The 70,454-nt window shown below is 35.7% G+C and overlaps 6 protein-coding genes, 1 long non-coding RNA gene and 1 pseudogene across 18 annotated transcripts; 5 read left to right on the top strand and 3 right to left on the bottom strand.

Annotated features, from left to right (window-relative positions):
- The first annotated feature begins 10,954 nt into the window (after positions 1-10,954).
- Positions 10,955-15,705, top strand: LOC132632395 (uncharacterized). The gene is made up of 6 exons (XM_060348318.1): positions 10,955-11,090; positions 11,175-11,201; positions 11,295-11,357; positions 14,900-14,978; positions 15,083-15,128; positions 15,343-15,705. Exons 1-6 carry the CDS (start codon positions 11,049-11,051, stop codon positions 15,350-15,352), a joined length of 267 nt encoding a protein of 88 aa, XP_060204301.1. The 5' UTR covers positions 10,955-11,048; the 3' UTR covers positions 15,353-15,705.
- Positions 15,706-17,102: 1,397 nt separating this feature from the next.
- On the top strand, positions 17,103-26,913 carry LOC132632393 (dehydrogenase/reductase SDR family member FEY-like). Its single transcript, XM_060348317.1, has 8 exons — positions 17,103-17,398; positions 18,654-18,774; positions 18,944-19,061; positions 20,636-20,772; positions 21,864-21,965; positions 23,056-23,148; positions 24,961-25,033; positions 26,153-26,913. Exons 1-8 carry the CDS (start codon positions 17,151-17,153, stop codon positions 26,413-26,415), a joined length of 1,155 nt encoding a protein of 384 aa, XP_060204300.1. The 5' UTR covers positions 17,103-17,150; the 3' UTR covers positions 26,416-26,913.
- A 771-nt stretch (positions 26,914-27,684) lies between these two features.
- Positions 27,685-29,930, bottom strand: LOC132632394 (uncharacterized). The gene is made up of 3 exons (XR_009579369.1): positions 29,471-29,930; positions 28,964-29,009; positions 27,685-28,040 (listed from the first exon to the last, which is right to left on the bottom strand). It is a non-coding gene; the product is annotated as an uncharacterized LOC132632394 (long non-coding RNA).
- A 1,893-nt stretch (positions 29,931-31,823) lies between these two features.
- Positions 31,824-36,102, top strand: LOC132632391 (kinase-interacting family protein-like). Of its 2 annotated transcripts, none has more exons than XM_060348315.1 (3): positions 31,824-32,055; positions 32,694-32,840; positions 34,946-36,102. In XM_060348315.1, the coding sequence occupies exons 2-3, from the start codon at positions 32,720-32,722 to the stop codon at positions 35,938-35,940; spliced, it is 1,116 nt and encodes a 371-aa protein (XP_060204298.1). In that variant the 5' UTR covers positions 31,824-32,055; positions 32,694-32,719; the 3' UTR covers positions 35,941-36,102. The 2 variants fall into 2 exon arrangements, with proteins under 2 accessions (XP_060204298.1, XP_060204297.1); XM_060348314.1 differs by having other exon boundaries at positions 31,829-32,055; positions 32,699-32,840.
- A 97-nt stretch (positions 36,103-36,199) lies between these two features.
- On the bottom strand, positions 36,200-41,786 carry LOC132632392 (uncharacterized). Its single transcript, XM_060348316.1, has 5 exons — positions 41,151-41,786; positions 39,598-39,647; positions 39,188-39,275; positions 38,572-38,688; positions 36,200-36,486 (listed from the first exon to the last, which is right to left on the bottom strand). Exons 1-5 carry the CDS (start codon positions 41,628-41,630, stop codon positions 36,439-36,441), a joined length of 783 nt encoding a protein of 260 aa, XP_060204299.1. The 5' UTR covers positions 41,631-41,786; the 3' UTR covers positions 36,200-36,438.
- A 1,500-nt stretch (positions 41,787-43,286) lies between these two features.
- LOC132634147 (xyloglucan endotransglucosylase protein 6-like) lies at positions 43,287-44,601 on the bottom strand. Its single transcript, XM_060350444.1, has 4 exons — positions 44,448-44,601; positions 44,248-44,348; positions 43,962-44,155; positions 43,287-43,753 (listed from the first exon to the last, which is right to left on the bottom strand). Exons 1-4 carry the CDS (start codon positions 44,599-44,601, stop codon positions 43,351-43,353), a joined length of 852 nt encoding a protein of 283 aa, XP_060206427.1. The 3' UTR covers positions 43,287-43,350.
- Positions 44,602-50,723: 6,122 nt separating this feature from the next.
- Positions 50,724-62,082, top strand: LOC132632389 (uncharacterized). Of its 11 annotated transcripts, none has more exons than XR_009579367.1 (7): positions 50,725-51,338; positions 53,385-53,456; positions 54,825-54,858; positions 55,137-56,913; positions 57,656-57,746; positions 58,734-58,931; positions 59,710-59,848. XR_009579367.1 is itself a non-coding variant. In XM_060348311.1 (6 exons), the coding sequence occupies exons 1-5, from the start codon at positions 51,151-51,153 to the stop codon at positions 57,704-57,706; spliced, it is 2,109 nt and encodes a 702-aa protein (XP_060204294.1). In that variant the 5' UTR covers positions 50,724-51,150; the 3' UTR covers positions 57,707-57,746; positions 61,641-62,082. The 11 variants fall into 11 exon arrangements, 8 of the variants coding, with proteins under 8 accessions (XP_060204294.1, XP_060204290.1, XP_060204288.1 ...); XR_009579368.1 differs by having other exon boundaries at positions 59,607-59,740; XR_009579366.1 differs by having other exon boundaries at positions 59,597-59,735.
- Positions 62,083-64,798: 2,716 nt separating this feature from the next.
- LOC132631319 (putative receptor-like protein kinase At3g47110) lies at positions 64,799-68,605 on the top strand (annotated as a pseudogene).
- The last annotated feature ends 1,849 nt before the right edge of the window (positions 68,606-70,454 follow it).

Raw genomic sequence — 70,454 nt, 5'->3', positions numbered from 1 at the left:
CTCTACATATACATCGTGTTTCCAAACTCAAAGTATAAACCTAATTGGCGCTCGTTCAATGAAAAGAAAAATGAATGAAAATAAATACTTAACAAAAACAAATCCAACAAAATAAAAACACAATCTCAGCAGAACTTCAATTCTCAATAGCATGTTCTACGAGGATACTTCTGAGAATTCGAGTAACTCTTGACTTTGTTGTCATATCTAGAAGATTCGTGGCCTTGAATTTGTCACAATATGTATGGTATTTAGTGCAAAGTAATCACTAAATAAGAAGACATTTTCAAGCTTTGAAATGCTCCCATTGTCCCGATTTATGTATCATAGTGGATTTCGAAAACCAAATTTCTTATAAAAAGTTAGTTATTTATTTTTCTTATTTTGATCGTGAATTCGGACATAACATTTTTAAGTATTTAAAATGCAATTTACATATTTGGAAATTCAGTAAAAGACACTAAAGTAACAATAATTAAACTTAAAATATCTAAAAAACATGTATGAAAAATTCGCCGTCAAAGAAAATTTTATTTGACTCTCAAAATCCGCACATCGATATATAAATTAGGACGGAGAAGTAACTTTTTTGAAGCTAATGATAATGTCTTTTTGGAACTCATAAATTTTAATCGTGATTCCGTCTGCTTTCAACGTACTAATAAAATCAACCAATCAATTATTAGCCGTGGACTAGCCTTCTAGTTCCTCCAACTTTCCTACGTTAACGTGTCAAAATACACGACACTATAGAGTATAATTTTTTTTAATGTTTTTTTTTTTTTTGGTTTTTTGAAAAAGACGATATTTTCTGGTTGTTAGAGAGCAACGGCGGAAGGAAACAACAATATCACAGCTTCCAAAATAGATTGAAGTTTAGTGTGGGGTTAGCGTCCCGCATAATATATAAATGCACTAAACAATTACTGTAATAATTTGATGAAGTTTCTATTCATTTAAGAGTTAAAGACGTTCATGCACCAAATCGTTCATTGCCCTAAAAAAATCCAAACAATGATTACGTGATCTTAAGAAAATGTTCACTACTAATAATTTTTTTCATCATTAATATATATGGCCAGGGTGTGAATTAAGGAAAAGAAAAGGTAAACAGGGGAAGGTCGTAATGAAAATAATTTGAATTAGGAAGCACCATTTGAATTTGTTGATTTCTTGAACATGCATGCCAGTGGCGGAGCTAGAAATTTCACAAAGGAGGTTCAAAATATGAAAAAGTAAATACACGACGAAGCCAGGAGGTTCAATGTCTACAATATATACTACTTTATATACATATAAAATAATTTTAACTATGTATAAATAGTGTAATTTTTCACCGAATGGGGACCCTTCCTCCCTCCGCCCCTTATGCATGGACTAAGGACATACTTCTGACAATAAATTTGAGCCTCAATAGTCATTTCCAGGGCAACTGTATAATCAAGTTCATAAAACGTGTATAGATCATAACTTCATTTATATTCATATATTATAGGAGTATATAATTGACACTTACTATTAATGTTCTTAATTTGTATTTTTGGTTTTCCATAAAATATTTTTCGGGAAGAAGTGATCCTTTTGAAAATGTTTTTCGGTGTTTTATTTTTCTGTGATAATAACTTTAGGAAAAAACAATTTATTAAAGATGACAATAATATTATTGAGCTCCCACATTGGCGTGGGAATATAAAATTGATCTCTTTATATGATCTTGTACAATCCTTACCTAATGAACTAACTTTTGAGATTGAGATAGACCTAAATTTTATTTCTTCATCATGGTAACAAAGTAAGACTCAACCCGATATATGGTTTACTCGATATGTTGGGCCCAGAGACGGAGCTAGGTAGCCTCCAGTAGGAACATCTGAACTCCCTCGGCAAAAAATTATACTGTATGTACAAGGTTAAAATTATTCTTTTATATAGATATATAGTAGATGTTGAACCCTCTTGGCCTCTTCGTGTATTTACTTCTTCATATATTTGAACCCCCTAAATGAAATTTCTGGCTCCGCCACTAATTGGGCCCATATCTTAATTATATTATTCATGCTCTAGATGTCTAGTTATGGGCGTGCAAAGTGGTATATAGCGACGGGGTGTTGAGTTTCTACATCAGTGTGAGAATAGAAACTCTGTCTTTTATATGGTCTTGGATATCCTATAAGCTAGTTTTGGGCTTGAGTTACACTCAAATAGCTAAAAGTATCAAAATATATTAATACCCCTGATAACAATCATCCACATAAAGTTTTTTGGTATGCCCAAAAATATTTTCCTATACTTTGAATTGTGGAAAAATAAATCTTATGAAGGAAATTATCTTCACACCGAAAAGGAGAGAAACAATAATTTCCATCACTAGTGCACAAAAGTCATTTTCTTATAAATAAAATTAGATCAACGTTTTGTCGTTGTTGTGTCAACCTTCAATAATTAAGAATATCAACAAAACACAGTCCAATTCAATTGTGTACGATTACAAAGTATTCCATTTTTCATTTTCTGGGGTGTTGGTTATCAACTTAAAATAACCAATGGAGTAGTTATGATAAATCCAAATTAAAAATAGACTCATCAGAGAGAGGTGGAATATGTGTTCCCCAATACCAAACAGCCTAGGCCTCAGGTAATGGGGATTTTGGCCACCTTTACCTTTAAGTATTCTTTTCAACTGGAAGAGGGACGAGTTATGTGGCCCCGTGATTTGAATTTCAAAGACAAGGACATGAGAGACACAATTAAACAAATGATATATATCTCATAAGTATATGATGTACTTCGTTTGAATTTCCTTTTGAATCTTTTTGATTGTATCGGATCTCTCCTTATAATTTGAGAATGTCAACTTACAAAATACGGAGTATTGGTTTTATGGTGTATAATTTGGTATATACTAATTATTGAACTGAAACAGAAAATTTGGTCTTAGTTTCATTTTTTTTTCGGATGATATTTGATTTAAGTTTTAAAAAAATTGTTTGTCAGTACGTTTATTTAGAAAAACAAAAAAAACAAAAAAGCATCAAAATGCTGACTGCCATATCAAAATATATATTTGCAAACATATCACACATATACTATTAATACCAAACTATGCCCGTGCCATGCACGGGACCTACCATGATTAATTTGATTAATCAATTTAGTTAGTCTTTATGGTTTGTATATTTTGCAAAGGATACCGTAATTCTCCTTAGTGAGTCTTCATATTTTATTTTTATTTTCGTCTTATTTTTCTCCTTAATTTCTTAATTGTTGTTAAAATTTGTCTTATTTTGGTTATGTTTCTTTTTATATTTAGTAAGTTAACAATTCAAATATCCTACATGTCAAGTTTATAATCACAAGATTCAAAGGATATTTTACTATATTATACATATTTTTAATTTAGAACTACAAGATAGTCTATCTTTATTTCTTAATTTCCGTGTCTAACCAAACGTAGACACTTAAATTGAGACAGAGGGAGTATATGTCAAATGAAGGAAATGAAAGGACAATTGAGACACTGTGGACACGTGGGGACTTAAAAAGTAAACACACAAGAGGTAGTATTAATGTTAAACTTCTTAAATGTACCCATGTTAGTCTTGGCTTAGAGTACAATTTCAGTTGTTTTTTTGTACAACTTATGGTTGCTGTGTTCGTCCACTTGGGCGTTTGTTGTTAAAAAAAAATTGTCTTATTTTGGTTATGCCTGTCTCTTTTTATATTTAGTAAGTTGACAATTCAAATATCCTACATGTCAAGTTTATAATCACAAGATTCAAAAGATATTTTATTATATTATACACATATTTAATTTAGAATCACAAGATTTGAAAGTCTATCTTTATTTCTTAAACTTCATATCTAGTCAAACGTAGACACTTAAATTGAGATAGAGGGAGTATATGCCAAATGAATGAAATGAAAGGACAATTAAGACACTGCGGACTTGTGGGGACCTAAAAAGTAAACACACAAGAGGTGAAATTAATGTTCAACTTCTGAAATGTACACATTCATGTTAATCCCTGCTTAGAGTACAATTTCAGTTGTTTTTTGTACAACTTATTGTTGTTGTGTTCGTCCACCTTGGTCGTTTATATATAAGAAGAAGAAAAATATATAATAGAAAAATAGACATATATTTTTAGTAATGTGACCAAGTAATGTGAGACGAAGGTAATACTTCATTTATTAATTCTTAAAGAACGTGAAAAGTCAAGTATAGTAATGTGACCAAATAATATGGGACGAAGAGAGTACTTCATTTATTAATTTTTAAAGAACGTGAAAAGTCAAGTAATGTGGCCAAGGAATATGGAATGGAGGGAGTGCTTCATTTATTATTAATTCTTAAATAACATGAAAAGTCAAAAGTGAACAAGTAAAAGGGAGAAAATAAATATGTGTCGGAGAATTAAAATTGAAGTGCATACATGTAGACATGAGAAGAGAATAAATATTCAGTAAGAACGTGAAAAGTCAAAAGTGAACAAGTAAAAGTGCACAGAGGAAATAAATATGTGTCGGAGAATTAAAATTGAAGTGCATACGTGTATACATGAGAAGAGAATAAATATTTAGTACTATGATATATATCTACGTGGGATTTATTAATTTTTAAAGAACGTGAAAAGTCAAAAGTAAACAAGTAAAAATGCACAGAGGAAATAAAATTGTGTCGGAGAATTAAAATTGAACTAGATATGTCTATATATGAGAAGAGAATAAATATTCAGCAAGAACGTGAAAAGTCAAAAGTGAACAAGTAAAAGTGCATGGAGGAAATAAATGTGTTGGAGAATTAAAATTGAAGTGCATAGGTCTATACATGAAAAGGGAATAAATATTAAGTACTATGACATATGTCCACGTGAGATAAAAAAAATAGTTGTTTAAAATGTACAAATTATATAGCTTATGTACAAGCATTCATTGCGTGTACAATTTGTAAAGCTTTTGGTATAAGTATTTGATGCGGTGTTGGTCCTCCTTAGAGGCTTATATATAATAGAAAAATTATTTCACAAATATTGAAAGGCCTAAAATTTTACTGCCCGAAGCTTAGGTTCTTTAATTTTTCACTTTCGACCTTCGGAAATCGTTCCATTCACTCTATCAAGAGTTCAAATGTTTGGTTTTTTGTATTTCTATCCAATTTGATTAAGTTCATACTCCATAGTTCATACTGTCACATTAAGGTGTCCATTTTGTAACAAATTTGAGAAATGGAGGATTGTGGTGATTAATTAGTGTGCTTGAAATTACGTACATAAATCAAAATATTATACATTGGATATAGATACTTTGTCGACAAATATTTTATGTTACATTTTTTTCTGTATTCTTAAATTGGTGAAAAATTATTATGGTTTCTTTCAATGGTGATGCCCATCCGAACCTTAAAGACAAAAAAGAAAGTTATCAATTTCTGTTCAAGTCGAACAAATCGAATTACCGAATCGAAAAAAGAAAAAAAAATCAAACCATACCAAATTTAATTAGGCTTGATATCTGCATACTAATTTAAACAGAATATCAAAAATATTAAGGAAATTAAAAATATGTCAAAATCTTAATATTAATTAAATTAAAAATATGTCAAAATCTTACTGAACCAGCCGATGAACACTCCTAATTGAGGTTAAGGATTAGATCACTATTGAATTCCCTGTCTTCCACAATTGAGATGGAAGATTCAAACCTCATCAATAGCTAATATCCTCTTCCCTTTCCTCCTCCCCTAATGTAATAATTAAGAAAAACACTCCTAATTGCTTCTCTTTTTCGAAATATAATCTTGAATCAACTTGTTTCGTTTTGATTTACTTATGGAAATTACCTCATTTCACCCCTCATCACCCGAATTCCCATGACCCATCCAGCCTCCCATGCATGTCCCACGCGGACACAACTAGAAGAAGAAATAGAGATGAGTAGAAAGCATACGAAGAGAAACAATTAATTAAGTTATAAGGGTAGATGAGTAGGGCAAGAAGTGCAATCATTATCAGCTTATTAAAAAGGCTTCCATCAGCCTTATATTACTTGATGATATTCTGTGGGTCTATGGCAGGTGTTCGTAGTATGTACTCAATATGTTTGTGTCTATTCGCTAGCCTGTAAAGAAAATAAAAATCCCAAGTCTTATCATCCCGCTTATTAATTACCCCACTTCCTAATTCTCTTTGCAATTTGCATTTCTTCTAAACAGCTCCCCCCAACAGTGTTTTCTTGCTCTTTTTCCATTTCTAGCCAATCTGTCCATGGCAGCCTTGAAAATTTTTGGATTATCAGAGAAGAAAGGCATGGTCCAAAATGTATTATTAACTATGGAGCTTGTTCTCTTATCAACAGGACTTATTTCTACTTTCTTCATGCTGAAAAAAGCTACAAGTCCTTACTACTTATTTGACATGGTCCTTGTTAATTTAAGTGAAATCTTGAATTCCTTGAAGAGCTTCTTGTCATCTCCACTATATATCCTTCTCTTCATCAACTCTGTTGTCATCCTTATCTTCACGTTCTCCAAATTTCATCAACCAATAAAGAAATTTCTCAATAATTTTTTTCTAGATGAAAAGGATGTTGGTGATGATATTCAGATTCAGCCACAAGCACATCATGAAATTAAAGAGGACTTTACGCCGAATAGAACTAATTCAGCAATTGCAATGGACACCGTTATGTCATTTTTCAACCGTTACAATTCGCATCCTCCTGTATTAGAAGATATTCAAGATGATATGCCCTGCAGCAGTGTGAAAGACACTAAAATTGATAGTGCACAAACAAGAACAGCAACAACTTCTAAAATTGATAGTGCACAAACAAGAACAACTACTTTGCCTCAGTCTCAAACAAGTCGGAGTCGACTAAAGTCCAAGAGCGCGCGCTATAGTGCCCAAACATCGCATAATTTTCCAGACATATCTCATTTGACTAAGGCCCGTGAAATCGTTAGTCCACGTTCATCAAATCCACCTCATGAGACAACCACAAGAACCAATTATCAAGAAAATATTGAAGAAGTGGAATTAGAGGATGACTCATTGGAGGCGACATGGAAGGCGATCACCAGGCAAAAGGAGCTGAGAAAATCATTTACTTTTCACGATGATTTATCGGTGTCTCGGATTGGGGGCCTGAGAGGAGACATTTCTGTTAGTACAGAGGAGTCCAACAAGAGCTTTGATGATTTCATAAAGAAGATTACCCGTGAGAGATTGATGCAGAGGCAAGAGTCCGATCAGCGTGCCATCAACAATCATATGCTAAATCGGGCACGTTAATTCAGTTGATGGCTTACTAGCTAGAAGAGCTCAAGGCGGAGGTACAGTTCTGCTTACAAGTTTGGGAGAACACAGTAGAATATATGTATAAATAATTTGTCCATAATCCAATAAGCTTTCTGTGATACTAGTATGCAATATATACCCGTAGTTTCACTAATATTATACAAAGCGAGATTTGCGAGTGTTTGCAGCAGTTTCAGGTGACATTATCTTCTTATTTTGTTGGGTGTGTGTGATTGATGAAAAAAGTTCCCATCAGATTATCATTTTTTTAGGAAAATAAGTTATAATAGTACTCTCTCCGTTCTAATTTATGTGGCACTTTTCGCTACCTGAGATTCAAACTAGATGAACTTTAACCAATATTTTAATATGTATTTTTTCACCAAATTGATATGAGAAACATGACAACTTATAGTATTTTTCATATAGTTTTCAAATATATAAACTTTAATGTTAAAATATTAAGATAATCTAAAGCAATTTAGCTTCAAAATTTAGTGAAATTGACTCTCGAAAAGCGAAAAACGCCACATAAATTGGGACACCGGGAATAACAAATTACAGTTGCTCGATAATTCCATTAACATTAGTATGATTATTATAATTATCATAATTGAATTTCGGTGGTTGTCGTGGTTCTTATAATATTAAGTTGTCAATAGAACAGTACTTTGAGCTTGAAGCGTCTGGGAATAGCTTATTTCTGCTATATGTTCTCCTGGCTTTTTTCAAATTAATTAAACTCCATTGCTCAAGCGAGCGACATTTTTCCAAAAAAATTGCACTGAACTAGAATAGAAGGATGTGCCTGGTGGTCAATGAAGTGATCAGTGAGGTCACATGTTCAAATCTTAACGGATGCAAATATATTAGGTGATTTCTTTCCATCTGCTTAAGTCTTCGTGAACAGAGTTTGGACATCATAGTTATAAGAAAAAAAAATTGCACCGAACTAATTTGAATGAAAGACAGAGAATTTTAAACCTAACACAGAAACAAACTGACCCTGTGTATAGCTGTATATTATGAGAAATTTTGTAATTAAGTGGTTAGCAGCCTATCATGAAGTTCAGCGGTCAGTTAAATAAAACAATGAACGTAAATACGGCAAAAGAAATAAAAGGAAGAAGTTGACTTCTACTACCCTTAAGTCTCTAGCTCTTGTCGTTTTTCTTTCTTTTATCATTAGAGGTTTCTGGCTCGATCAAATTACCTAAATGTATACTTCGGCCGGCTGGATGTGTGAACATAGTTCTATATTGATAGTTGAAAAGAAAAAAGAGTTATTTATAAAATGTTGAATACTCTTAATGATATGAGGTCTTTTGGGTGAAAAAATCGTCGTACTAAAAAAATTCGATGTTGTTTTCTTATATTGTTTAAAAAAGAAATCGAAGAACCTAATGGATCGAACTTAAACTCCGTGTGACTGGATCGCCTGGCGGGGTTGCTCTGATGCAGAGGGCATCGAGAAGCGTAGCCATCCAGTAACAGATCCTTTAGTGGTTGATAGGGTTCCCTTGGCATCACACCATGTTAAGAGTATCTACGGGCTGGTTTAGCTCAACAATTGATATCAGAGCTAATGGTTTGGCAGGACAAGTATGAAGATAGTGGAGTGTGGCCTCGGGTCTGACTTAGTGCCTTTGCCCTTCTCTAGGCCGGGGTATGACATTTACCCATTGCTTTGAAGATATATACACAACCTTTGGGCTTTGGTGACCGTACATACTCTGACAATGTGGGTGGCACACAGACATGTTGAATTTCTTACCCGTGAATCATGGTAATGAGCCATGTGGAACTTAGTTTGAGGGGGAGATTGTTGGGTGTGCGAACAAAGTCCCACATTGATAGCTTAAAAGAAAAAAGAGTTATTTATAAGATGTTGGATACACTTAATGGTGTGAGGCCTTTTGGGGAAAATCGTGCGGGTTTGGTTCAAAGCGGATAATATCTCGCCACGTTAAGAGTATATACGGGCTGGTTTAGCCCAACATGGCCGAAATATACGGGCTGGTTTAGCCCAACATGGTCGAAATATACACTGCCTATACACTTCGACTGCATAAATAGTGTATATATATGTATATTATATGTATAGATAATGTATAATATATATGTATACTTTATATCTATACACCGTGTACATGTTTTGTAAGTTAAATAGCCTAAAAGTATTTAACTGCAATTCTCCCTTATTACAATATATAAAAAAAGACTCAGCTTTACAAAGTCTAAGAGATCTAATGTATACAGCAACGAATTGGTGGAAAAGCTATTACAAAAGTGCATTTTCCGTTACCATAGAAGTATAGTGAAATTTCTTGTCTGTTCACCTTTTTCCTACTTGTTACAGTAATTGGTTGTAATACACTTACTACGATGTTTGACATTTAAATCTTATTGAGATGTTACAGAGTAAAACTTTCTTAAACATAGATATTTATATTCAATTAATTCAAAATAATACAATATTAACAAATCTATAATTAGTTGTATGTAGTATGTACAAAGATTTAAACTCCAAGGCACATTTCAAAACTACTTGAAAATAATTTCTTTCGAGTTTGACAGAAGAAATCCACAATTGTAGTTTGTTTCGTAGATTTTAATTTCTCAGCGACAATATAACATTTGAAGATTTTAGTTCAAATTTTCAACAGAAGAGTATTCGGCAACTTTACCTTGAAGACTATCTAGGAGCTTAACAATTTAGTTTTCTTAGACCTCATATGACATGAATGATAATGAAAAAATGGCAGAATTGGTTGAAAGGTACGTAAAGTGGAACGTACGAGAAATGACCAGAAAAAAGTCCTCAACTTTATCTTTTAGTTTCTTTTGTTCCAAGCTCATAAGAGTTTTTGACATTGTGGATTTCTTGTTGGAACTTACAAAATTTATTAAAATTATGTTTCCAATAAAATATAATTAATAGACTGCTTTTTTTTTATTATAAATTAATAAAATAAGTAGATGTTTGAGTAAGACTATTTTCAAAAGGTACTCTACAAAAAGTGTGCTGTTATAATGATGTAAAAAACTTATTATATGCAGCTTAATCTCATAAAAAGAAAAAGAAATTGGATATAGGAAGAAGTAATGGAGAAGTAATTGCACGGTTTGTCCTTCTAATGGACTGGATTTTTTTTTTTTCCTTCAAAATCAAATTTATGCCTATAGGGCCATAAGTTCTTTAAGGGCGCTTGCATATTATGATGCGTAATTTATGCCCTATAGACATAACATCGATTTTGAAGGGCAAAATTAAAGGCCAGCCCATTTGAATGGCAAAAATTAAAGAGCAGCACAAAATAGGGACCAAAATGCAAATGATCCCACGGTTTGCCCTCTAAATGGGCTCGTCTTTAATTTTTGTCCTTCAAATGGTTGGTCTTTAATTTTTACTCTTCGAAATTGAACTTATAGCCAGCGGGACATAAATTCTTTAAGGACGCCGGACATAACCTTTGGAATATTATGATGCGAAGATATAAGCTGTTGTTAGAGGGACGAACATTAAAGACCACACAAAATAGGGACAAAGCATAAATGGGAAGGATGGGAGCAGGCCCATGCAGTCCACAGTAAATAAAATAAAAGCCCAGATACAAAGCGAGCCCAAACCCGAATTTATATCTGTATATGCTACAACATTAGGCACCATTAATTAATCCAAGTCTTTGCTAGGGTTTAGCAGCTTTCCTTGAGACAAATCTTAGTTGGTCGGAGAAACAGGAAATATTAGGCATGGCTAGCACTAAAGTTCAACGGATTATGACCCAGCCCATTGTAACTTCCTTCATCTTCACTGTTAATTACATTTGGATTATCGATTTACAACTTTCTATAACATTTTTTTTGTTGTTGTTGCAGAACCTGATTTTCAGGTTTCTTCAGAGTGTAAGTTTTTCCCTATTTGTTTATTATTTATTTATTTTCTACTACTTGATGGGTGCTCAATTTTCTTAAAATCTATGTGCGAATTTGTTACAGAAAGCTCGGATTCAGATATGGCTTTTCGAGCAGAAGGATCAGAGAATTGAAGGACGTATCATTGTAAGCTTATTTACAGCAAACTAGTTGCTTTGTTAATGTTGCATTATGAACCCTCAGGGGTTGGCCTGGTGGCAATTGACTTGAGCCTTGGGGTGCTCCCCTTCAGGGTCTCAAGTTCGAAACCCGCTAGGTGCAAACAATTTCTGGGGGCCATCGGACTGGGGAAACCCTGAATTAACCGTGGTGCACTTGCGGGAAACTCCTTGCCGAGGGCCTGTGCACCCCCGGGATTAGTCGGGGCTCAAAGAGACTCGGACACCCGGTGCTAGTCAAAAAAAAATAAAAAATGTTGCATTATGTGTTTCTCCCAAAAAAATAAACCATAAGGAAAATGTTGTTAGGTCTTAAATTTATGCCCTGCACTCTCACTGTTTCCTTAACTTTTGGATAATAACACAGACAAAACAAATTATGTGTGTATTTTAGTTCTAATCATCTGATCATCTTTTCCGCCATACCAGCCTTGAACTCCTTGACCTGGTGGAGTGGAGAGTAATCCCTCAGCCACTAAGAATGAGAATGGCCTGTAGTTTGTAGGTCTAAACAATTATGCTACTTATCAGAACGATTAAATTATACAGAGTTTATGAAGGTCCTGATTATATATGCTACTAAAAGAGATCCTTTTTATAATAAAGTAAATAATGTGATCAGTGGTTCTAGCTTATTGGAATGCATGATTGCTTTGGGGTAGTGGGAATGAATCTAGATTCTAGCTTAATTTGGAATATGTGCCTGAAATTTGTGAAATTTATAACGCAAAGTTTCTGTCTGACATGACTTGTATTTATAAGGAGGTGTAGGATCATTCCTTCCAACCTTGAGGTTTGGGGTCCGAGTAATTAAGAGTGCAAAAGCAGTGTTGACTCTTTGACTTGTGGGGTTTACCGTATAAATAATAACATGTATTTCCTTAATAAGCTAGTGGCGCTGCTGTTTAGTTTAGTCATTATTTTCTTCTTTCTTGAGCTTCTAATTTCTTATTGATTTCATGTTTGAATTTTCTGCTAAACTTTAAACTAGTAATATCTGATGACTAGTGTAAACCACAGGTTAGCTTCTGTAATCCAATATTTTCTTATGATTTAGTAAAGGTTTGATCTTGAGTAAAGCTTTCAAGAGTCTATACATGGTCTTTAATGAGCTAGGTTCGATGTAGTAAATTGTGGAAGGATTGAGTTTTTGTAATGGAGTTCTCAATACAAAAAGCGAAGCATTTGGCTATAAATGTGGACTAAATTTTACAACAAACTGGAAGGCAGTAGTAAGTGAAAAATTAGGAGAAACAAAGAAAAAAAAAACAAATTCCATGGTTAGGGCATTGTAAACCATCCAGCTTTATGGAAGCTTAGAAGTTTACCCAGTCAAAAGTACATTCTTTCACTAAATTTGTATTCACAAATCATATTGCCTTCATTTGTACTGATGGATTCAATTCAAATAGTACCCAAAACATTATGCAGTAATTATCACTTGCCAATAAAAAAGCTGGTGCATGCTTTAGTAAATTCACGAAAGAATATTTGATAACAACCCATGTCTATCTAGAAACTAGAAAGTCATACTGATCATATTGGACGAAAAAAGGCCATCACGGAAAGCTCTTGTGTGCTGTAGGAAGCTCATGATTATCTGATATGTATTGCTACTTGCTAGTGCATGTTGGGCTCAGAATCTGTCATTGGATCCTGTTACACAGGTTCATGCCAGGATAGTTGTGCTGTTTTTAATGTTACCATTTTTTTTTTAAATAGTTCTGCTGTTCCTGCTGAAGCAAAGCAAGGCCGTATTTTTTATTTTTTTAAGTCGACATAACTCTAGTTTCTTAAGGCGCTGGTAGCTGTAGCTTGACTTTAGGAGGCACTTAAGTCCAACTGTCCAAGTAGTTTGAATTAGTAACTCAAATTTTGAGGGCAAAAAATGAAAATATTCGTACTTCGAAGTGCAGATGTATTCCCTTTTGGTTTTTTGGTGTAAACTAGAAGATGTTGATACAGTTGATAGGATGCTAAATTTTCTTAGTTTCCTACAGTAATTGTTAAGGAATTGAATTGTATGTAACTTTTGGCACAATTTTTATGCTTCATTTATATACAACCTTATCATTTCAAACAATTAGTAAGTCAAATTATTACTGTAATACTCGCGGGCCTATATCATTATTATTTGTCGCCTGGTGTTACGGAGCTTGTTTAGTGAGCAGATGTGTATCATAAGACCTCTAGGATTTGACCAGTGAATATGAAGCCAATCACTTTGACGTTTTGTTAGGCGGGACAGATGTGTGACGGTGGGGTCATTTTTAAAATTTCTACTCCCTCATTTTAATTTATGTAGCAATGACTCAACACAAAGTTTAAGAAAGAAAAACCTTTTGGAACTTCTGGTCTTAAACATGCCTCGACATTTGTATGGCTATAAAAGCATGCTATTAAGGGTAAAATGGAAAAGATAAATTGTTTCCAAATTTAGATAGGTGCCATTCTTCTTGGAGAGGACTAATAGGGAATGAGTGTCACAAAATTGAACGGGGGAGTATTTTCTGCAAGCTTTGTAAATGTTATTCTGCTGTTATTTTGCTCCTTTGCTGGCTTTTCTAAGCTTTGAAATCTGTTTTCTGATCTTCATAAGAAAAGAAATCTGATTTTCTGATTATCGGAAACATGTATATATGCTTCATCCTTGTAATTGTAAAATGTAGTGCTGTGTTTCGTTCTGTGTCCCCGGGCCCCTGTGAGTTGCCTGTGATCATTAGGGATCATTTAGTCACCAAATGTTTATCTATTTTGGCTGTGTAGATCTTCCTAGGCACATATCCCAACTTATAAAAGTTTGTACTATTAATAATCTTTGTTTGGAAGATTTTACAGTCTCTTATAAAAAAAAGAAGTAAAAGCTTACCTTGGATGTGAATGTGAAAATGTAGCAACATGAAAGGTTATTCTTATGAACTCTTATAGAGTCCATAGTTCGGATTTGTTTTCACTTTATCAAGAAAAAATCTATAGTTGGGATTTCTTAAGCTGGTTCTGGATGTGAGGATAATCTCGATTGCAGATTGTGTCCTGCCTTTCAACCAGGGACTTGAAATGTTTGGAGTCCGGGAAGGCGGGAAGTAGCTGGATCTTCCAATATATGCATGAAAAAGTTTTTTGAGATAACTTGCTGGCATATTTTGGTTTTACATACCTGTATCGATCAATTCTTAAGAAGCGGCTCTTTTTCTATTTCTGATCATTGTATGAACTAGTTTTTGATGAAGGTTGTTTGCAAACGATCGACACTCGTGAATGAGCAAATGAGACGCACTTGAATTACTGTGTTTGCATCTTTCTTTTTTGGGGATAAATCAAAAGATTGAATGTTGGTTTTGCCTCTTGCATCACTTGCATTGTATCCTTTTGGCTTGAAAAGTCATCAAGCCAGGCACCTAACTCATTTGCTTGCTGTATCTAGATCCTTCCGTGCTACTGCGTACACATTTTAACTGTGATTTGTCTGGTACTTGTTGACTAATAGGTAAATCTGTTTCTGTTGTTTAGGGTTTTGATGAGTACATGAATTTAGTTCTGGATGATGCTGAGGAAGTTAATGTGAAGAAGAAAACGAGAAAGCAGTTGGGTGAGTGACAATTGCCTTCACCTCTAGCTTTACCTCTCCCAGAATTACCAGGGGAACTAATTTTCATTGTGTGTTGTGTCTCTCACCTTTGTGGTTTTATGCAGGTCGGATACTTCTGAAAGGCGATAATATTACTCTGATGATGAACACGTATGTCATCGTTATCCTCTATTTTCCTGATGCACTTAAAAATCACACTTTATAAACAAATAGAGTAGCTATTATATGTATCTGTTGTTATGATCTTTTTCCTTTCTGCTCACCCCCCCCCCCCCCCCCCCCCCCAAACACACACCCACACCTCCTTGCCCCCCCTTTTTCCTTTCTGGCTGTTTTACTCATTTCATGTTCTTTCTTTGTGTAGGGGGAAATAATTTCTTGTCAGTTGGAGTACTGAAGTTGGTGGCATCTTCTATGTATCTGCGAGTTGCAAATTGAAACCATGAGACTCATGAATGACTTCCATTTAGATTGGGTATTTTGCTGTAGGTAATATTTGTCATGGTTTTATTGAATCAAATGCTTTAATTGTTGTATGAATGTCTGTTCGTGACATGATCTGCGCTCCATTCCATTTCTTTGCTGCTAGATGGCTTGACTATTAGCACTGAAGGGAGAAGTGTATATTTTTCCAAGTTTCTGTTGGTTGAGTATCAATCAACCACATCTTTTGTCGTTTGAACTCTGCTTACAGGATATGTTTTTATTGGAGCCATTGTCCGTAGAATGTTTCTGTGGGTCTGTGTCGCCACCATGACTGTTGACTTCCCAAGTTACGGCACTAGTGCTTGTTCTCTCTCCCTTTGTCTCTCTTGACTAGTTTTGCAATCGATATTTGTTGTTACTGACAGATTTGTTTAAGTAAAGAGTTCGTAATTGCTAGATAGTAGTAGAAGTTATCTAAGTAATCAAATCTTTCTTAGCATGTTTCTGTTATAGGTCTATCCCAATTTCCATTTGTTGAACGTGGGACGATTAGGCGCACAAGACGTGGTTAACTTTGTAGGGAACTCAATATGTGGAAAAAAGTACCCAGGGATGGAGTTATTGGGAATAGTCCTGCACCAGTAGGGACAATCCACCAAGTAGAAATGACTGGTGAGATGGGAAGTACCCAAAACGTGGAAATGGAAATAACTCGACGGGACGCCAAAGATGTGGACTGGAAATAATTGGGTTAAGTGGGCATACGAGGTATTAATTACGAGACTTCTCCAAGTCCTTGGCCAACGACGATTTTGTCCTTTCTGTACATTTTCACCATGCGTCGATCCATAAATTTCATTGTGAGATGATACAGAGCATAACCTGATCTCCCGGATATATATATATATATATATATATATATGTCTGTCAGTGGCAGAATATGGATTATATTACAACGAACAACATTGCACATGAAGAAATGGTATCTTATCGCAGCCTTCCCTAGTCGCATAGTGTTTCAACCAATTTAGCACATCATATATAGAACAGTGGGAGTTACCCACAAAAATTTGGACCATTAGATTTGGTAAATCAGTTTCCATCTTTCAATTTGTTTGTAAATAATTCTGCTAAACAGATTTAAGATTTATTTTAAATCGTTTATGAATAAAGAATAAATCCCATTGTTCTATATATGATGTGCTAAATATATTCATAACTAATTTAAAAATGTCGTGTGCTCCTTTAAAGATTCAATCACCAAGCAACAAAGAAGAAATTGATCTACTAATAAAATAAATACTCTTTCCGTTTCAATTTAAGTGTCTTACTTTTCGTTTTGCTATGCGCTAAAAAAAGTCTTTATTTTTATATTTAGTAAGTTTTTAATTTCAACATTTTACATGACTAGTTTAAGACTACAAAATTTAAGTACATACATTTTTAATTTAAGATCACAAGATTTAAAAATTTATCTTTGTTTTTTAAACTCTATGTCCAGTTAATTGAAATATGAGATACGATCGTTTATTTCAAAATGAGGATTTCATTTTTTTAAAATAAAGAAAGGGGGGGATGCGCTAAACAATTTGGAATCTCATGAATCATAGGTCAAACAAAATGGATGTATGAGTCTTGAAATAAGTCACGTGAGAGTCACATGGCGAAAGAAAATGACAAAAAACGAATAAAGAGGAGTGGAAAAAAGGAAAAGGAGAAAGCACCTGAGAATCAAGGGGGAAGGAGATGGCGAAGTTGGAGGCGATTCAGAGTGAGGAGAAAGAAGAAGCAAAGCAGCCATTGAAGAAGACGGCGAAGAAAGAATCATTGGGATGGATAGAATGGCTACGTGGCTGGTTCTATTTGGTATACGAGATGCTTTTCCAAAGGATATTGGCTAGTCACTTGCACAACCCTATGCCTCTCCCTCCTATTAATGACCTCACTTGCATCGTCACTGGTTCTACCAGTGGTATTGGCCGTGAAATCGCTCGGTATGCTTTTCTATTAGATTTTGCTGCCAATTCATTGTGTAGAAATTAGTGATAGCTGCTCATACTTGTACATTGTTAGTTAGTTGAGGTTAGCTGTGATTAATTAATGAGCTAAGATAGTTTTGTATAACTATCTGATAGTGGTAATGAAGGAAGCAGGTGGGTTAGTTCACTTCTCCACACATCATTGCTCTTCCATAGCTAGGTTAATCCTTTCAGCAGATTTACTTGCTTAGTGATTATAGTAACGTAGTGGAGAAATAGCTTTTTATAAGTGGTTAAACTAATATAAAGAGTCATAATGCCGAGTCTCCTCTTGATTTTTTCTATACTTGTTTGTGGTTTGTCAACAGCAAAAGATGGTAGAAATGGATTTTGTGGTGTTTATTCCTTTTTTCAGAGTATTTCCTTATTGGAAAAAATGTCAATGCCCTTTCGGGATATCATATTTAAAACTTGAATGAAATAACTTGCTCTATTTATGTGCCTGATGAAACAATTATTCTTGCCTTAATTCCCGACAGAAAACAATCTGGAGCGTCTAAACACTCCATCCATTTTATTATATAGCTTCGAGAAAGCTGTGAAGTTCATTAAGCAGATTATCTATAAATAACAAATAGATAGAATAACTCTGAACTGGCCAACTGCTAATGAAAGAATGAAATCCAGGCACAAACTAATACTTATTAAAGGTAAAAGGAGGAGATGTAAATAACTTTTGTGCTCCTGAATCAAAGAAAATTGAATCAGAATTTATCTTCTTCCCTTATCAGTGTTACCTTTTTCGCTTTCTCTAATCCTTATTTGGCGGTTGATTGCCTTTGAGCTGAAAAGTACTGACAGTTGATCCATCTAATTAGTGGTCTGGCTTTACTAAGACTCGTTCAATTTTCTATTTCTTCTCCCAATACTCTTTTTGTTTTATATGTAATAAGTCATAGCAAAAGGGGGTAGATCTTTGTTTCATATCTGGCAGCGAGTTGATTTCTCATCCATTCCACATCCCACAGTATTTGTTACCTAACATGATTATCCTAAGGATATCCACATATCAGGGTCTGTTGATGCACTCTTTTGTGATAAATAATGTTACAGCATATGATTTTCCTTCTGCCCTTTCTTTATATTGTTTTCTTCATTATTCTGTTGAATCTGTTAATCTCATCTCACTCATCTTTGAGATACAACGATTTGGAACAAGTTCTAATCCATTTTCTCTAATGTATAAATATTTTGCTTTTGCATTAGACAGGCAGTTGGCGGAAGCAGGAGCTCATGTGGTTATGGCTGTTAGAAGCACAAATCGTGCGCAGGAATTAATACGAAAATGGCAGGAAGATTGGTCTGGCAAGGGCCTTCCACTCAACATTGAGGTATGTTGTCTTTCATTTCATAGTAGTATCAAGTATGGCTAGGAAGTAGTACAGCTGTACGCTAGTTTATTACAAATTTATAAGTTTCAAGAAATATTTTAAGTTAATGTTAATGAATCTATGTCATGAGGATATTGTCCTAATGAATATGGTTCACATTTGTTGCAAGGTCATGGAGCTTGATCTTCTCTCGTTGGATTCTGTTGCACGATTTGCAGAAGCATGGAATGCCCGCATGGCACCATTACATGTTCTCATCAACAATGCTGGCATATTTTCGATTGGAGGTTAGTGCGGTACTAGTTTGTTATTAATTGGTATTAACCAAAGTGTCCAGTCTTTTTGTGCGATATTTGAGCTGTGATACCTTGAGGCAACTATTAGGTTACAACTACATCATAAAGCCTTTCTTACTTAATGATCAAAAAAAAATAAAAAATCCTGCCCTTCTTACGTGATATCCATTTTTAATCTTTCAGATGTCATAGCATGTTTGCATCTTTCAGCTATTTCATCATATGGTCAAGTTTTCTGTTTGTTTCCTTAGTTTAGAAGTTTATGGTATACGTGGGGCTTTATAGAAATATCTGTTTCCATGTAACTAAGCCTCTGAAAATCAAGGCATTAAATCTTTATATGTGATAAGTTAGTGTATGTCTTTATTCACAAAAAAAAAAACACTTTATCAAGAAATAAGTTAGTGTATATGCCAAACCATTTAAAAAAGGAGTTAGCGTATATGTCAGATTCATGCAACACCAAATACATCAGTGATTGATTTTTATTCTACATGGATATTCTAAGAATTTTTCCATTATTGAGATGATAATGACTCTTAAATGGTCCACTACCCGCTTCAGACAGGTCATAATAGATTGGAATTTATTTACCTAGTATTAGTAAATATGAAAAGATGATTTATGATTTATCATTTATGTCAAATATGAACTTCAGCGAAGTTTGTAAGATTTTCTATTTTTTGGTATACTTCTTGTATGCAGGTGTTTTATGGCCCTTTGTTTATAAAATTTTATTACTAGTTAAAAAAAGAACTTCAGCAAGGTTTCTTTTTTGGCTCATGCTTTGGATGAAATATTAGAGAGAGATTCAGAATGAGAAAGTCTATTTAATTAGTTACTTTCCTGATGTGATAATATGAAGGATGTCTCATTTCTGATTCTGAAGTGGAAGAGCCTGTAGCAGCAGCATCTGGTCTTTAACTGGATAATCCCCTTGTCATGCTTATGTCTTATGAGCTCACTCAAGCACGAATATATAGTGTAAAATTAATGTAAAATGTTCTACTATCCTAGGACAAGCTGCAATGGTTAGTCTACATGTCCTGGTCAAAACACAACTTATTGTTGTATCGGTGGAATTGGTTATAGTAGCAACTATAGGTTTATGATTGAATATTTTAATTGCACCGACAGATTGGAAGTTATATGTTCGTAGAATTTTTTTTCTTTCAAGAACTACAACTTTAGATGTTCATCATGTTCACATTCATGTGTTTACCAGAGCTCCCGATCAGGATAATAGGTAACCAGAAAATCCTATGCTGGTCAACTGTATCAATGTAGTTGCCTTAGACTGACTTCCCACTTTGGCTTGCATTACCATGTTTTCCTCTGCTAATGCACTAATGCTTAGCTAGTGTGGGTGCATTTAGCAGTTTAAAAGGGACAGTACATGGTATATGCAATAGAAATATTGTTACAGCTTCTTATCTGTTTTCACCTTTAGATGGAATCTGAATAATTAATAAAGGAGTGAGTGCACATACTTTTATCTGGAAACTTGTGAGACTTTGCTTCTGAGCCATCTAACTTAAGCTAATGAATCATGTTGTTTTCTACAGAACCACAGAAGTTTTCAAAAGATGGGTATGAAGAGCACATGCAAGTGAATCATCTAGCTCCGGCTATGCTTTCCATATTGCTTTTACCATCACTTATTAGAAGTTCTCCAAGCCGAATTATTAACGTGAACTCTACCGTAAGTCTTAGCAATATGCCCCCGCTATAGATGGATATGTTATATACTCAATTGTTTTTCTCCTCATTTTTGGCACTAAGTTACTGCTTTGAATGACCCCAATTTTTCTCATTATGGATACTTTAAAATAAGTTGCAAACTGAAGTTTCAGCATTGGTGAAAACGTTTTATCTAGTATGCATTAATTTGAAATAGTATAAACTATAAGCTTGGTTGAAGCAATGATAAACAGCAATATGGAGGTGGTTCAACATAGACTTCATTATTTCATCCTTTTCTTTTTGGACGCCTTTGCCTTTCTCATGAACAGTCTGAGCAGAAAAGGTATTTACTGGTTGGGGAATTGAAGTGGCCTGTCCAAGATCTTAAGATTTCTGGTGTATGTGTCAACAATATATAAGGGGAAAAAAAGATACATATTATTAGGAATAACTGGACTTTGCCGCATAATGGAACAATTAGGTGGATTAAGAGTAATTTTGATTTCAAGTTTCAAAACTGTGGGGTGCCCTTAAATTTGTGGGCTTGAACTTTTCCTTTTGGACAATTTCTTTGGGGCGTCATTATTGTTTGATTTACTCATCCAATTTGACCATGTGGATGTATAACGCTGTGCCTGTAAGATGATGTATCCATATTTGCATTCTTGATTCTCTTTGCTTAATATGCTTGTTGGTACTTTCCTTTCTTTATTCTCTTAATGCGAATTTAAACTGTTGATTGTTGGTAACTCTTTGGTCAGGCGTTGTTTTGGTCTTGCTTTAACTTGAACATGTTGGTTCATTTTATGATCTGTGTTACTTACTATTGGTTTTATGACCTCATTATATTGGATATGAAAAAGAAAAAAGCAGACGTGGTAGCTAATAAATCCTTTAATTAGGCCAAATTTGGGGTCGGAAGTGAAATAAAAGGACAAAGCAGACGATATTGAGACTATTCTCCAACGAAACCAAGTCTCGGAAGGTTGAGAGGGGTGGATGTAGTTGCTGCGAAATAAATTTATCTTGTAATTTAAGTGCTTGCATTACTTCAGTTTATGGCTAATGTTACGGCTGCTAACAGGAGTATAGCTTATTTCATCTGTGTAGATGCACTATGTTGGGTTTGTCGATCCAGAAGATATGAATGTTGTATCCGGAAAGAGAAAGTACACCAGTGTAGTGGGATATGGGGGCAGCAAGCTTGCTCAGGTATTTTCTAAAAGGTTATTAGCTATTACTTGCTAATGGTCTTTTGCTTGTCGTGTTATCACTAGTTGAGATGCTACAACCTGTTCGACCACTGCATACCTTAACACAGGTGGCTGCCTAGTTATATTTCATTTTTGCTTTTCGCGATTTAGGAAGGTTACGTTCTGCTTATTAAATAAAGTTCAGGAACCTGAAGCTCTCCTATTTCCTCTCAATTTATGCTGATGGAAATACTATTAGATATTACTGGCCCATCATCACTCCAATATTTATTTACATATATTAGGCATAAGGTGATTAAAAAGTGGGTTCGCTCTGGTCAAGATCATCTTGAGTAGTGATAAAAACCCAATTTGAATATTTCGGATAGGACCCATCAAAGAGTTATCAGAAACAAAAATATACCATTGTTTGGTAATTTGGGACTATGTTGCTCGGACTCTTCAAAAATGCAGGCAGGTGAGTGTCGAATCCTCCAAAAATAGCGCATTTTTGGAGGATCGGACACGGACGCTATTTTTGGAGGATCGGACACGGATGCAGCAATATTTTTGGAGAGTCCGAGCAACATAGATTTGGGATGCAAAACATCCAAAGGCACATCTCCGGTACTTTGTTGCGTATCCATTAAGAGCTATTACTATACTCTCTTAATTCCACAGGTTGATCCAAAAAATGATTTCTGTAGGGAGATGTTCATCTGCTTGTCGAAAGTCACGCTAATACAAATGTGCAAATTCTAGAAAGTCGACTCTCACTGGTTTTAATGTTATTTCTTGTGCACCTCTAATCATCAATGCAATGTGTAAACTAGGAATCCTTTGCGCATGTTACATCAGCAGTGAACAACCGGGCAAGGGACATTAAAGCAAAAACTCAAGTATTGAACACATTGTATGTAGCTTTTTATTAGTAATCATTTCAGGCATAAAATCATCAAGAATTTCTAATAGTTAGAAGTGAACTTAAGATGCTAAGCTCTTATTCCCTTCTTCTTAGTCTGTGCTTTCTGTTTGAGTTTTCTTTTTTAAAATCTGTCTTTGATGATTTTGCTCTCCAGTGACTAATCCACTGTGGTTAAGAAGTGCAGGTTATGTTCAGTAGCGTCCTTCATAAGAGGCTCCCTGCTGAAGCTGGCATAAGTGTAGTATGTAATACTCCTGGAATTGTTCTAACCAATGTTGTAAGTTCTTAGTAACATAAGCTATTTGTTTCTGTAGTTACCATCTTTTATGTTATTGTCTTGCCTTGTCTTGTCTTGATGTACCCCTTAAACGTGTGTGATATGGGTGCACTACTTTGTGCAGATCCTTTTTCCAAATTAGTTTTGTGCAAATCCTTCAATATTCACTAAAGATTATTAAAAAGGTGGACGTACTCAACCCGGATACTTACATATGCTGGGGTTGGATACATGTAAACGATTCCTTGTAAACGATTCCTTGTGAAACACTTCCATTTTCCATTATTTGATGCAGATATAATTGTTTGACTTGAAGAGGCTCACATGGTTTCGCTTTTAAAAGATTCTCTAGAAGAGGTTCTGGTCCCAATTAGACTTGGCCTTTCACAAAATCAGCCTTAACATGCTCAACTTAAATGCCAAAAAGGGCCAATTAAGATGACGTGAGATGTTGCTTCATGTGGTGCCTGTGCCTCTAGAAGATTGGTGCTTGATGTAATCTTTATGTCAGTGGATCCTCAGTTAGTAGAAATTTTTTCATAGATTTAGCTGTTCAAGGACAGAACTTAGGAATGCCGTCACACCTTTCTCGTTCAATTTAAGCTCACAGACTTAAATGCTTCTTATCAGATAATACAAAAGGATTGATGCTCCATCTTGATACCACTACGGATGAACTTCCAATCCCTAAGAATGACCAGTTTAATCTGGAAAAGAAAGTCTCAAACCCCATAATATTTATCTAAATATAGCATGACATGTAATGCGCCTAAGGATGAAATTACACTTACTCTTACTACCCAACTGAAACATGTAGATGTCTGAAAGTTTGTAAATGATCTCAAAATTGTCCTTAGTACCTTAAGGACCCAGGGTGTATACACTTCTCAATTTATTTTAAAAGTCAGTTTCTTGAATCTCTGAAGATACAATTCAGGGATTTTTAATTGGTAGTAGTTTTTTACTGACCACCCTTGAGGCTTCTTGATCCTCAAGTTTGAACACTAAGCCTGTGGAAATTTGTTATGTTGAATGAATTCATAACACAATACCAGTATGCATCGGAGGAATCCATGGTGTGTAAGGAACTACAGATTCTTGCTTATTTTTGCAGTTGAAGAGTAACTCTTGCTTCATGTGTTCTTTATAAAAAAGCTCTCTTGCTTCATGCGTTGGGATATATTAAGCTTGTACGTACACCACAAATCTTTTTTATGGCCACCTATATACTGAAATAAAACTAATACTGTCTTAGTCCACTGCTTTAGGGGCGCGTGTATGCTTTGAAACATGATGGGGTATTGGTAGGTGGTATGTGAAGGCTCTTTTGTCAAATTTGTGTCATGCATATCGGAATCATATTTCAATTCTGAGATATCCTTTCACCTATTCTGAGCTTGTAAGCTCTGGAAAGAGCGTATTCTGACCGGATAATCTGACAGTGAGGATTATTTGAACGGTTAAATTTACCACAACTCTGTTATATTAAATGCAATAATCCATCTTCTTTGGATTTGTTTTGCTAAACTGTTCAAGTTCATCTACAGTTGACTAGGTCATGTGTTATGTTCCCCTACACTAGACTGCTAAATCCTCTCATCTCATGCTTCTTGGATCTACTTGAGAGTAACTATGCTACAGAAAAAACCTGTTTGAATCAGATCCAAGCCTTAATTTGCAAATGTAAAATTGCAAAATATGTTTTGAGCTAGAGTTCTAAATTCCTTGGATATGATTTTCTTCTTTTCAGGTTCCATTCTTTTCGTTCCTTTTTATGATACTTTTACAAGTTTGCACATATAAAAATTGCAGGCGAGGGATCTTCCTCAGTTTTTGCAAGTTGGTTATCGTCTAATACCCTACTTTATATTCAATGCTGAAGAAGGTATGTTATAGTTAAGTCCTGCCTTTTTCTGGTTTAAAGATTCGCTGTGTAAATTGCATGTTCTTGCAGTAAAGAAAAGCTAATAAAATGTATCCTAACTCTCTTTAGAGTATTGAGGCTTGGACTAAATAGTTCCCCATCTTCTTTTCATTGAACCAGTTTCCTCTCTTCAGTAACACCTAGTGGAGCAGTGAGGGTTCCTTGAGTTAAGGCAGTTAAGCTTGTAGAACTACACACCTCGAATTCCATAGCAGCTCCCATTTGCTGTCCGATGGACTTTGTCCCTAGTTAGAAGTTAGTATGACATTATCAAAAAGAAAAAAACAGCAATGATGTTACACAAGCTTCGTTGAAGAGTCTCAAATGCACAGTTCCAATACCATGCAGTTCTTCATTCGATCATTCTGAGCATCTCATCTTGCTCGTCACCAGAGGCAGAGCTAGGATTTTGAATTTACGGGTTCTGAATATTAAAGCAGATAGTTTACTGGGTTCTAGATAAATTATTTGTACATATTAAGTGGATCTTTAAGCACAAATACAAGGTTTATACCAAAACTACTAGGTTGTGCCGAACAGTAGACGGGCTTGTAGCTCCACCCCTGGTCGTCACCAGACACCAATACAGTAGGGATGTGGGAGAATCTGAATCACCACTAGACAAGAGGATGAAACTTATCCTTGTAGGCCTAGTATGACAGCATAATACTCCATAAACTAAGATTATATCAAACATCGTTTGATAGTTTTCTGCAGTGGTGAACTGATACTTTTAGAGAAGGTAAGAAGACTACACAACTCAACTAAGAATAATTTGACCGAAAGAAAGCATGAGTAAAAGAGCATATAAAAGAAGCTTGAAGGACCATGCAAGTTAATTTAATTAACTAAACAAGTAGTATAAGAAGAGAAAAGGCAGGAGGCATCTCATCAGAAAGATCAAATGGGAGCTATGCGTGCCTTCTTGTGTAGTGCATCCCTAAGATGCTGGTCTCAGGAAAGTTCTAGTGGTCCCTTGTTTTATTTAATTGCTTGGTTATTTGGCTTGTGCAGTCTAATTAATTATCTAACGATCTCCTCATCTCCTTGCATATTACTCAAATTAGTTGGTTGCTGCAGGCTCTCGAAGTACCTTGTTTGCAGCTACAGATCCTCAAATTTCCGAGTACTGTGAAATGCTGAAAGCAGATGACTGGCCAGTGTGTGCATACATTTCCCACGATTGTCGGCCAACAAATGCTTCTGAAGAAGCCCATAATGTTGAAACTTCTAACAAAGTCTGGGAGAAGACGCTGGAATTGGTTGGTCTTCCTTCAGATGCAGTAGAGAGGCTTATAGAAGGGGAAGAAATTACATGCCGATATGGAAATTCCCCGGAGTAACTCCTTCACCGCTGATGAGATGTATGCTTAATCTATTGCTTAGTGCCTGGACTGTGGTTCAGACAGCATCTACTATCCACAGGATTTGGCACTCGACAAAGTTGTCATACCTCCAATTCTCTTCTCTTGACCTGTTTCAGAATTCAAAGGAACAAATGAGCACGAGTAGAAACCTGTATTGCATGATAGAAATTTTTGGCTTTTGCTTATGTTTTACGTGTAAAATTGACAGCCGGAGCTATCTTCTAACTCAGCTTCTAGACATGTAACCTATGACATTTCAAGTGGCACGGAGTTCATGTGTTCTTCGCGTGAAGCCTGATGAAGGTCTGGGTACGTGTTCTTAAGCGGGATCCGTTTCCCCATGTCCAAAGTGCGCACTCTCCTTTTATAGTTTGGTGTGTTAATTCTTGTGTGCAACATACAAAAGTGAAAAACTCTTTTACCGCATGAATATGTTCCAACGTGTCCATTACATGTTGTAAAGGGGCAACCTTAGACACTTTTGCAAACCTGAGGGTATTTTTTTTTTTCAATAGTAATATTGTTAGCTAAGCTGTGCAATGGTAACAGCGAGGGCAAGTTGACCCCAATTTTAAATGAAGGGTAAAAGGAGATCATTTTGCAATCCAAATATTTGAGGTGGTTGGTGTTGACCCAAAGCTCCTTTTAAGCGTTTTCTCATTTCTGCACCATGTGCCTTTTTTGAGGTCGCTCTCTTGTCCATTTTGTGCAAATTCCCCAATGTCAAAGGCAGTAGAGAGATGGACATTAACTTGTTTTGGAGCTCAGTCTTAGGTTGAAGGAAACGTGCGACGCGAGACACGTAGACTCCTTTTTGACAACAAATCACGGATTCGATCGATCTCTTATAAGTCCTTTAAACAACATTAATCTGATGACATTCACCTGCCCCAGTATTCGAGCAATAGACACGTAATAGTAGGACCAGGACTGCATTGCTAAGAGATAAAAATCTTTTTCATTCTCACGATAATTATTATTGTAAGCATGATCTTTACAATAGGAGTTAATTTTACGAAGAAAAGCTCTATATAAAATCTTACCATAGTATACTATGTAATCTCAAGGTTGAAAATAATGACACGCATATAGGATGTTACTGTCACGACTCAACCCCGTAGGCCGTGACTGGTGCCCTACTTGGGCACCCTGACATACCTATCCATATCTGATCACATCCAAATAGCATATACGACCATAAACACTATATGCCGTCTCAAACTATGTCAAACTGTATCGGACACATTTCAACGCAAACATATACATATACTTATATCAAAAAGCCGGCAAGGCTAACAGATGGCGCAACGGCCCAAAACATATACAAAGTGCACGCCGACAAGGCTGCCATAACGAACAGGGTCATACAAACACATCTGTACAGAAGTAGGCACACACACCCACAAATACGTCTACAGACCTCTAAACAGACCAAACAGATCATATGGCGGAACAGGGCCCCGCCGTACCCCTGAACAAATATATACATATGCATCAAACAAGTATATATACCAAAATGTAGGCTCCGGAATAAGATGAGCACTCCAAACAGCGAAAGAGGGTGTCCTAAACTGGTGGATCACCAAACTGTGCGTCTGTACCTGCGGGCATGAAACGCAGCCCCCCGAAGAAAAGGGTCAGTACGAAATATGTACTGAGTATGCAAAGCAGAAAATACAGAAACAAATCTGAGGCATAAACGAAATAGTAGTACAGAACATAAGTATAAATCCAACATATCAAAATTTGTTTACTTTCAAAAATATGTAAGTCATGCGTAGGGTACAGAAGAATATGGTCGCCCGCCCGTCGATGGCGCCATAACACAGCATAACACCAGAATGTTTCAAATCTCCGTATCCCCGTCACATATCACATCACAACATAACGCCATACACAGCATAACACCAAATATATGTGGAACCCGACCCTCTTTTGCGAGTAGCTCGATGAACCATAAACACAGCATAACTCCGGAGTATATCAAAGCGCGCACGATAACAGAACCGGCCCGGGACTTGGCGAAGAAAATAACAAAGTGCACGAATAGAGTCGTGAGTAGTCATATGCATAAAATCATTATCATAAATTCAAACATAAGTAAAATGATCATATTTGAAAATCGAAATAATAGTCTTAACAAATTCTTTCAAAAGTTCCCGAATTACATAAAGGAAAGTCGCGGGACCCACGGACGGAAATTTACCCAAGTCGGGCCCGCTTATGGAAAACATACTCGTTATACGTAATGCAAACCTTTATAAAAGCAATCCAAGCATTTATGTGAAAGATAAAATTTCGAAGTTCTTTAAAGTGAAATCTTTTTTTTTTTTTGCGCAAAGTTCGAAAAGCGATTTTTCGAATACGTAAAGGTTCATATTTCATCAAGTCATACATAAGAGTGCCAAAGAACATATACGGATCATAACATGCTCGGATTTCGGATTTAGAATTTTCCTTAAGGCTCTAATTTAGCCTATGAAAACTAAGACATGCCAAAAAGAAAGGAGGTTGCTTTACATACCTGTTAGCGGCTATTCGTAACTCGTTCGTCTCGTCGCTCTTTTAGCCTATTTATATAAGAGTAACGTTATTGTTAGTAACTATATTATCTAGTCTACAAATCCATAGCCTATTTCTTATCGAACTTATATTCCATCTTATACATATTCTTGTTTAAGATTTTCTATTATCTAAAATTTAGCGAAAATCCGGCAACACTTCCCCTATATTTTCACCTAATCAAAATTTTCAATTGCTCTCCTGTTGACACAGAAATACCAACAACAACATATGGATACAGTTATATTTTCAATTCCTCCAACTCAACAACACAACATCAACTACAACGTGCCCAAGCTAAATACGTAAAATTCCATCCACCACCACTCAAAAAAATACACTCCAAAACAGTCCACATAACAACAATAATAACTTATCCGATTCCCGCAATTAATTTCGTAGTTCCCATCTCGCAATTTAGCTATGAGAGGGATGAATTTAAATATATCAAGGAAAGGAGAATTATTACCTTATATTCCGTTAACTACTCTTCTTCCACCTTTCTTCAGTTCGAAGAAACCTCCAATCCGCCTAAAATAGAATAAAACACGTTGATGCTTGCCAAAAGAATTCACGTTGCTGATTTAATCTTGCAACTGTAGGAGAGGACATCATACCTCACTTGATATATTCATCAACAACATTTACTTGAGCTCTCCAAGAACAACTCTTGCTCCTACTAATTCTTGAACAAGAATGGAATATTGTTTTCCTTAAAGGGCCGAAAACGTTTTTGCAATACGTATGAATTTGTGCTATGCATTGCTTGATGAATCTAGGGAGGTTGTTGTACGTTTTTGGTGTCTTGTTCCTCACAAGGATTAGTATCCAAATGAAATGTAGCCTCATATGTTGATTTGCTATTTTAATAAATAAGTACATACTTAGTGGTGCTTGCTGGCAAACTTTTTGCACGCTTGCACTATAAACTTGACACCTAAGCCCCCTCCCCTTCCACTTATATTATTTGCACCTTAAGAGATTAAGTGTAGATAACACTTACACGGCTTATACATCTGGTCACTTTATTTGTGGTGATCATCGAATTTTTTGATCTCAATTTATTTAAAAAGTAATCATTTTTAATACACTTCATATTCATTGTCATGATCATGTGATGTAGCAGTAGTCCACAGTCCCTTTTTGTACACACAAAATATTATTTCCAATCACCGTCATTCACTTTCGAGTCTTAAATAATTTCGGGACCTCAAACTTTTATACCATGATCTCTTTATTTGCATACTTGAATGTGACTAAAATTCCATATAGTTCGTTATAACTTGTTCAATTTCTAAACTTTGACAAAACTTATTTTCTCCGATTCGTTTAACCTCCACGACACTTACTTATCACTTGTTACACATAATATTGTCCGTGAACTTATGTCAATTAACTTACGACAAATCCAATGCACAAAAGTGTGGAATTTAACAAATTCACGCACTAATAGTACGAAACACTTATCCTATCAATGTAATGTTCCTTATATTTACTAAAATGAATGCCTACCATTAATCCACGTAGTCACTACACTTTTTAATAGTAGCTATTCCTTCCTTGCTGTCCCACTTAACATTTAATATATAATACATATTTTCCAACTAAAAAGAATTTCTATCTGTTACACTTGTAAACAAAAAGCACCATATGTTTCCTTCTATATTTTCATCTAGTAATCACTATATCTAATTGGTAACGTAGTATTCATATGGTAATAATATAGCAATGGTGCAGATATTAATATCTATCATACGTATTCCTCAATAATTCTCATAATAGAAAAAGATAGATTTTCATAAGAGGAAATAATTTATGTACCCATAACAAATAAAATCTCATTTCTAAATGTCCTCATACCGCACACATAATTAAAAATGTATCCCAGAAGTAGTAACAGTAATAACTATAGAAAATTATACTTATCAAATATTTACTAAAAGGGGTTTACTTAAAAGAAAATACCATATCAAAACCATATATAACAGTTTCAAAATTCATCAAACTTATTCCGTTACTAATGTCATTGAACTCATATGTCTTCCAACTTGTGAAAACGCGGGATGTAACAGTTACTGTAGACACTTTTGCGGGTATTGATTCTCTTTTGTCCGGTTAGAACATAACTAGGGAGGTCAAATGGGTTTGCCGGGCAGGTCACGGTTATACAGGCTAATTTTGCTACCCTCAAATATAACCGTTAGAGTTACCTTTATTATTTTAGATTTGTCTATGAAGTGATCAAATTTAATATTTATTTAATTAGGAGTAGGTTAGTTAAATTATATATTTTTATCTAGTAATTAATATTTTCTTAAGGTGTATGAAAATGATTAAGTGGACATTCTTTTCGAACCGGAAAGAGTACATAATAGAGAACTATTCCTTCTTTAATTAGTAAAACTCTTATGAGCCTGTGTGGATGGACTTAAAAAAACAGTTTATAAGCTGAAAATAACTTTAGATAAGCTAAGTCAAACGGGTTTAATTATTTTTTTAAGCTTATTTTAAGTACAAAACGACTTATAAACTGGCCAGCCAAACAAAAAAAAAAAACTGAAATCAGCAACTTATAAGCCAATACAAGCGGGCTCTATCTTACGCAATGCAAATCTTGATTAACCACTCGAATACAAGTACGGAACTATATGGGAGAGTCATTTTTTTTTTTTTTCAAACATAGGAGTGTAGCTAGTAGCTGTAGCCTGTAGAACTGAGAACACCTCCTTGACCAATTGACCTGTCCATCAACTCTGTTCCCAGCAGCTTGCATTAAATGCAAAATACGGACTTAAACGTGGCAGCTACTGATTGGTCAAAAATCAAATCGTCGTGTGCGGGCTTTATCAGCAAGAAACTATTTGACTTCTCTTCCCTAACCCAATAAATTGTCCCACAAAACCCAAGAAAACAGAAAAAGGCCCAAAAGACCACAATCACTTTTAAAAAGATTAACCTTTTATTCTCTATAAACATTTGGATTTGCAACTCCGCCTAAACATGCATTTGGATCCCCAAGTTTTTTAGTAGCATCAACTTGTTTGTGTCTTTGAGGTAAGTATATCTCTTAATCTGTTATTAGTATTTTTTTTTTGTAGTGATCAATGATATCAAGTTAAGTAAGCTTTCTCTGTTTCCATCACTCAAATGTAATTTTTTTTTCTCTCTGTTATCTGTTAATCCATGCTTAAAACTGGTTCTACAGTTTTCAGAATCCTTTGAATAAACGTTGTTCTTGAAGCAAAATCTTTTTTTTATTTTCTTTTCACTTTTGTGTTTTTCTTCATGGTTTCAACTTTATCATTGTTCTCAAACTCAGATAATACCTTCTAGGAATGTTAAGTGGTAAGCTGCTTAAAGCTACATTAAGGAAAATTGTGTGATACATAGTGGCATTTAATACGAATATTTAGTATTTACATTCTAAGTTGCTTAAACGATCTTTTAACTTTGTTATCTGCATTTATATGTATAAATATTCTTGTGCTTCTGTACTGCTATTATGTTGCTTCTATTCTATTCTATTCTATTCTTTTTGCATAGGATACCTTAATTTGATCATAAAGTGTACTGTGCATTTCTATTTCCATGTCTTCATGGAAACTGCAACAGGGCCTAATTTGCTTATCATTACTTGATGAAAGAGTTGAAAGTGGAAACATTATTTCTAATGTGAAGGCCTTTTTGAATAGTGTAGGGTGCTATTTTACCTGTTGAAATGAAAGCAAAACAGAAGGTAGAGAAAAAGGAGTTAAGTCCAGCTTCTTCAATGGGTTCTTCATATCATACAAAAAGGAAAAGCTTCAGTAGACCCTCTTGGCTTCTTTGCACTGTTGCTGGTAAATCATTCATATATCTATGATCTTTTTTTACCTCTTATATTAGTTGTGTCTAAAAATTATTTGAGGTTTATTAGTAGGCATTTGGACATAGAAAATGTAGTATTTGAAGTTAAGTTGGAAATTGAAATTGTGTTGAGACATGTATTTAATTTGAATTGTTGTAATTTTAAATGATTTTTCATTTGAAAAGCTCGTCTTAATTTTTTTGTCAAATGTCGGTCCAATGTATATACAAATAATAGTTTTTAAAAAATGTTGAAAAAAATGAAGAAAAAAAATATGATCAAAGGGGGGCTTAGTTTTATACAACCAAAAAAATCCAAAGGGTGGCCGACACATACCTTTATTCTCCTTCACTTATAGACCATATTTTTGTTGTGGCAAGATTAGAATTTGTGATGTGAAAATAATTATTACTCTTCAGACCCACAAGAGAAATGAGTTTTCCAATATTTTATGTTCAAAACTTAAGTAAATTAAAATTGTACCTTCGTCTGTTTAATTGTTGTTGTGGTAGTAAAGAACATAAGTTGAAAATTCAAGACTTTTATGTTCGAAAGAATGGACAGAGAGGCATTGATTGTAGGGGGATGGGGTCCATTATGATTTGAACATTTCTTTCCCTAGAAAAAATGAGTAAGTGTTTACCTTTCTTTTTGAAGGGTTATGGGAATAGGGTATCATACTGATATGAAATGTCACTTTCTTTCTCAGTTATGAATAATAGTAGAGCTAGAAAGTTTCAAAAAAGCTGTGTCCTTTTGTTATTTATGTCTCTTGCATTTGTTCTACCTAAAGGCTTGAGAATATTGCATAACTTTTATTTAAGTTTTTAAAATTTGAATACTAAAAATCGTTTTCAAATGGAGGGAGAAATAGGGGACCGATTTTATTTACTTTTGGTCGATGCCGTGTTGCAGGATGAAAACGATTTTTTGTTTTCTTTACAGAATCTTTTCTGCTTTAATCTGAATCATATCTGTACCTTAGAAGAGTAGTAGTAGCTTTTATCCTTTTGCTGGATCAGAACAACCATATTTCTTTTGGGTACTAGAATCCAATGCTGTTTAAAATGTTGTTTGTAATTCTAAGTACGAAATCATGTGCTTGGTTCACAAGATCATATAAGGTTTTATTTTGACTTGTAATGACTACCTCTTTAAGGAAAGTGTTGAAATTAGGGTATGGATGCTAGTTGGATGTTGTACACTTAAAAAGACTAGACGTTTTTTCTTGATGGAACGTTCTAACAATTCAAGCTACAAAAACCAAAAAGAGGTTTTTTTACCTTTTATCTCTGGCTTAAAATAAGTATTTGTTCATTATTATCTTTTTAAAGGAATAAATGGGTTAACAGGGTCTCATAAAATTTCTGGAGTGAATTTGAAGTAATCTTTTACTAATTCTTTTTTAACAACTCCATTTATGTTTTCTTTGAACACAAAATCACTAATTTATTGTTTATTTTTATTTTGCTCAAATGAATTTCTCCATAGAAATATGAGAAAAGTAGTGTTAAAAAAGAAACTATTCAACTAGACAGAACTTGTTAGACAAGAATTTGAGTCTTAAGGTTTATGTTTGAGATAGTTGAGTAATATATACTGTTCATATGGATCAGCCAAATGTAACATTGTGAAAGATCATTACTTTACTGTTTTTAATTAGTAATTTCGTGTTCAACGACAAAAAAAACATCTTTAATTATGAAAATTCTTGTTCTGGATCTCGTGGACTCGGAATTGTGGTTTCATGAACACTATCTTCATCGTTTGCTTGCAATTGAGGTGAACGTAGTTTTTGCTGCATATCATAGTGATCCTCTTAAATTCTTGGAAGTCACAATGGGTTGAATTAATGAAACATGGAGCAGTGGGATTTTTCGAATTCAAACTACTGATGACAATATTCAAATAGTGATTTCATTTTCATGTACGTCCAAATTTGTCACTATCTACACATGGCCAAGACATGGGCTAAAGATGAAAACAATGTGCTATGCAGTTCAAATTTCAAATTCTAAATTCTTCAACTGTCAAATAAAATCGGATCATTAAAATATATTTATGTCTATTGAATTTGGGTGTTTTTGTTCTCATTAGATTTGGATGAGAAGATGAAGAAGGTGGCTCTTAAAATTCCAGAAAAAGACAGCCCTGACAGTTTTGCAGAACGCGCAGACGCCTATTACCAGAAACGGCCACAACTCTTGGCCTTACTTCAAGAACTCTACAACAGCTATGTCTCTTTAGCAGATCGCTACTGCCAAGCACTTGCCAAGAACCATAATCATTGTCGCTATTCTTCTCCAATTCCATCATTAACTTTCAGCGAAAATGGTACCTATGACGAGGAAGACAATGGTGGAGAGATGATTGATTCTGATGCTGAGAGTTCATTATCATATCAGCCTTCCTTCCCACCTTCAAAACCGGACAAATTTGATGTTGAAATGATTGTTGCTGACTTGGTTATCAGAAATGTGGACTATGATTTCGTCTTAGACGAGCTTAACCAAGTGGAAAGGCAAGACAATGAGTCATCAAGGAAGATAGAGTTGCAGAAAAGCTTACTGGATGTGATGGAATCAGAGAGGTTAATTCTGTTAAATGAGAATGCTAGATTGGGATACAAGGTGGCTACGTTGATGGAGGAAAACAAAGCGGTGTCTTCAGAATCTTTGTTCATGAAGAGGAAGGCTGCTGAGCTTGCGAGGTGCATATTAAAGATGAGGGAGGATCATAGGGTTTGCATGCTAAGTCGAAAGATTGAGGATCTTCAAGGGCAAATATACGGGTTGGAGAAGAGGAACAAGGAGTATTATGATCAGCTTGTGAAGCATGAAGAAGAGAAGACGCGTAGGTCCAAATCAATGAAGGTTAAAAGAGAAGTTAGCCTGAAATATTGCTTTAAAGTTCCTGAAGATGTTGTTGCTGGGATTACTAGGAGCTTTAGTTTTGGAACTCTGAAAAAAGGCGGTGACCAGCAAGTTAATGCTAATGTTGAAGTTAGGAAGAAGGTTCCTAAGTTGTGGGATAGGGTCAAGAAGTTTGATATCTTCTTTTGTGGACCTAATTTCAACACAGCTTATTGCTGATGACAGGCAATCAAAATATTTACTATATTGAAATTATTACTTTACTAGTATACCGGTAATTTGAGTAGAGAGAGACTTGAACTCTTGTATTTTGTATGTTCTACTCCAACCTTTTAGCAGGATATGAATGACATATGAAGAAAACTTCAATTTCTGCCCTAATCACATATTGATAATTTCTACAAGGATGGTAAGCTACTCCGATAGCGTGTAAGTGAAAATTGACTTTATTGATGTATATATTTAACAGACCAGCCAGTAGTCAATAAACAAAACAATCTAGGCAATGAACAAAACAATCTTCTCTGTACAGTTTATTCTGTATACAATGTCAAACTAAGACAATGCACTACAACACAAGGAATCATTTATATCAGTGGTGGTTCACATCTATAGACTTGGCATACTTGGAACATATTCTACATCAGCAATACCTACATACGATAGGCAAATTATGTTGACAGAGATCCTAATTAGTAAAACATACAAGCAGGTTCCTCATGCTGAATTTGCAACAAGTTTCTCCTTAAGCTTTGCAATCCGAGCCTGAAATATTAAGGACGATACATCAGTTGTGAAAAAGTAGATCTTGCGAGGACCAACTAGTTCACTACAATAGCTTCACAGCATGTCACCTGTGTGCATGCATGTGTCTCAGCTGACAGATTTACTTCAGGTCTATAATTCTTTCTTGTAATATAGTACAGTATTCAGTTTGGATTTTGATAGCTTATAAAGTATTGGCCAAAGTCATAGATGGACCCCTGAACTTGTCCTGATTTTTCATTTAGACCCCCCAACTGAGGGTCGTACCATATGAACCCTTCAAGACAACTGTTAATGTGCCATTTAAACACAATTATTGAGGTGGCAAAGCGCGTGCAATGCACTGCTCTAAAAGGGCGTGAGATGCCAATTTTTTCCTTTTTAAATTTTTTAATCATTAAAAAAATAATTATAAGAAAAAACTTATTTTAAAACAATTTAACTAATAAAAAAAACATTTAAAAAAAAATCCTAAAACCCAGCCCACCCTCCTCCCCGATCCGAAGCCGGAATCCACCGCAGCCGTTGTCAATTTTTTCCGGTGAAGCCGGATTCCACCGCCACCGCCGGCGTCGCTCTTCTCTTTTGCTTTGTTCAAATACAGCAGATTCGAGCCCTTAATGGACCAAAAAAATCAATAGTCCATGATTTCTCCATTAATGGACCAAAAAAATCAATAGTCCTTTGAAATAAACACACAAAAAAAAACCCTTCATCCAAACACACCCCTTTACTTTTCTTGCTTTTCCTCTTTCTTCCTGCTGCTGCTATTGATGTTTATTGTTTTTTAAAGTAAATTGTTTAGAAGGAAAAGAATTAGTTGGGAGTGGGAGGACGACGGATGGCTAGTGGAGGAAGAAGAAAAAGAGAGGAAGGAGAGGGGCGGTGGGGGGCTGAAGAAGAGGAGAGGGGTCCGGGGGGGGGGGGGGGCTGAAGAAGTTGACTATTTTTGTTTTTACTTTTTTTTTTTTTTTGGTTTGTAAAATCCTTTTATTTTTATTTTTTAAAGCTAAAATCCACGTGGCTCCGTCTCATTTGTTATTTTTGCGTGTGAATGCATATTTATTTTGTGTTTAAATGGCACATTAACATTTGTCTTGAAGGGTTCATATGGTACGACCCTCAGTTGGGGGGTCTAAATGAAAAATCAGAACAAGTTCAGGGGTCCATCTATGACTTTGGCCTAAAGTATTTTACTAACAAACACCGCCCTCCACATGGATTAGCTTTGTGGTGTGCCTGAGCAGATCTCTCTGTATACAGAAAAACATGAAGTGTACTACCATAATCACAAAAAACTGCGAGACCCTTTCATGGGCATGCCACAATTTTATTCTGTGTGAAATATAAATCTTTAGATTTTTTTTTCCTAGCACCTTGAAGCAAATTCATAACTTGGTAAATCATTTCAGTTTTACCAGGGAATATAAAGCTTAAAGTTGTTTTGTTCCTCAACATTGGCGGCAATTTTACGATCTGCCAATTTGTGCTTTTCCAGTCTTATCTTATTGGAACCAGACTATCAGTTACAAAGATATTACCTATTGAAGGAGAAGTTTATTTAGAGCCCGTTTGGCTTAGCTTATAAGTTGCTGAAAACAGCTTATCAGCTTATAAGCTGTTTTCAGCTTTTGTGAGTGTTTGGCTGGCTAGCTTATAAGCCATTTTGTGCTTAAAATGAGCCCAAAAAAATAATTGGGCCCGTTTGGCTTAGCTTAAAAAAAGCAGCTTATAAGCCAAAAAAATAAGTTGGGCTACCCCAACTTATTTTTTTCCGGCTTATAAGCTGCTTTTTTTAAGCCCATCCAAACAGGCTCTTTAGTTATTGACACAACTGGCTAGACTAAAGACTTCTAACATGTTATAACCGGATTTGAACTACAACCAGATGAACTATATCAGATTTCTATTACTTCTCAAATAGCACCTTCATTGGCTTAAGAAATTCTTTATTATTGTTTGGTGTTGCCAAAAGTTAAATGCAAGGAAGTTGACCTTCAAAATAAGATTAAGTCATATGATTTGCAATGCAGAAGCAAAAAGTTAATAATTCTACTGTAGAACCACAACAAACATGTATTGCACCTTGAAAGATTTTGAACGACGGATGGATGGATCTAACTCTAAAGCCATGGAGTATGACCTCTCGGCTGCATCAATTTGATCCAAAGTCATCAAAGCATCACCTTGGCAGATATAACCCTGTAAAAATCAGATCTAATAAGTATTTGCAAGGAGGGGTTAGAAGTAGATATAGTAATTTAATGTTTTCTTGAGGGGGGGAGCTAGGGTAGGGTTGAGGGGGTTCATCCGAACCTCCTTCGGCGGAAAATTACACTGTATATACAAGATTACAATTATTTTTTATGTATATATAGTAGATGTTGAATCCCCTGGACTTCTTCGTGTATTACTTCTTCGTATTTTTTAACCCCCTTAATATTTCCCGCCACTGGTTCTCTTCCTAGTTCGCAAACTAATAACTAATTGCAGAAAGAGAGTACAGATATTATGATTAATATTTATGCAATCATATGTTCTATCTGCTGTATTGTGAAGTGGAAATGAAGGGGATTGTAACCTCATGGTTAAAAAAGCTAATGTGAGCTTGTCAAGTTTAAGCACAAAAAAATTTCAAGTTTCGGTGCAAAAAAGGCTTTTCATGCATAGTGTAGCAGAAGTAAACAAATAATCAAATTACTTCAGGATAGTTGGAAGCAATAGTTAACGCTTCCTTAGCATCTTCAAGTGCCTCAGCCAAATTTCCCATTGCCAACTCCGCAGCAGACCTGGATGAAGACACTTATTTCAGCATCTTCTTGTTCACATGCATTCTGACCATCTAGACAACAAGGCATTAGTGACAAATTATTAAATATAAATTTGGATGCTGGAACAAAATATAGTGATCCAAGAATTTTTCAAATGACTTTAAGATAAACTCAGTAAATTAATCAGAAAGGAAGCCAAAAACCAAAATAAGAGACCGAATGATGATGGTTGCTTTCGTAAAAAATTGAAAGACAATCATGCGAATAACGAAGAGATTTAGTGTATCCTTCTGATTTATTTGATTAAAGAAAGTCCCAACTGATTTTAAACATAACAAACCTGTCTTTGAGCATAATATGAACACCTCCAAACGGTTTTAGATCAATAGCCTGCACAAGGAAATGGCAACATCAGTGCCCTTAGGCACCAATCTTGTATTAGATACAAAGTACAGGACGTATCTAAATGAGACTTGTAAAGCTAAAATATGAGTAATGATGGCAACATAGAAATAGAGAAAGTATTTAGCTTCATTTGTTAACACTTTAACTAACTTATAGCGAAAGGATAGTGAATGCCTCAATAGGAACTGTTTTGTATTCTGATGCACTACGCGAGGGACAATGAGGTTCAAATTAATCCAGCCAAACTACTTAGTGTTGTCAGAAAGCTGGAGATTTTTTCTTTTTTGATTAACGATGGTGCCCGGATCAGCTTGCATGCACTTTGATTGGTATGTATTACAGCTCACCGGCACAAGTACCGGGCAACTATACCTACCAGTACTTAGAATGATGGGAAGAGATCACAAAACTTTTGTTGCCTCTGATGGAACTGAAACAATGATCTCGAGATCCATTTTAACTTCATTGACCCTTAGGTACACCATTGGGTGTAGAAAGCTACAGATTACTTATCCTCTAGCAGAAATCCTAGTGCACTAGCGAAAAAGATATGTATTAAGAGATATACAATTTCTTTCTGGCTCTCACGAAGAAAAAGAAATGTATTAAGAGATTTACAGTTTCTTTCTGGTTCTCATGAAACACAAGTCTGTCACTCGTGAATGAACTGGTATCTACAGCTTAGAATTTTCTCATTCTCACCCGCTCAATAGCAAATACAGTACTTCAATTCCGCAAGGCGAATTGGAAATGTTTTAAAAAGTAAAATTCCATTGATTGACATCTGAAAGAAAGAGCTTTCATGAGGCAGACTAGATAATGAATTGGCTGCAAAGCCTAGGCCTTGGGGGAAAATGTCCTCATAATACAGGTCTCATCTAGGCTTTTAGAGTTCTAAAGTATAGCAATCTTTCTGCCTTGGCCATAAGTATCTCTCTGATAGTAAGAAATTCTTCGATTCAATTACCTTGAAAAGTTCAAATGTTATAATGTATAAGACCTTGAAAGGGAAAGTTGATTCGAACATTTACACCTCAAGCTTCTGATAAACCGTGCCATCTGTATGTCGATTATGTGAATCAATGACAATTCTCTTTTTCTATTTTAGTTACTTCACCATTTATATCATGAAATACTTCGACGGTCTGAAATTAATTACACTAACCAGTGACAAGTGACGCATTGATATTCATTCCAACGCACTCAATCCAGTTAAGACGTCCAAAAATCTCAATGGTCAATCTCACAACTTGATTCAGTATAAATATGAAAGGTACAATTACATTTTTGGATCGCTCAAAAGAATAACAGCTAGCAAATGTACATGTTTTGTATATTAAGTAAAAGTATACATACAATATACATAATCAGTGTATAGGTTTTATATATTTTAGCTAGCGCCCGTAATTACTTTCGACCTACGGGCCACGGGCCAAAAATGAAAAAAAAAATCCCAATATGAAACCACTAGTACTAGAAAGTACACACCTGAGAAAGTAAACAATGGGCCTCAGAAAAATTACCATTACCCATTTCATCCTCAGCTCTTTTCCTCAAAGCTAAGGCTTCCAAGCTTTTCCTACTTTCCCCTTCCACGTCATCCCTACCAAGACATAGAAACGCCATAATCTCAGCAGCTCGAGTAGAAGTACCACAATGCTTGACAAATAGAGCATCAGGTAAAACGACGATGTTTGGTCCAGCACCACAATTGCTAAGACAACCACATGAGTTAACGGTTACAAAGGGAGGGGAAATTCCAGATAAAACTTGAAGGGTGTCTAAGGAACCTTGTTTCCTGCACGTCCTGTTTGTGCAAACTCGAATTTCTATCTTCTTTTCGGCTTTTCCTGATGATGATGATGCTTTGATTCTTGTATCGTTAATGGGTTTGGAACTGGAATGAAAATTAAGGAGGAATGGAGAAAAGGGTTGCTGAGAAATGCTGCTTAGATGGACTGGACTCATCGTTTTACTTGTGGTTTTTGTATTCTGTTGCTCTCTTTCATTTGTATGTTTGTCTAGAGGAGAGATGGCAGAGTCTAAAACGATTTAAGGCGGGTAGGATAATGGTATATTCTGCTTGGGTCGTCCAAATGTTAGAGGCCCAATTTTATCCTTTTCTCAACATGACGTAGTAAAAGGGTTCCTTTGGTTGAAATGATAATCTCGGATCTTCAGTATAATTTTTTATTACTGTATAATATAAGCTGATAATTTTATTTATTTTTATATACATTCAATGTAGGATAACATTTCTAAATTACTAATTCTAGGATATATAATAAATAAAATGATAAAGATGTTCTTTTCCAAAACTCTTTCCAGAAAGTCCTTTGACAAAACCAAGGTTAAAATTACAACAAAAGTTTATTTAGTAAAAACCCAAACACATGTTTGTATTATATCTTATATATCGCTGAATGAACCAAACATCTACCACTAAAAGCATTTTCACTAAATAATCTGTCATTAATTTTTGTTGTTTTATTTGATTTGTATCTTGATATTTTACTGTCTTATTTGTCTTGCAATCCTAACTACCGAGGGTCTATCGATATAAGGGTAGGTAAGGTCTGCGTACATCCTACCCTCCTTAGAGGTGTTGGGAATAAAATAGATCCGTAAAAATAATATTCACGGTATTAGTGATAAACGCGGAACACTAACTTATGATTAAATCAGCAAGAATAAAATGCAGCAATAATGACACCAAGATTTTACGTGGAAACCCTTTTGAATAAGGGAAAAACCACGGCCAAGAGGAGCAGCTGATATCACTATAGTAAGGAATTTTACACTGTGTAGTCACGAGTATAAATACTCCAAAGACCACTACACACTCAAAAAGAAAAAAAAAACTCTTTTGATTTTTCCACCTCACTACAATATCACTCACACTCTATTTTTCTTCACAGACTATTTTCTTACACAGTCTATGGTATACCTCACTTTGCTCTTACTCATATGTATTGTCTGAGATTTTGGTGTGTAATTAAACTGAAAGAGAGCTCCCTATTTATAGGGATGGAGTGTGCAATTTTTCCTCTTGGCATTAATTGGCCTGTGCCAATTCTTCAACCTTGCATTTAATTTGGCCGGTGCCAAATTCAACCTTTTTGCAATTCTTTTTGACAAACTCTGCAATTTGGTCGGTGCCAAATTTTTCTTCCTTTGGCAAAGTCAAAAATTGTGGGTCTGGACCCCATGAATTGGTATCACTTTTTGACAAACTCTGCAATTTGGCCGGTGCCAAATTTTTCTTCTTTTGACAAAGTCAAAAATTGTGGGTCTGGACCCCACAAATCTTGGTATCAGAGCTGGATATGTCGTTGTAATATGTCATTAGTTTATTCCCGCATTTGAATATAACTTATGCACTTTTTTTGTGAAAGGCAAACTAAATTAATCTTTTAATTTGGCTTGCCAGCATCGATTTTCTGCAAAGTTAATTGTTAAAAAGAAGAAAAGCAAAAATTCAAGTGGAGACTAATGGTTAGGCTTGGATTCAAACAGTCTTTTGAACATGATTATTTGACGACCTAATTGTCTGAATCGTTAGACCACATAACAAGCTAAAAAGAAAATAAGATCAAGCAAATTGGACCATATGAATTTCAAAAACTTAAATTGCGTGAGACAGGAACGAATTGAGACATTGACATTGCTAGAATAGTGGTTGGTGTCTCTAGTGCAAGCACTCTTTAGGCATTTGAGTGAATCTTGCTGTGTCCTTACAGTAATCATACACCAAGTACTTTGATTGTACCATTTTGAATTGGCGCTTTTTGCTCTTTTCCAGCCCCTTCATGGCTGGCTTATCCCACAAAAATTGTGCCAACTTACCACATTTTGCACCTGCAGCAGCTATGTCCTCTCCAGACAAATCACAAGCATCGATCTCGAACGATCGAAATGCTGTAACAAATGGAGAGTGGCTCCAGTTTGTCTTCACTCTTCCTCCTTGTGTAGCCCAATCATCTGCATTCCACAACGACCCATAGATTCCCATGCCTTGATTTTTCGGGTATGGCACGCCTTTTTTCTCCTTGTTTTGAAACACTCTAATTGGAATCTCATCAACTGAAAAGCTGCAAAAAAGTCGCGTGTCAGGTAAACTTCTTCATTGTTAGTAGTAGATTTAACTTATATATACTGACGGTATAAAATTCTAAAATAATGAACTCTAGCAGTTGCACCTCTACAAACAACATTGATAGAGTTGTAACCCGTCTATATATTATCTAATGAAAAGCTCAAACATATTTAGGGACGGTTGAATTAGTAATAACTACTTACATGATAGTATGATGATTCCAGAAGAAAGAGTAAGTGTGGAAGTCTGTAGTTGGATCGAACCAAAGATTATGCCTCAGCTCTCGATCTCCCGTACCATTCAAGTAAATATTTGTTTGTACTAGGTATGGTTCTCCTGAAACATTCCCAAGAAATTCAAAGTCCAGTTCGTCGTGATTAGCTCCTTCTGATGACATCTGATGCCACATATTTCCAATCAATGTTAGTTATATTTTGAAGAAACAATATATATGTGTCATGATGGTGAATATTTGGTTTGATCACGTACATAAAAGGCAATGACTGTTCCAGCTGAATCTCCCTCAACTAGTTTGATCTGCGCGCTAGCTTTCCCAAACAAATATTTGATCTTCGACTTAAAACCGCAGCCTTTGTGAATATGAACACACATTATAATCATATTGCCTTGAATAGACAATATAATAAAATGCTAGGAAGTAGATATTAAGTGAATGAATGCAGTCTTACCAGAAGTATTGTCAAGGCTGAGACTAACTTGGTCACCTACAACAGCAATATGGTCAGCTGCCCAACTGGACTGGAATACATCAGTGAAGTTGACACTAGCACCTGTGTTTAGTAGCATAGATAGGATCAAAAATACAATCAAAGAGGATGACATTGCTGTCTGGAACTTGAATCCGATTAATTTTAGAGTGTAAAAGAAAAAGGGTCAAGTCTATCAGTCTATTAGGAAATGCACCAATCAAGAACTTGGAGGCAATTTAGTTTTATATATGAGTTGTATTAATATAGTAATAGACTGGAACATTTTTATACTAGTATCATGGAGTACAGCAAACAAGAGAATGTTTTAGTGGCAGCCATTGCACTGTTTCGTCAGCACGGCAGCATTTTCTTCTCATGTTTTGTTTACTATATAGTCTATGCTGCTCCACTAACTACAAGTTTTAAGAGTAACTTTTAACATCAAGGATTCTACAATAGAAAGTTCAAGTTATATATAATGATGACTTTATTTATAACAGGACATGATTAGATTTATCAGAGGGAGGAGCAAGTGGGAATAATGTTAGTGTTAGTGTGAGTATATACAGCCGAAAGTTCTGTATACCCACTAAAGCATTAGAAGCGCACTATGATTTTATGATTGAATGAAGCAGAGAATAAACAAGAATAGACCATGTATATGGGCTTAATATTTTATTTATTCATTGGGTGTGTTTACCCCGGATTCGGGAAACCAATTGAATTTGTACGCGGGTATGGGATATGTGTTTGGATCTTGATGTATATTTGATAGTGGAAAACAAGTGTATGAGTATGTAGTAATAAAACGGATTATAACAGTAATTTGCTTAGTTTGCTATGGACATGGACATTTAGAAGCTATGTTGAATACTTGATGGAAGAAACACAATATAAATGGAAACAAGTGGCTTTGGCCGAATCAGATATTGAGAGAGAGATTGTATATATGAGCTTCTTTATTACAAGTGTTCTTGAAAAGTAAAGGAGCCAACCCCCTTGAAGGAGGAGGATATGCCCTATTTATAGTGTCACCTCCATGGGTTCTCATACAATGGAAACTAATAGAATAATAGAAACTAGGACAGTTCTGCACGGATTTAGTGGGATTGGACTGATGGCGCCGTCTGACACACGCAAGGTAGGTAGTTGACTATGGCAGGACGCTACTAGCGCGTGGCCCGCATACATCGGTCACACGGACCAACGGCTACTCGGACTAACGGCCACGAATGCTCGGGTTATCGGGTCGGGATGTTCTAACGACGTCGAAGGCAGGCCTGCCGGTGTTCATGCCCAGCTCCGGCCCAAGCATTATCCCGGTCAAGGGCGAACGGCATCGCCACCCCATTCCCATTCCTTCCTCCGACTTCGTTCCTCCGGTTTGTCTCGTATCCGGTATTTACCGTATTCTTGGTGTTGTTTGAAATTGTGGATTTTGGCTTCAAGAACCATCTCCTAACATTTCTGCTAAATAAAATAAATCAAAAGTGATTATGACAACGAGTAACATGACTGTATTTCTTTATGCTTACCGAAATTCAGCTGATCAATGACGTACGTATATTCTCTCTAGCTTCTAATTCGAAATTTCTAAAATAGGAACAACTAGATCATAGAGTCCTAAAACTTGGTCTAACCGTGTCCTAAGAAATGAAAATAAAAAAAGCTACTACTTGCATATCAATGGGGCTGCAGGAACTAAGATCACGCATTTTCTTATAGCTTTGAGGGGAGCTTTTCTTATATATTACGAGCTTCTTCAATCTTGAAATTGGCTCGATAAATAAAACAATTTGGAGCTGAGATTAGCTGACCAACTGATTAATATACTTCTCAAAAAGTTAAAACTCTCTTAACTGATCACATTTTTTTGGATGTATCAGCTCATTCATTACAATTCATGAGGCAGACTATTTCTCATCTCATTCTTGTTCAATCACAGTTGAGTTCAGAGGCACTTTAACAGGAACTACTAAATTTATATTTGCAGCTCAAACTTGATATAACAACGTAAAGAATGGAATGAACTAACTTATTCTATTATTAGTCAACACTTCACCGTGCCAAAAACAATAAGGTTATTATTAATGGCGGAGCCAGAATTTCCGCCGAGGGGATTCAAAATATAAAAAAGTAAACATACGAAGAAGCCTAAGGGGTTCAACATCTACTATATATACATAAAAAAATAATTTTAACCTTATAAAAATAGTGTTTTTTTCCGCCGAGGGGGTTCGGATGAACACCCTCGGCTATATGTGGCTCCACCATTGGTTATTATGAGTTACAGCTCACCTTAAGAGCTTAGAATTTTAAGGCTTATACCTAGATAGCCCCTAAACGTGACATGTTTTGTAAGATAGACATATAAACTTACGGACTGACCAAATAAACACTTAAACTCGTCCAAAGTGTATTTTTTAAACACATTTATGTCTTATAGCTCACTACTAAAAAAATAGTATTTTTTGATCAAAAAATTTCGATCTCATGTGGTCGAAATTTTCTGAATTTTTTTAACAGATTTCGACCACACGAGGTCGATTAACAAACTGAAAATATCATTTTGACCTCATGAGGTCGAAATGTTTTCCAGAACAAATTAAAACTTATAATAAATTAATTTTGGAAATATCTAATTACATAAAAATAAAAAATTATTTAGGATTTTCGATCACATGAGATCGAAAATCTTAATCAAAATTGGTCAAATCTGACTTAAGATTTTCGACCTCATGCGATCGAAAATCCTAAATATGAGCCCGTTTGGATTGACTTATAAGTTGGTCAAACCAGCTTATAAGCCATTTTTTAACTTATTTGAATGTTTGACAAAATATAAATCAGCTTAAATTAAGTTAAAAAGTGCTTAACATAAGCCAAAACCTAGAAGTTGCTCAATCTCAATTTATTTTTTGGGCTTTAAAGCTATTTTGGTTTGACCAATAACTTTACCCTTTTATTCCTTATATTTTTCTATTAATTGCAATACTACTGTTACTTCTAAACTAATTTATAAAATAACTTTCGGCACTTAAAAAATAATTTTTTTTCCCGCTAATCCAAACGGGCTCTGTATCAACAAATACACAAAACCCTTCTCGCATTTTCTCACCACCTTGCTCGCTGTTGCCGCCAGCGAACTGGTTAGTTTTTTTTTTTTCAATCTCATTTAATGGTAGTTGGGATAAGTTTCTTGAAAATCTAAATGACTTAAAAAAAAACATTAATTGAATTAACCCTCTGTTTGGATGGTTGTTTCCCATGGTTCATTAATGTATGGTATGGTATGGTATAGTATGATGTTGTATTGTATTGTACTGTATTAATGAATATAATGTTTGGATAGATTGTATCGTTTGTTGTGGTTTAATAATATTTGTATTACTTGGTTTGATTGTATGGTACTGTATAATAACTTGTAAGTTTACTAAAATACCCTTAACTCTTAATTAGAAATAATTTTTATATATTAATAAAACTCTGGTAAAGAATAAAATAGGAACTTAAAAAAATAAGTAGGTAGTGGGTGGGGGAGAGGTGGGTGGTGTGAGGTGGGTGATTGTGAGATGAGAGGGGGTAGTGGGTAGTAGGGTGGGGGTGAGTGGTTGTGGGGGTTGGGTTGGGTGGTGGTGAGGGGTAGTGGGTAGGGGTGGGTAGTGTGGGATGAGGGTGGGGGTGAGTTGTTGTGGGTGGTGGGGGTGGGTGGCAGAGGAGTGGGGTAGTTGGGGGTGGGGGTGGGTGGTTGTTACACTCCATAATAATCCGTGCTACTTGTATTAAAACAAGAAAGAATGAGTTAAGAAGGTTCAAGGAAAGTTAATCGAGTTAGTAAGAATATAGTTATATATATATGGTTTCCTTAAGTATCCCAAGGTGACACGGTTACCTAAAGGATTTGAAATCGCGCTATGAATATGTATATGAGGTAATGCGAGTGACCTTTTAAAGTATTTGAGATTATTAGTAATGATATAGAGGATGGACAAAAGATATGAATATACTTTTGCGATTGGAGTTTCGTCAAAGCTTTGTGAGTTCTCTAGTTATGTTTAAGGTTATTGTGATTCTCTGGACCCTTCGAGACGTGTATATGGATTTTTTATTGATGTATATAAGTGTGTATATGTATGTATAAGAGGTTACATGAGGTTGGAAGAGGATTAGAAGTTAAACCAAATGAATCGGAACAACTTCAGTAAAATCTCGGACCCGATTTTAGTCTATATTGTAGGAGGCATATCTCCTAGTATATGAGGAGTTTTAAGATGTTTCAAAAGCCTAAAATGAAGTTCATTGAGTCTAGTTTTCAACGCAACAAACCGCTCGTCAAAATGATGTCGGGATAAGGAGATATGGACGATGCAAATTGGGCTGAGTGGGGATTAAGACTTAAATGTTCACAAATTTTTCACTAGTGGCCGTGTGGGCCCCACAAACACATGACAAAATCAGATTTTTGCCCATGCTTAGTTGGGGGAACATGTAAGACCCTCTTGGGCAGCAAAATGGTCTCCTTGTTGACCAAAAGTTCAGCCACAACTCATTTCCCAACTAGACAAAGTGAACTTAGAGAGAGAGAGGCTCTCATCTTCACCAAGTGAAGGAGAGAGAGAGCCACGGCCAGCCATGGCAGTTCCACCACCATAGCACGGCCAGCCCTTCTATTTTTCTCTTACCAATAAGTCCCTAAAGTGTTCTACACATTCACCATTAAGTTTCAAGTGAAGGAGAAACCATAAACATGCCATACAAGCTCCTATAGCTCACGGCCAGATTTGGGTTCTCCAAGTAGATTCAAAAAATATATTTTCTTCAAGTGTTTCAACCCTTATAAAGGTGTATAGCAACGTGGAGTAACCATTGGAGCAACAAGGACAAGTATTAGTTCAAGTCATCAAATTCTAGCCAAGTTGAAAAGTTAGATTGTCAAGGTAAGAATTGATCCCTTCTCATGCGTTTTTGTGGTGAATTGAATGTTTATGATGTTGCATGTTGGTATTGGACTGTTTTTCTTGAAGTTGAGGTGGGCCGTGTGCTATAGACTTAGATGGAATAATGCTCAATCTTCTTGTACATGTATTGGGAATGAATTGAATGTGTTGTAGTATGGATAAATGAATGAAAATCATGAAGTTGTTGTGGTTGTGTTGAAGCCGTGTAGGGGGCTGATTTAAAGGAATTAGTGGACTGTTTTGTGCCATGTTTTAATTGTTGTTGTTATGGACATTGTGGTATATCGTATGCCTTATGAATATGTGAATTGAGGTGTAAAAGAAATGATTTATGTTGAAGTATAAAAACAATCCAAACCGTGGACTGTTTTCATGGAGGGGGTAAATTAGTGCATGTTGAATGTTGATTGTTGTTATGAACGTATAGTGAAAGTGAAGTTTAATGATTCAAGTTGAAATTGAAATGGTTTGTGGGCTGTTGTAAGAATAAATATGATGCTAAAACAGTTCCAATAATCGTATAAGTAATGTTGTAAACGTGTTGTTGTCGTTGTAGTTGAAGTTGGAAAATTGCGAATTGAAAATGGTAATGTTGTGTGTGCTGTTTGGCCGTGAGTATGGGACTGTTTTGAATGATGTACAAGCTGTCCAATGTCCCCTTAAGTCATGTTTAAACAAGTTCGGATTGATACTTGAAAGTATGATTAGCAATATTAGTTTGTAGTGCTAGTTGGATTGAATGCGAACGAAACGTCGTCTAAATGTTAGAAAGGGATTGTTAACGTTAAAATACATATTGAATTCCCTCGTAGACTAATCATAGCTCTTGATATCTTGATATAGGATAAGTACCATTGGGCAGCAAGTACAAGTTATAATACGACTAAACGCTAAAGGTATGTAAAGCGCAACCCTTCTTTCTTTTGGCATGCCTTAGTTTTCAATAGGCTATATCACGAGCCTCGAGGAAATTCCAAATTCGAAATCCGAGTACGTTATGATCCTTATATATATTTCTTGGCATTCTTATGTATGTTGTGATGAGGTATGAACCATTATGTCTTCGAAAGCATTGATTTCCAAACTTTGTACGAAAAGTTGTTTTAAAGAATTCCGTAACTACGAAACGCCGTATCTTTCACAGAAAGGCTCGGATTGCTCCGATATCTTCGTAGGAGTTTGCATGGCGTATGATAAGTATGTTTCCCATAGGCAGGCCCGGCTCAATATCCGTCCGTGGGTCCCGCGACTTTCCTTTATGTAATTCGGACGACTTTTGAAAGAATTTGGTATGATTATCATTTCGAATTTCAAGTATGGTCATTTACTTATATTTGAGTCTATGATAATGATTTTATGCATATGGTTACTCATGACTCTGCTCGTGCGTTCTGTTATATCTTTCGCCGGTTCCCGGGCCGGTTCTGTTGTCGTGCACACTTTGATATACTCCGGTGTTATGCTGTGTTTATGGTTCACCGAGCCACTCGCTAGAGGGTCGGGTTCCACTTATATTTGGTGTTATGCTGTGTATGGCGTTATGCTGTGTTGTGATATGTGACGGGGATACGGAGATTTGAAACCTTCTGGTGTTATGCTGTGTTATGGCGCCATCGACGGGCGGGCGACCATATTCTTCTGTACCTTATGCATGACTTATATTTTGAAAGTAAACATTTTGATATGTTGGGCTTGTACTTATTTTCTGGACTTCTATTTCGTTTATGCCTCAGATTTGTTTTGTGTATCTTCTGCTTTGCATACTCAGTACATATTTCGTACTGACCCCCTTCCTTCGTGGGGGCTGCGTTTCATGCCCGCAGGTACAGACGCACAGTTTGGTGATCCACCAGTTTAGGACACCCTCTTCTGCTGTTTGGAGTGCTCCTCTTATTTCGGAGCCTACATTTTGGTATATATACTTGTTCGATGCAGATGTATATATTTGTTCAGGGGTACGGCGGGGCCTGTCCCGCCATATGATTCGTTTGGTCTGTTTAGAGGTCTGTAGACGTATATGTGGGTTGTGCCTACTTCTGTACAGTTGTGTTCGTATGATCCCACTCGCTATGGCAGCCTTGCCGGCTTGCATCTGTATATGTTTTGGGGCCGTTGCGCCATTTGATAGCCTTGTCGGCTTTTGATATATATATATATATATATATGGTTGTGTTTGAAGTGTGTCTGAGACAGTTTGATATAATTTGAGGCAGCGTGTGATATTTGTGCCCGTATACACTATCTGTATGTGATTCTGACTGAATAAGTGTGTTAGGGTGCCCAGTTTGGGCACTAATCACGGCCTACGGGGTTGGGTCGTGACAGTGGTAGGGCGGGGGGTGGGTGGGGGTGAGTGGTAACGTGGGGCAGGGGTGGGTGTGGGGGCAGGGGTGAGTGGTGGGGGTGGGGTGGGGTGGAGGGTATAATGGAGAAATGAAATACGTAATATCGGAAAAACCACCAAATCCGTGGTTTCAAAATTTGGGACTTTTCATGGTTATATAACCATGGAATGAACCTACGGGTTTGCAACACCATACCACATAATTTTAAGAACAATGAAAACAAACATGGTTTCCTAGAAACCATACATTAATGAACCACGGGAAACCACCATCCAAACAGGGTTAAATCTATTTTTTGTGTTCTTAAAGAATAGGATAATATGGAGGAAGATTGTAGAGTATTGGCATCCCAATTGAAGCAGCTAGAGAAAGAACTTAGGCTGAAGAGGAGGTACGCCTTTTTATTTCTCGTTCAACTCTTCATTCGAATTTGAATTTTCATCATTTAGTGTTTGCGTTACATTGATGATCCTTTCCACCTTTCTTCGTCTAATACTCCCATCAGTCTCATTTTATATGATTGTGTGACTGGTTTTATTATTTGTTTTTTTGTTTTCATAATGTTTGATTGGATATGGAGGTAGAGATGAAATTGACTTTTTTTATAACTGAGAAATCCCCGAGGCCCTTCTCCACTTAAATACCATGTTTTGTTTGTGACAAGGTTTGAACCCTTGACATACTAGACTGAAGCTCTAGCCCGTTTGAGATGAAATTGACTTGCATATTATATTAGTGGCAATGGAGAAAGTATTAAAGTAACAGCTGAAAAATTAATTTGATAGACAAAAGATCAAAATCTAAAATGTGTAAGTACGTGCACAAACCTTTGTGCATTTTTTACACAGAATAATTTACCTGGAGAATCAAGAAGAAGAATAATTTAATGAATTTTAATTTTGTAAATTTGTATGGGGAAGAATGCTGGCCAGTCAAGAACGTCCACGTCTAGAAAATGAAAGTAGCGGAGATAAGGATCCTTAGATAGATGTGTGGCCACACTAGGAGAGATATGATTAGGAACGAAGTTATACGGGACAAGGTTGGAGTTGCCTCTGTGGAGGACAAGGCGAGGGATGTGAGACTGAGATGGTTCGGGCATGTGAAGAGGAGGCGTGATAGATTGGCAGTAGCAGGAGTTAGGAGAGGTAGAGGTAGTCCGAAGAAGAACTGGGGGAGGTGATTAGACAAGACATAGCACAACTTCAGTTGACTGAGGACTTGACCTTAGGTAGGAAGTTTTGGAGGTCGAGAATTAGGGTAGAAGGTTAGTGGGTAGTTGAGTTTTTGTTGCTATGTGTAGGAGAGGTAGGGGACTAGCCTCTTCACCTCATCTTCTCCTTTTCTTAGTAGTATTATTTAGGTATCGCATAGATCCCTACTCTTTTTGAGCCGAGGGTCTAACGGAAACAACCTCTCTACCCACAAAGGTAGAGGTAAGGTCTGCGTACATCCTACGACCCCACTTTGTGGGATTACATTGGGTATGTTGTTGTTGTTTAGATTCATGAAATTGTCATATAAAATTGGATAGAGGGTGCAATTTTCATTGTATCAGTAATGCAGTACAAAGTGTTTGTGGGAATAATCATTATTGAGTATTAATATTGCAGGTGGTTAATGGATTTGCATTTATCCAAAATAGAGCAAAAGAAGATGGAAAGACTCAAACCTCCCGGTGATATGTGAGAACTTTCTTTCTCTTTTAACTTTTCTGTATATTTTCTTATAAAAAAACTCTACTTTTGGCCTCCTGTATAAGTGTTTTCCTGGTGAATAAAAATATCTCTCCGTAGATGCATTTTTGCAGTTGCGCTGCTTTCGTATTGTTGAATATTTGCAAAGTTGAAGGTTTCATTTGACTGCAGTACTGGAATGCGATGTTTGTTAATTTCATTAGAGTTTTCTAGACTCTCCCTTTGACATTTCGTTCTTTTGTTAGAAAACTAAGTTAGGGAACTCATATTAAAGATCACTAAGTAAAAGTTCTGTTTTACATCTACTGATTGTTGAGATTCTTCCATTGATTGGTTTGCAGACCATATTGTAATGAATCATATTTCAATGATGGCCTATGTAGCTCATCGAATTATGAATCTGATTCTTGGAAATGAGATGAACGATGACATGTGTTTGTGGTCCTTAAATTCAGCTTCTACAAATGTGAATTGCATTTTTCTTAGGCTAGTAGTGTATTAAAATGTGACACCTCAGCTAGTTCAAGGACAAAAGGAAATTACAGGAAAAGCCAATACCAAGGATAAACTGTGCAATAATTCACAAATATCAGAATTTTACAAGCACTTCTTATTCCACATAAAAGATGTTTCCTAAACCAGGTTTTGATAGAAGTGAAGTGAGTTGCGTTTCAATTTTTCTTACGCACAAAAATTAATACGTCTCTACCTTCTGGTGTACAATTTGTATGCTGGATTATTCCCATCATGTAAAATTGTAGCTTCACCAGAAAAAAAGAAAGACAGTAAATCTGTTCTGAGCTGATAAGATAAGATTTATGAGCCCCTTTATTAGCCAGCCAGGGGAGAATGTTTAGCAGGGGAAGAAAATGGAGGACATGGAAAGTATTAGACTTGATGCACACATCTATTAAGGCTCATACGGTGTTAAATGCTGTAGTGATGGTGCAATTGGAACTTCTTTTTTAAGTTGAATATACAGAATCATGAAAAGCACTGACTACAACAGTGCTCTCTATTGTACTTGATGATGAAGCAGCAGATTTATCTCCTTGACTTGCCTCTTTTAAAGCATTGTGCTTTCTTGATGAAAGTTTTTTTCTGATACTCTTTCTATGTACTTATTAAAAGTGTACACTACTGTAGTGCATGGGTTGCTCTTATAGTTTGATAACTTGATTATGCATGGTGTTATAGCTGATAACTTGATTATGCATGGGTTGCTCTTATAGCTGATAACTTGATTATGCATGGTGTTATCTGGATTCATATTGCGTTAGCATAGGTTGCATGTTATTTTTCAAGTAATGTTTTGCACTTCAAACTAATCCTCTACTCTTTTGTCTGTATTTGCAGGAGTTTACCTGAATCACTGCTTAGAGAAGATGATGTAAGTGTTCTTTCTAATGCTTGCTGATGTAATGACATACTGCAACTCAAAGTTGATAAAACATCCCAACTGTATCTGTCTCGCTATTTTTTTTTAAAATCCAAATGATACTGCTCACTTGTAACTTTTAAAGTAAAAGAGTTCGAGTATCATGCACTCCCTATTTCAGAAAAACCTGTTTCTTTGTTTGTATAGAACATTATCTGTTATTTCTAAACTGAATATCAAAGTGTTTTCCCTCACTAAGCTGCTATATTTTCTTTGTGCCCTAATTACAGTTACATTATGCGAACATTCAAACTTCTGTTGCAAAGGCATTTGAAATGCATAAGGGTGAAAGGACATATCATGGTGCGCCAACCACGTTGCTCTCCAATTCAGCTGAGAATTTGAGAGGCACTTCTTCCATGCTTGATAAGATGAACAACAAGGGGCTATGCTATATTGCAGAGACTGTAACTGACAGCTCAATTACTTTTGAGAAAACCAATTGGCAAATGAGAAGGATAATCAAGCAATTTCTTCCCAAAATTCTCCATAAGCATGATGGTTCCAGTCAAACTCGAATTAAGCAAATTTCTCAACTCCTCAAAGATCCTCAAAACTTTCGTGCTAATCTCGGGGCTTCTTGTTTTACCTCAGAATCCTTTCGCAGTGCTGCTATTTATGTTCTGGATAGACTCAAAAAGCTGTGTCCTCAAACTTTGGCTAAAATGCATAGGAATCTGTGGGATGTCACAGATTACATCCCTAAGACGCAATCTGAAATAAAAGATAGGAAACGTTTAGTTAAAAAAATCAGGGAAATATCATTGAAAATGTTATCAGACTATGAAGAAGGGGATGAGCCACCAGAACCCCTGGCGAAGGCTTTGTCTGTAGCAGCCTTAATGCTAAAACCAGAACTTGATTATTGTCCCTCTCAAATGTTTTTCCAAAAACTTTCTACAGATGTAGAAGCATTGCAGAATGATATAGCAAAAGCAATCAGGATTCTAAGTGATAAAAATAAAGTAAGTTTCGCGGAGCTGAGAAAGTTGCCTCTTGTGCTGGATTCTTATGATCAAGCTAGTGTTCGTTTGCGTGTGGGAGTGAAGAAACTGTTGGCGGAATATCTTCTTGAGTGCAGCGACTTGCAGTCTATCCCTGAAAATTTACTAGAAAGTCTAGCTATTATTAACAAAACATCTAGGCATGCATCTCGGAAAACCTACTCAAACAAGGAGGTAGAAGAAGTAGAATGTGTGCTGACTATTAGTGCTCAGATAAAACAAGTTTTTTGGGATTTACTCACTCAATGTGATGTCAGTGAAGATTTTGCAAATGCATACATGGAGAATGTAGAGGAAAGTTATGAAGGTGGTGATGAAGATGAGCATCTTTCTGATCTTCCTCAAAATTGCAGGTCTGATCCTAATGTCTCATACAGCCAAGCAGAAAGTGTCGGCAATATAAACCAAAGCAATTCCCACTCACCAATCACTGCTGTTCGAGATGATGGTTTATCCTCTCTGCTTTCACCGAAACTCAAGTCGAGCGTCAAACTTGAGTCAATGTATATGGATGATACAGATTCAGTTCATTCCCATTGGTTTAGCAATTCCTCATCATTCTTAGAATCAAAAGCTTCTGAAGACGCAAAGAGTATGAGTGGTATAGATTACCACTTAAGAAGCATAGGCCAACAGGAAGGAAGGGATTCATGCCCATCTATGTCAACTAGAGATCAGAATAGATTTTCTACACATTTCTCGCCTAATAAAGGATTAGGCAGGAATGATATGGAGGAAAAAGGAACTGCAGGGGACTTGGGATGCAGACCATCAAAATTTATATCGGCCAAGTGTTCAGAAGAAAAAGATGTATCGCTTCACAGACAAAACTCGAGTAAAAATCAGTATCTTCTTGTCCAGGAAGGTTCTGATGAGACAAGTATGGTTGCTTATAGTCTTGTTGGCTGTATGTTAAATAAGTTTGCTGAGTTGGATGGGTTACAGTTAAAGGAGGATGATGTATCATATCTCCAAGGCAATATTTCAGATCCCAAAAATGAAGGTACTTGAACACTGAACTCTCGTGCTGCTTCTGAGTCTAACCAATACTAGTCACTGAAAACATATCTCTTTTTGATTGTTTTAGAAGATTCTCCGCTCCTGCCTTGGCTTTTTCATATTTTCCTTGTCTATACATCACTCCGTGGGTGTTAACATTTCTTGTTGTATGGGAATGTAAAATAACCTGTTGAAATTTGCGTTTCATTAGACTTTAAATATTCCACTTGTATATAATAAAAAAGAGAACATGAACGTAGACTCAAAGGAGAGGCAGCACGCACAGTAAACTAAGATTTACAATAAAACATGGCAGAAATGAAAACCAAGCATCTCTATGTACGATGAGTGGTTCATTTGTGAACATGCAGGTTGTAGAATGGTTGTTTGTTATGCTTAAGTGAGTGAGAAACTGATACAGTGATATGGTACAATCATGTCGCTGGATCCGAACGTTCGTAATCTCTAAATGGGAAGTGCTTGTAGATTTGTCCAAGTGACTTTGTTATCATTGAGTCCCTAACATCGAAGTTATGATTCATTCGAGATAGCTTGAGTGATTGTCAGGGAAGTGTCAGACTTAATGCGATTTTGCTATCACTTTGGCATATCCGCTGGTAGAGTCTTTGAAATATGAAACCCTTAAAAATATATGTGCCCTTTCTCTTGTTTTCCAATCCGTAGGAAGTTTTTAGATTTTGTATTTTAAGGCTGGTGATTGACTGGCTATTTTAATTCATTTAAAGTTCTCAAGGACAGGCGAAGCTCTTGTGATGAGACCACTAACTCCACTGTGATCCATGTTCTTGAAGAGATAATTCCTTCATTTTCAAACAGGTACCTCTGAGTCTGCTGATCTCTTCATAAATTAACATTACCTCTACACATTATCTAGTGTTATTTATTTTGACATGGAAGTTAAAATATGACGAGGAAGGAAGATGCTTGACTCAGAGAAGCTTATTATTAAACTAATCTTCTATTTATGATCCAAAAGAAAAAGATCGTCTACTTTACAGGTCCAATGACCAGACAGTTATTGTAGTGTAATCCTGTGGGCAAACCTCAAATTGCTTCGTTCTAATAGATTCTTTTTGCTTTATATATATCCGTCAATAATAGCTTATAGAATATTCCCAGGAACTGTAAAATTGACCCCCTCTCCCTTAAAGAAATAAAGAATGTTTTCAAAATGCAGAATTATGACCAATTAGCACAAAATATGGCCTGTTGAGCTCGGTGCATAAAGTGATGTTATGGCAGGGTAAGTTCAAGTTATTTGGTAAAAGGAATTAAGTGGTTAAAGCAACGTAGTGTATATTGATAAAGGATGGAGGATAACAAATGGAAATAGCATAATTGTACGATAAAGGTTTATCAATATGAACATTCTGAATTGATCTTAACTGAGCATGATTAAGAATCACTTTTAGTTTTGACACAAGGGAAAAAGAACTTTGCCTCTATGCCTGCTTTAACTAGTTCTTCCGGTCTCCATTAGCAGCACTGAATAGAGGTTTTTTTTTTTTTTTGGTCCTAGCAAGTTATAACATAGTATTGTGTAAACTTCCTCTCTTGCGATATTAATAGCCAATGTGAGCAAGGACCATGTATTTATAGTTAAGAAGGTGAACTCACTCAATTTGTCTGAGTGAGCTACTCCCATATGCCTGTGATTTAGTAAAAGGGAAGTAATATTTTTTCTTGGATTTTTGCATTATGAACCAAAAAGAGCAACTAAGTCGCCTTATAGATTTCTGTGGTATGGCATGTACTTGTTATTTTTAACTGATGCGTAGTTGTCTGCTGGGTTCTTACATACAGTGGTAAAGAGCAACTGAAGGAGTTGTTGGGCGTGAAGTAGCTTGCGAAGCCTCAAGGCATTCATTGGAGCATAGCTCAAGGTCTCAACTACATAGAAGTCTTGCTAGGTTTAGTCGGGATGATATCTAGCAAGGACCATGATTCCATTGTCATTGGAAAGAGATTCATTTCATGTGTGATATGCATACATGTATACATGTAAGTATAGGTTTGAAACTTCTTAATCGACAGGTCGTATTTTTGTTAGTTAATAGTTTAGTGTACGTGTGTTGCACGTGTGTACGCGTTAAGTAATAGTTGCATACATAAGCTATTACAAAAAAATTGACTTAAAATAAATATAATATTTATTTAAATGATGAAATGAATGTTATTATACTGACGCGATAACTTAATTTCAATATCCTATGAACATGTAAATATGATGAATTTCGTTGGTATTTTTATCTCACCTGACAGCTTTCTACGAATGATGTTGTCTTATATTATGTTCTCTTATGTATTTTGACTAATTTAACATTTGAAAAAATTTGTTATCGTCATTGATAGTCCTCTTGAAAGTGCAACATATATTTGTCCATGAAATATTATTAAAAATTTAGATAGAGTTCCTAATTTATACCAAAATAAAAATGTAGAAGAGTATAGATAGAGTTCCTAATTTGTACCAAATAATAAAAAGGGTGTAAATCATTTACAGCCCTCAACTTTGCTTTGAAAATCAAACTCCCCCCTCAACTTCGAACAATAGACATTCTCCTCCCTTTATCCTATGCAACGACTATTTCACCCTTATTTTTTTCAATCCTCAATTTATGTAATACATTTTTATATTATATATAATATTTATTTATTTAATCTAGGTACTTATAGATGATAGGTCTGTTTCTGGGCACTTCTACCCCAAGATTTCTTATAAAGAGCTCCGCAATGCAACTGATGAATTTTCTTCTGAAAATTTGGTTGGCTCTGGCAGTTTTGGAACTGTTTACGAGGGAACTCTTGGCTCTGATGGATTGGCTGTTGAAGTCAAAGTACTCAATATGCAGCATCGAGGTGCTAATAAAAGCTTCATAGCTGAATGCCAAGCATTGAGAAACATTAGGCATTGAAACCTCGTTAAAAGTCATCACAGCATGCTCTGGTTCTGATTATAAGGGAAACGAGTTTAAAGCTTTGGTGTTTGAGTTCATGCAGAAAGGGATCTTGGAAGAGTGGCTACATCCAAAAGGGGAAACACAAAGGAGCAGCTTGACGATTCTTCAGAGAATAAATATTGTAGTAGATGTAGCTTCTGCACTATATTAACTTCATCATCAGTGCCAAACGCCTATAATCCACTGCGATAAAAAGCCACAGAATTTTCTTCTTGATGAAGATCTCACAGCTCATCTTGGTGATTTTGGTTTGGTGAGACTCATTCCTGGATTCAGTACTGAAGCCAACCTGAATTACTTTAGCTCACTTGGAGTAAAGGGAACAGTTGGTTATGCAGCTCCATGTAAATCCTCGAAACTACTTGGACAGTAACTGCAGAAAGACGCGAACATGACACTATAATTCATATTAAATACTCGTTTACGCCTCTTATTTTTGCTGTTTGTTCACTTCATGACATGACTGATTTTTCAGAATATGGCACGGGTGCTAAGGTCTCCGTTTTAGGAGATATATACAGTTTTGGAATTCTAATATTGGAGATATTCACTGGAAAAAGACCCCCAGACACATTGTTTCAAGAAAGCTTTAGTCTGCATCACTTTGTGAAGAGAGCATTACCAAAGGGAGTGATGGAGCTTTTAGACAAGACAGCTTTAGATTGTGAGTTGACAGGAAAAGCAGCCAATGGAGAAAAATATTTTGGGCTAATCTGAATAAAGAAAAGGTGGAATGCTAGGTTTCCATACTTGAAATTGGACTTGCATGTTCAGCGGAATCCCCAAGAGATAGATTGGCGATGAGACAAGTTTACGGCAAGTTGACACTGATCAGGGACAAGTTCTGTGGGAGCTAAAAAAGGATCAAAGAGGAGATTGAGGGCGTAGGTAAACCGAAGCTTTGAATTTCCTTTTCAGGGGTTTCCTATAGGCGTTATCTCTTTAGGGACTTGTTCTTTGCAACTGCTGCACATTTCAAGGGTTGAATGGCAATAAAAGATTTTAGCATCGCCAGGGAAAAATGTTTGGCGAATCTTTCATTGAAAAATTACTTTAGTTTCATTGATTTTTTTTCCAGATTAATAGGTATTGATTATGATGTTCCAACTTTGGGATAAGAACAATACTTGTGTATAGAATCTGGAAAATTGCAGGCCCTTCTATGAACACTGTTACCATGACCACTGAATCCTGTCTTATGATCTCCTAACAAGTCTGATAGAATTTTCCAGTAAATCCATTTCGACAAAAGTAATGCATAACAAATTATACACGAATTTATACAGAGTTTAACTTCAACAGATTAAAGACTCGTTTCCACTACTTCGCGTATAACTCTTCCATTGTCCGGAATTGGCAAATGATTCACCAGAAATAGAATCAGATAAATCTATCTATATAGAATACGAGAGGCAAAAGAGTAGTAAGACGACACGTGTCATCACCACAAAAATCAGATTTAAGAAAATGCAACTATTAAATAAAAACTACAAACTCACAGATACTACTAGAAAGTAAATCATGTTTTTTTATTCCTTCCTTCTTTATAGCATCTACTCCTTTATAGCAACTACAACATCAGTTTTTGTCTCCTACGGTGGTTTAACAAAAAAAAAAAGGGGGCAATCCACAATCAATTTTTTAAACTACTCCCACTTCCCTCATTCCCCTTCCTCATGAGCAGTTTATTCCTCTTTTTAGAGTGTCGTATTTTGCTGATATATGAAGTCTGCGCATGTTCTGCTTGCAGGTATGAATTGTTTATGAAAGTTTTCAATCTATAAGATACAGAAGCAACTCACAAAGAGTAATACACATACTCTCGGAGGGACAACACATCTTAACTTGGATAATGGAGCATGCTTTCGGGAGGAGAAAGATAGTTGCAGCACTTGCATTGATTTTTTCTCTCCACAGGTAATCTATCTAATGTTGTCAAATTTTAATAAATATGGAAATACCAACCATTGACAGATCAAATATTAGAGGTTGAAAAATGAAAAGAGAGATTGCAGATGCGATGCTACGAGTTGTTGATTAGCTTTTTCAATTTGAATTTGACATCATGTAATGTTATAAATTCAGGATCACACAAGGTATCTTAGTAACGAAAACTAAGATTCAAAGTTACTTCCAACCTTTTGTATCTGTTTGCTTCCACAACATATTGCCAAGTTGTTATCAACCAAGTTGAATCAGATTTCTCCAACTTGACAATTTTTCTTTGAATTTTAATTGAAAGATAATTTTTTTTTTTTTTTGAATATATGGATAAATTTTTGAAATTTGAACTAAAGATTAAATTTTTGAATTGGATTGACATATAATTTTTTTTTGGGGGGGTTGGGGGGGGGGGGGGGAAGGGGGGGGGGGGACAAGACGCATGCTTCATCTTGTGAGATTATAATAAGTGTTCATGATCAAATTATCTGAAGTACTAAAACAAAGTACAACGAATTTGGTTAAACTACAAGTTAGTTATAGAGTTTATAATATAGAAATATATATGATCATGTCTTTTCAATTATCTATCCTAATATATTATTAAATGGTTTGATTTTCATATTTGAGTTCAAATGAAATTTGAATTTTGAATGAAGTTCCAATTTCCTTTCACGTTTTTACCGCTTTAAATTTAGCATTATCGTGACTTTTCAAATAAAAGCAGTTGGTTAGAGTGGATAAGTTGATAAACCAATCTTGAATTTGAATCTATATCCTCATAAAGTGATAAGTATACGAATTGAATTAAAATATTTTTTTAAACAAAACACATGAAACACATCCTATCTTCATTTTTGGAGTATTGAGATGATTCATTTTTTATAAAATACAAATGTCAACCATTTCAACTGCATCTCTTATCACAGAAAAATGATTCTCAAGTGCATGAGGTTAAAGGAAAATCATAGGGTTATGTTTGAAAATTGTGAATTTTGCAAGTGCTAATTACATTAGTTTGTCCTTGAAAACTAAATACACGAGCAGGTAATATGTTTTTCTAAATGCTTATACATAATTGAGGGCATCTAAATTTCTGAGTTTTGCATTCAGATGTTAAACTTCGGTTATTAAGTATGCTATAAGAATATTAATTATTTCTTAATGGTGTATCGCAAGGAGAGTAGTATTAAATGACATTCAAGAGTCTAAGTGGCGAGCTAATAAACACGTGACATTTACTGCAATATTTAGTAGCAAGTGTAAACGAGTGTCATTAACTTTTGAATTAGATTTTTGAAAATAATTGATTTTATTTGACTTGAATAAAATTATTTTTTGAATTATAAAGATAAATATAAAAACTATGAGGTTATGGTGTTTTTTGTGTGATTCAAACCTAACCACACGATTCATTCCCTTTTATAATTCAATTACTTTTTGGTCACAGAAATAATATTGCGTAAAGAAACAAAATGATAGGTGAAATATATTGTTATGATAATTAAATTTAATATCAAACAGATAATTAAATGATTATTACCGCTAATTTCCATTAACATTAACCACGCATCGTGCGGGTTCTAATACTAGTACAAAAGAATAGAGGGTGAACATGAGCGCGAGTATGCAGAGGCATCAGTCCATTCGTCATCGCCTAAATCCTAGGATTCAGAAATACAAATAGAGATATGAGCTTCCACTGAACAATTAACATGCAAAAGTAAAAAAAAAAGAATTAGGAACCCCCCGTTCAGTGATAATTACTCGTAATGGAAATACGGGTTATCTCGAGTACAAGTTTTATTACATCCTTCGTAAGACAATCTTTTCTCTTACCAAACCGGAAAAATAGAAAATGAAACAGAGGATATAATTTCATGACATCATGGAATTTCAAAGTCAACTCAAGAACTCCAGGGAAAGAAAGAGGCTAGTCAATGTCACTACTTGCGGCTTAACTTTAGGAGTACAAGTGCCTAATCTTCAAGGAAATATCGGAACATAACTAGGATTACATCTAGTCTGAATAAGGGCAGGATTAAATATATGACAGGGAAATGATTCCCCGTACTTCCATCAAATATTCTGCTTAGTTCAACAATAAATCGACTAATTAAAGCCATACTATTTTTCTCCATGGATCTAAGGTCAGAAAAAACTATGTTTTTCTCAGCAATGTCTAAGTCAATGAGCACCTTGTATTTCATATGTGCTTTTCTGACGTTGTTCCAAAGTTTTTAAGACAAAAATGGCTGGATTTATGCAGTTACATTCTTACTACACTTTTGTATGGCCACGTACCACAGAAGTACAGTTAATCCACCTTCAGCCATACTTAGCTTTCTACAGGTTCCAACTTACGTGAAACAACTTGATGTCATTGTTACCGTTGTTCTTATGCAGACATTGCAATTGCGTATAAAGGCACTATAGTAGTGACTAAGTCGCAACTTGCAGCTTAAAATTGATACAAGTACATATGCTGTAAATTGGCATTTCCTCCTATAAAGCAGTTTGAGTTTGAAAGAGAAAAAGACAAGCAAGCGTATTTTATTCAGAACGAGAAACATAGCAATTCCAGCATATCCCTATTCTGAATAAGTTAACTTACAGAGAAAAGACAGGAATTAACTTACATAAAGCAGTTTTATTATTAGTCAACCCAACTCTTGATTAAGAAAGAAATTAGTCAACTCTCCCCTTACCTTGCGTGCACCAGAAGGTCGTGACTTCTTCAATTCCATTTCAAAAGCTGCACAATTCTTAATGCATATATTAAAGAAAACATTAGGAGGATCAAGCACCAAAGTCAGAATCAAAATTGATGAAAAATGTTAACAAAAAATATTTTTGTTGATATGCCATTGGTAACTTGTTTCATACGTCTTATACCACGTAGTGGTGCTCCAATACCAAAAACAACATTTCTGAGAGCTATCATCTCTTGCTCCTTGACATTTTCCAATGGAAGTTTTACCAACAAGTTTTAATTTCCACACTGGCTATCCATGATGTGTTTCTTGTGTTCTTATTCTCACTTTTTCCCCAAAATGCTGCAGCAGCTACTTTACTTCGCAATGAAACTGAAAAACTTGCCTTACTTGGATTCAAGTCCCAAATAACTGAGGACCCATCAGGAGTTTTCGCCTCTTGGAACGAATCTGTTGATTTCTGTCAGTGGACTGGAGTAAAATGTGGCCTGAGACTGGAAAGAGTCATCAGTTTGAATCTAAAAGGGTTGACGCTGGGAGGTACGATCTCAGGTCATCTCGGAAATCTTTCTTTGCTCAATTCTCTTGACCTTGCAGAAAATTCCTTCCACAATGAAATACCTCAACAACTCAGCAGGCTGTGAAGGCTTCAAAACCTGAATTTAAGTTTTAACTATCTAAGAGGGGAAATTCCAGTTAATCTATCACATTGTGTTAACCTCGAGAGTCTTGTCCTGGACCACAACAATCTCGTGGGTCAGATTCCATACGGAGTTGGATCATTAACGAAGTAAGTGAGATTGTATCTCAGAAATAACAATCTGACAGGAGTCTTTCCAGGTTCTATTGGAAATCTTACATCTTTACAAGAGTTATATTTATCGTACAACAATCCAGAGGGAGAAGTACCAGCTTCTCTAGCTCGATCGACCAAGTTGAGACTGCTTGGATTGTCGGTAAATAGCTTATCCGGAGAGTTCCCTCCTTCGTTATACGATTTGTCATCCCTGGAATTAATATCACTTTCCTTTAACAACTTCTCTGGTAATCTCAGACCCGATTTTGGCCATTACTTGCCTAATCTCCAAAGACTTTACTTGGCGAACTGTCAATTCATTGGCTCCATACCATCCTCTTTGGCCAATGCTTCAAAATTGCTACAGCTTGATTTTCCTGTAAACAATTTCACTGGAAATATACCTATGGGTTTTAGTAACTTGCAAAATTTGTTGTGACTCAATGTTTGGAGTAACCATCTTGGATACGGTAAGCAGGAATGGGTGTCAATGGTACGGTTCGGGCGGTTATTTTATAAAATTTATACCATGCCAATTTTTCGGTTATTTGATTTTGTAGAACCAAAATTAGACCTTTCGAAACTGTCCCATCATCTCGGTTTCTCTTCGGTATCGGTACGGTTCGGTTAATTTTCAGTTTTTTTTAGAAAAAGAACATGTTATAATCACTAGTAAAAGTTAAAGACACAATATCATGCATACTTTTATATTGCTTTGGCAAAAAATTTCTAGACATTTTTACTATTTAAAGCGTGATGAATCAAGAAAACATAAAAGAAGACAAGAATAAAAATTAACCCCACTATTTTACGATAGGGTAAAGCAATGTTAAGTAAAGACAAAAATTATAATTTAGATCGCACGAGGAGAAAAAAATCCATCAAGATGGGACTCAACAACAGAGTTTACTAAGATTAAATATCTAATAAGATAAATTTAAAATCGATAAGAAAGAAATCTAATATTTTGTAGCTTTCTACCCAAGATCGTTCGAATACCTTGTAACTTACAAGCTAGTTACTACTCGAAATGGTAGAACTAATTTAATTTCGATAGAAGTAGCATAATAGGTTTCAACGTAGGAACTTTAGATGTTAATTATGTTGCCGGCTTGTAGTCATTTTCATCATCCTGAACTCAAGGCGAATTTTTTTAATATTTTATTATATTTAAATTTAATATATAGAATATATTTTACACATATAAACATATTCAGTAGGGTTCGGGTTTTTTTGGGTTCATTTTTCTAAAATTAAAAACCAACCTAATTATTCGGTACGGTTATAAATTTATATAAAAACCATCGGTTTTATTAAAAAACCTAAAAAACGGTACGGTTCGGTCGGTTAAGTCGGTTTTTTGAAAACCATTGACACCCCTAAGCAGGATGACCTTGACTTTGTAAATTCTCTTACCAATTGCAGCAGCTTACAAATGCTCCATTTTGGGGACAACCAGTATGGAGGTACATTACCCCATTCAATAGCCAACCTTTCTAGTCAGTTACAATGCCTACTCTTCTTCGGAAACAGAATTGGTGGAAGCATACCCAGAGAGATCTCAAACCTGGTGAATTTGAATCTACTTGACATGGGTAACAACAATCTTACAGGTAGCATTCCCGATTCTATTGGAAGACTTAGAAACTTGGGAAGTCTCAACTTGGTTAACAATCTCTTGACAGGGGTCATCCCTTCTTCAATAGGAAACCTCACTAAACTCGTGTATCTTCTTTTGGGACTTAACAGGTTAGAGGGTAACATACCTTCAACCTTGGGAAACTATAACCAACTGCTAAGATTGGACATTGCTGATAACAAACTGACTGGAACTATACCACAACAACTTATTGCTCTCTCATCCCTGACAAAATTTATGCATATTATAACCTCTTCAACTGGTCCGTTGCCGGTGTATATTGGTAACTGCAGTCATCTTACTTTTCTTGATTTTTCTTACAACAATTTTTCGGGTATGATTCCACGAACTCTGGGAAAATGCTTGACCTTGGGGGAAATCTATATGAAGGGAAACTCCCTCCAAGGGACCATTCACTATTTAGAAGATTTACAGGATCTCTAGTCCTTGGATCTTTCCCTAAACAACCTTTCAGGGCCAATCCTCACTTCATTGCAAATCTTACTTCCTTACTCTGCTTGAACTTATCTTTTAACAATCTAGGGGGTGAGGTTCCTGTCACCGGAATATTTTCAAATGCCAGTGCTGAAGTATTTCTCGGGAACCCAAAGCTCTGTGGTGGGATTCAAAAGCTGCATTTACGGCCTTATGTTTATCAAGAAACTCAAAAGACACAGAAGAAGCACGTACCTAATTGTTTTTGCTGCTTCATTTTCAATCCTGGCCTTGTTAGTAGTTTTCCTATGTTGGAAAAGAAATTTGAAAGATCAACCAGAACCAGAAGATAGGTCTGAATCTGCATGTTTCTACCCCAATATTTCTTATGAAGAGCCCTGCATTGAAACTTATGGATTTTCTTCTGAATATCTTATTGGCTCTGGAAGTTTTGGAACGGTTTACAAGGGAGCTTTTACCTCTGATGGAATGGTCGTTGCTGTCAAGGTACTCAATCTCCAGCATCCAGGTGCTTCAAAAAGCTTCATAGCAGAATGCCAAACGCTGAGAAACATTAGGCGCCGAAACCTTGTCAAGGTCATCAGCACATGCTCAAGTTCTGATTTCAAGGGAAATGAGTTTAAAGCTTTAGTCTTTCAGTTCATGCCAAAAGGGAACTTGGACGAATGGCTACATCCAGAAAAGGAGACACGGAAGAGAAGCTTGACCATACTTCAGAGAATGAATATCATAATAGATGTGGCTTCTGCGCTTCACTATATTCAACATCAGTGCCAAACACCCATGATTCACTGTGATATAAAACCACATAATATTATTCTTGATGAAGATCTCACAGCTCATCTGGGTGATTTCGGTTTGGTGAGGCCCATTCCTGGATTCAGTAATAGACTTCTGAATCTACATCAGTTTAGCTCACTTGGAGTTATGGGAACCATTGGCCATGCAGCTCCAAGTAAAGTTTCTAAGTAAAACAAAACAAAAACTGCGAATACACCATATGTTTTCTTTTAAAGATAGTGGTCTAATTATAAGCTGAACTTGCTTGTTGCAGAATATGGCATGAGTGGTAAGGTCTCCATTTTAGGAGATATGTACAGTTTTGGGATTCTAATATTGGAGATATTCACGGGAAGAAAACCCACAGTCCACAGACACTTTGTTCCAAGAAAGCTAACAAATCCTATTGGAATTACTTCTGTCATTTTTCCCCCCAAGTAGTATGCATAAACCACTTTCTCAAAGCTGCATTACCAGATAGAGTTATGGAGATCCTAGACAAAACAGCTTTATATGGAGAGATGATGAAGAAAGCAACCAATGGATATAAACACTGGGCCAGTATCAAGAATGAATGGATGGAATGCTTGGTTGACATACTTGAGATAGGAGTTGCATGTTCACCTGAATCCCCAAGAGACAGATTGACCATGAGACAAGTTTACAGTAAGTTGAAGGCAATAAGAGAAAGATTTCTAGGAGCAGAAGATGTATGAAGAGGAAACTGAGGCCAAAAGTTACAAGTGAAAGCATTGGATTTAATCTAAATGTTTTCCAGATGTTATCTTTGCAATGAAACAAATATACCAACAACCATCTTTTTCTTCACTGCAAATTCACAGCACAACTTTGGTCTTTGTTCTTCAACCTGACAGAGACTCATTGGACTATGCCTGAGCATACTGCAGATTTACTAAGTTCTTGGATGAGAAGAGGAGGCAGCAAGAGCCAGAAAAAATGGTGGAGGATGATCCCTCATTGTATTTGGTGGACTATTTGGAAAGAAAGGAATGAAAGGTGTTTTGAAGGTAGATCCAATTCAGAAAGTCAAATGGAATTGTATAGTATCTTTCTACTTTTGGTGTAAAGAAATCGGATTAGAAGATATGGATCAGTTTGTAGATTTATTAAGATCAATGTAAGTATTTCTTTTACTCTTTTTGTCTTTAGTTTAACTCTTTTTGGTGGTCTCCAGCATATCCTAAATGCTGAGGAATACAATTTACCAGTTTCAAAAAAAAAAAAAAAAAAAAAAAAAAAAAATTTTACTTGTCTAACATTCTGTCTATTTGGTAAGAAAATATTTTATCAAAGATGAAGTCGCTGTAATATTTGCAGTATGCAGAAAAGCTAATGTAGTATCAAATTTGTTGTTACTTAATAACTTCAGTTTAGGAACATCAGATGTTACTCCTTCCATTCCATAATAAGTCTCTTTTAGCTCATGCACGCCCCTTAAGAAATTGTTCACTCCTAGAAAATTAGGAGTGTTTTTACCAACTTACCCCTAACTATATTTTAAGTTAACATTGGGTATTGAGTAGTAGTTAATGAATCTTGATTATTTAAACAAGGGCAATTTTGGAAGAATCTGCTCAAAATATTCTTGAAATCCTAAGTAGTCACTTATTTTGAAACAAAATAAAAAGCCTAAATGGTCACTTAATATGGAATGGAGGGAGTAGTTCTTAACTTCTAACTAGGGATAAAAAAAAAAAAGGATGCATGTAATAAACCACGGAAAGGCAGACCACAGCCTATCCAGGAAGTTAACAAAATTAGTTAATGCAGGTGATTGAGGGAGAACTCAGCTCTACAGAATGCTTGATTCAATCATTGTATTGCTTACTAAAATTCCTACAAATAGTTTATTTGATAAGGATAAGGAAGGATGCAACACGAGGACTTCCCGGGGGTCACCCATCATAGTATTACTCTCGCTCAATCACGCTTTCAAAAGGGCATTATTATTAAGCATCATTAGAATTAGTTACTGCTTATTAGTATAAGACTACTCCTATTGTATAGCTAGTTAGTTTCCATAAGCTTAGCTGTAGGCTGTTATTATTTGTTGTATTTAAAGTCTGGCTGCTGAATGATAAGATCATCCTTCAACTACTTTTCTTATCATATTTTATAATTATCAGATCTGATAATAAATATAAAGCAAATTAGTGTCATTAATACTAATCTCAAAACAGTCACCCCTACCTAAAATTAAATCTCTGTTTAGTTAGC

Source organism: Lycium barbarum, chromosome 3 (assembly GCF_019175385.1).
Source record: "Lycium barbarum isolate Lr01 chromosome 3, ASM1917538v2, whole genome shotgun sequence".
Lineage (NCBI taxonomy): Eukaryota > Viridiplantae > Streptophyta > Magnoliopsida > Solanales > Solanaceae > Lycium > Lycium barbarum.
Note: the sequence above shows the minus strand (reverse complement) of the source record. Positions and strands in the feature narration are given on the sequence as shown.

Excerpts from the sequence above, each read along its gene's own strand:
- LOC132632395 (XM_060348318.1), top strand. The coding sequence starts at position 11,049 with ATGGCTAGCACTAAAGTTCAACGGATTATGACCCAGCCCATT. Across the intron at positions 11,202-11,294 it reads TTTTCAGGTTTCTTCAGAGT|AAAGCTCGGATTCAGATATG; the intron begins GTAAGTTTTTCC and ends AATTTGTTACAG. Across the intron at positions 11,358-14,899 it reads GAATTGAAGGACGTATCATT|GGTTTTGATGAGTACATGAA; the intron begins GTAAGCTTATTT and ends TCTGTTGTTTAG.
- LOC132632393 (XM_060348317.1), top strand. The coding sequence starts at position 17,151 with ATGGCGAAGTTGGAGGCGATTCAGAGTGAGGAGAAAGAAGAAGCAAAG. Across the intron at positions 20,773-21,863 it reads TTATTAACGTGAACTCTACC|ATGCACTATGTTGGGTTTGT; the intron begins GTAAGTCTTAGC and ends TCATCTGTGTAG. Across the intron at positions 25,034-26,152 it reads TATATTCAATGCTGAAGAAG|GCTCTCGAAGTACCTTGTTT; the intron begins GTATGTTATAGT and ends TGGTTGCTGCAG.
- LOC132632391 (XM_060348315.1), top strand. The coding sequence starts at position 32,720 with ATGAAAGCAAAACAGAAGGTAGAGAAAAAGGAGTTAAGTCCAGCTTCT. Across the intron at positions 32,841-34,945 it reads GCTTCTTTGCACTGTTGCTG|ATTTGGATGAGAAGATGAAG; the intron begins GTAAATCATTCA and ends TGTTCTCATTAG.
- LOC132632392 (XM_060348316.1), bottom strand. The coding sequence starts at position 41,630 with ATGAGTCCAGTCCATCTAAGCAGCATTTCTCAGCAACCCTTTTCTCCA. Across the intron at positions 38,689-39,187 it reads TTGCTTCCAACTATCCTGAA|GGTTATATCTGCCAAGGTGA; the intron begins GTAATTTGATTA and ends TGATTTTTACAG. Across the intron at positions 36,487-38,571 it reads GTCGTTCAAAATCTTTCAAG|GCTCGGATTGCAAAGCTTAA; the intron begins GTGCAATACATG and ends TTAATATTTCAG.
- LOC132634147 (XM_060350444.1), bottom strand. The coding sequence starts at position 44,601 with ATGTCATCCTCTTTGATTGTATTTTTGATCCTATCTATGCTACTAAAC. Across the intron at positions 44,349-44,447 it reads CAGCCTTGACAATACTTCTG|GCTGCGGTTTTAAGTCGAAG; the intron begins GTAAGACTGCAT and ends ATATTCACAAAG. Across the intron at positions 43,754-43,961 it reads TGGAATCATCATACTATCAT|CTTTTCAGTTGATGAGATTC; the intron begins GTAAGTAGTTAT and ends ACTTTTTTGCAG.
- LOC132632389 (XM_060348305.1), top strand. The coding sequence starts at position 51,151 with ATGCCTCAGATTTGTTTTGTGTATCTTCTGCTTTGCATACTCAGTACA. Across the intron at positions 56,914-57,655 it reads TTCAGATCCCAAAAATGAAG|TTCTCAAGGACAGGCGAAGC; the intron begins GTACTTGAACAC and ends ATTCATTTAAAG. Across the intron at positions 57,747-59,709 it reads ATTCCTTCATTTTCAAACAG|TTTTGGAACTGTTTACGAGG; the intron begins GTACCTCTGAGT and ends TGGCTCTGGCAG.